Raw genomic sequence first — 70,363 nt, 5'->3', positions numbered from 1 at the left:
ATAGGGTTAGTCCAGCAGTTAAAGTTAGGTTATCCCAGAATTAAAGGTTTAGGTTTGGGTTAGGCCAGAGGATGAGGATTAGGGTTGAGTCCTGGTTTAAGGTTAGGCTTAGGGTTAGACCATGGGTTAGGAATAGATTTTGAACAGGAGTTAGGGTCAGACCAGGAGCTAGAAATAGAGTTAGTCTTGCAGTTAATGTTAGGTTATCCCAGAAATTAAGGTTTGAGTTTGGGTTAGGCCAGAGGTGAAGATTAAGGTTGAGTCTTGGGTTAAGGCTAGGGTTAGGGTTAGACCATGGGTTAGGAATAGAGTAAAAACTGGAGTTAGTTTAAAACTTTGGGATAGAAATAGGGTTAGTCCTGCAGTTTAACCTAGGTTAAGCCAGTATTGAAGGTTTAGGTTAAGTCAGATGTGAAGATTAGGGTTGGGTCCTGGGTTAAGGTTAGGGTTAGGTTTACACCATGGGTTAGGAATAGAGTTAAAGTAGGAATTAGGGTCAGACCAGGAGCTAGAAATAGGGTTAGTCAAGCAGTTAAACTTAGGTTAAGCCAGAATTTAAGTTTTAAGTTAAACCAGAGGTGAGGATTTGCGTTGGGTCCTAAATTAAGGCTAGGGTTAAGCTTAGATTATGAATTAGTAATAGAGTTAAAACAGGAGTTAGGGTCAGACCACGAGCTAGACATCGGGTTAGTCCAGCAGTTAAAGTTAGGTTATCCCAGTATTGAAGGTTTAGGTTCAGTCAGAGGTGAGGAATAAGGTTGGGTCGAGGGTTAAGGCTAGGGTCAGGGTTAGACCATGGGTTAGGAAAAGAGTTAAACAGGAGTTAGGGTCAGACCAGGAGCTAGAAATAGAGTTAGTCTTGCAGTTAAAGTTAGGATATCCCAGAATTTAAGGTTTAGGTTTGGGTTAGGCCAGAGGTGAGGATTAGGGTTGGGTCCTGGGTTAAGGCTAGAGTAAGGGTTAGACCATGGGTTAGGAATAGATTTAAAACAGGAGTTAGGGTCAGACCAGGAGCTAGAAATTAAGTTAGTCAAGCAGTTAAACTTAGGTTAAGCCAGAATTTAAGGTTTAGGTTAAGCCAGAGGTGAGGATTTGGGTTGGGTCCTAAATTAAGGCTAGGGTTAAAGTTAGCTTATGGGTTAGTAATAGAGTTAAAACAGAAGTTAGGGTCAGACCACGAGCTATAAATAGGGTTAGTCCTGAAGTTAAAGTTAGGTTATCCTAGAATTTAAAGTTTAGGTTTGGGTTAGGCCAGAGGTGAGGATTAAGGTTGAGTCCTGGGTTAAGGCTAGGGTTAGGGTTAGAGCATGGGTTAGGAATAGAGTAAAAACTGGAGTTAGTTTAATACTTTGGGCTAGAAATAGGGTTAGTCCTGCAGTTTAACCTAGGTTAAGCCAGAATTTAAGGTTTAGGTTAAGTCAGATGTGAGGATTAGGGTTGGCTCCTAGTTTAAGGCTAGGGTTGGGGTTAGACTATGGGTTTGCAATAGAGTTAAAACAGGAGTTAGGGTCAGACCAAGAGCTAGAAATAGGGTTAGTCCAGCAGTTAAGTTAGGTTATCCCAGATTTTAAGGTTTAAGATTGGGTTAAGCCAGAGGTGAGGATTAGAGTTTAGTCCTGGGTAAAGGCTAGGGTTGGGGTTAGACCATGGGTTAGGAATAGAGTTAAAACTGGAGTTACGGTCAGACCAGGGGCTAGAAATAGGGTTAGTCCAGCAGTTAAACTTAGATTAAGCCAGAATTTAAGGTTAAGGTTAAGAGCGAGGTGATGATTAGGGATGAGTTCTGGGTTAAGGCTAGGGTTAGTGTTAGACCATGCGCTAGGAATAGAGTAAAAACAGGAGTTAGTTTAAAATTAAGGGCTAGAAACAGGGTTAGTCCAGTAGCTTAACCTAGGTTTAGCCAGAATTTAAGGTTTAGGTTAAGTTAGAGGTGATGATTAGGGTTGGGTCCTGGATTAAGGCTAGGATTAGGGTTACATTATGGGTTAGGAAAAGAGTTAAAGCAGGAGTTAGGGTCAGGTCCAGGGGCTAGAAATAGGGTTAGTCCAGCAGTTAAACTTAGGTTAAGCCAGAATTAAAGGCATAGGTTAAGCCAGAGGTGAGGATTAGGGTTGAGTCCTGGGTTAAGGTTAGGGTTAGGGTTAGACCAATGGTTAGGAATAGAGTTTAAACAGGAGCTAGGGTCAGAACAGGAGCTAGAAATAGGGTTAGTACAGCAGTTAAAGTTAGGTTATCCCAGAATTTAAGGTTTAGGTTTTGGTTAGGCCAGTGGTGAGGATTAGGGATGAGTCCTGGGTTAAGGCTAGGGTTCGGGTTAGATCATGGGTTAGTAATAGAGTTAAAACAGGAGTTAGGGTCAGACCAAGAGCTAGAAATAGGGTTAGTCCAGCAGTTAAGTTAGGTTATCCCAGATTTTAAGGTTGGGTTAGGCCAGAGGTGAGGATTAGAGTTTAGTCCTTGGTTAAGGCTAGGGTTAGGGTTAGACCATGGGTTAGGAATAGAGTTAAAACAGGAGTTAGGGTCAGACCAGGAGCTAGACATAGGGTTAGTTCAGTAGTTGAATTTAGGTTATCCCAGAATTTACGGTTTAGGTTTGGGTTAGGCAAGAGGTGAGGATTAGGGATGAGTCCTTGGTTAATGATAGGGTAAGGGTTAGACCATGGGTTAGTTACAGAGGTAAAACAGGAGTTTGTATCAGACCAAGAGCTAGAAACAGGGTTAATCCAGCAGTTACACTTAGGCTAAGCCAGAATTTAAGGTTTAGGTTAAGCCAGAGATGAGGATTAGGGTTGGGTCCTGAGTTAAGGGTATTGTTAGGGTTAGACCATGGGTTAGGAATAGAGTTAAAGCAGGAGTTAGGGTCAGACCAGGGGCTTTAAATAGGGTTAGTCCAGCAGTTAAACTTAAGTAAAGCCAGAATTTAAGGTTTAGGTTAAGCCAGAGGTGAGGATTGGGATTGGGTCCTGGGTTAAGGCTTGGGTTTGGGTTACAAAATGGGTTAGGAATACTGTTAAAGCAGAAGTTAGGGTCAGACAAGTGGCTTGAAAAATGGTTTGTCCTGCAGTTAATCTTAGGTTAAGCCAGAATTTAAGATTTAGGTTAAGCCATAGGTGAGGATTAGGGTTGGGTCTTGGGTTAAGGCTAGAGTTATGGTTAGACCGTGGGTTAGTAATAGATTTAAAACAGGAGTTAGGGTCAGACCATGATCTAGAAATAGGGTTAGTCAAGCAGCTAAAGTTAGGTTATCCCAGATTTTAAGGTTTAGGTAAGCTTTAGGCCAGAGGTGAGGATTAGGGTTAAGTCCTGGGTTAAGGCTAGGGTTAGGGTTAGACCATGAGTTAGGAATAGAGTTAAAACAGGAGTTAGGGTCAGACCAGAAGCTAGAATTAGGGTTAGTCCAGCAGTTAAAATTAGGTTAAGCCAGAATTTAAGGTTTAGGTTAAGGCAGAGGTGAGGATTTGGGTTAGGTCCTGAGTTAGTGCTAGGGTTAGGGTTAGACCATGGGTTAGGAATGGAGTTAAAACAGGAGATAGGGTCAGACCAGGAGCTAGAAATAGGGTTAGTCCAGCAGTTAAAGTTAGGTTATCCCAGAGTTTAAGGTTTAGGTTTGTGTTAGGCCACAGGTTTGGATTAAGGTTGAGTCCTGGGTTAAGGCTAGAGTAAGGGTTAGACCATGGGTTAGGAATAGAGTTAAAACAGGAGTTTGGGTCAGACCAGGAGCTAGAAATAAGGTTAGTCCAGCAGTTAATCTTAGGTTAAGCCAGAATTTAGGGTTTAGGTTAAGCCAGAGGTGAGGATTTGGGTTGGGTCCTAAATTAAGGCTAGGGTTAAAGTTAGATTATGGGTTAGTAATAGAGTTAAAACAGGAGTTAGGGTCAGACCACGAGCTAGAAATAGGGTTAGTCCAGAAGTTAAAGTTAGGTTATCCTAGAATTTAAAGTTTAGGTTTGGGTTAGGCCAGAGGTGAGGATTAAGGTTGAGTCCTGGGTTAAGGCTAGGGTTAGGGTTAGACCATGGGTTAGGAATAGAGTAAAAATTGGAGTTAGTTTAATACTTTGGGCTAGAAATATGGTTAGTCCTGCAGTTTAACTTATGTTAAGCCAGAATTTAAGGTTTAGGTTAAGTCAGATGTGAGGATTAGGGTTGGGTCCTGGGTAAAGGCTAGGGTTAGGGTTAGACCATGGGTTAGGAATAGAGTTAAAACAGGAGTTAGGGTCAGACCAGGAGCTAGAAATAGGGTTAGTCCAGCAGTTAAACTTAGATTAAGCCAGAATTTAAGGTTAAGGTTAAGAGCGAGGTGATGATTAGGGATGAGTTCTGGGTTAAGGCTAGGGTTAGGGTTAGACCATGCGTTAGGAATAGAGTAAAAACAGGAGTTAGTTTAAAATTAAGGGCTAGAAATAGGGTTAGTCCAGTAGCTTAACCTAGGTTTAGCCAGAATTTAAGGTTTAGGTTAAGTTAGAGGTGAGGATTAGGGTTGGGTCCTGGATTAAGGCTAGGATTAGGGTTACATTATGGGTTAGGAAAAGAGTTAAAGCAGGAGTTAGGGTCAGACCAGGGGCTAGAAATAGGGTTAGTCCAGCAGTTAAACTTAGGTTAAGCCAGAAATAAAGGCTTAGGTTAAGCCAGGGGTGAGGATTAGGGTTGAGTCCTGGGTTAAGGTTAGGGTTAGACCATTGGTTAGGAATAGAGTTTAAACAGGAGTTAGGGTCAGAACAGGAGCTAGAAATAGGGTTAGTACAGCAGTTAAAGTTAGGTTATCCCAGAATTTAAGGTTTAGTCCTTTGTTAAGGATAGAGTTAGGGTTAGACCATGGGTTAGTTACAGAGGTAAAACAGGAGTTAGTATCAGACCAAGAGCTAGAAACAGGGTTAATCCAGCAGTTACACTTAGGCTAAGCCAGAATTTAAGGTTTAGGTTAAGCCAGAGATGAGGATTAGGGTTGAGTCCTGGGTTAAGAGTATTGTTAGGGTTAGACCATGGGTTAGGAATAAAGTTAAAACAGGAGTTAGGGTCAGACCAGGAGCTACAAATAGGGTTAGTCCAGCAGTTAAAGTTAGGTTATCGCAGTATTTAAGGTTTAAGTTAGGTCAGAGGTGAGGATTAGGGTTCGGTCCTAGGTTAAGGCTAGGGTAACGGTTAGTTCATGGGTTAGGAATAGAGATAAAACAGGAGTTAAGGTCAGACCAAGACCTAGAAATAGGGTTAGATTAGCAGTTAAAGTTAAGTTATCCCAGTATTTAAGGTTTAGGTTAAGACAGGGGTGAGAATTAGGGTTGGGTCCCGGGTTAAGGCTAGGGTTAGGGTTAGACCATGGGTTAGGAATAGAGTTAAAACAGGAGTTAGGGTCAGACCAGGAGCTAGAAATAGGGTTAGTCCAGCAGTTAAAGTTAGGTTATCCCAGAATTTAAGGTTTAGGTTTGTGTTATGCCACAGGTTTGGATTAAGGTTGAGTCCTGGGTTAAGGCTAGGGTTAGGGTTTGACCATGGGTTAGGAATAGAGTTAAAACAGGAGTTAGGGTCAGACCAAAAGCTAGAAATAGGGTTAGTCCAGCAGGTAAAGTTAGGTTATCCCAGTATTTAAATTTTAGGTTAAGTCAGAGGGGAGGATTAGGTTTTGGTCCTGGGTTAAGGCTAGGGTTAGGCTTGGACCATGGGTTAGGAATAGAGTTAAACAGGAGTTAGGGTCAGACCAGGAACTAGACATAGGGTTAGTCCAGAAGATAAACTTAGGTTAAGCCAGAATTTAAGGTTTAGGTTAAGCCAGTGGCGAGGATTTGGGTTGGGTCCTAAATTAAGGCTAGGCTTAAGGTTAGATTATGGGTTAGGATTAGAGTTAAAACAGGAGTTAGGGTCAGACCACGAGCTAGAAATAGGGTTAGTTCTGCAGTTAAAGTTAGGTTATCCCAGAATTTAAGGTTTAGGTTTGGGTTAGGCCAGAGGTGAGAAATAGGGTGGGGTCCTGGGTTAAGGCTAGGGTTAGAATTAGACCATGGGTTAGGAATAGAGTTAAAACAGGAGTTAGGGTCAGACCAGGAGCTAGAAATAGGGTTAGTCCAGCAGTTAAAATTAGGTTAAGCCAGAATTTAAGGTTTAGGTTAAGGCAGAGGTGAGGATTTGGGTTAGGTCCTGAGTTAGTGCTAGGGTTAGGGTTAGACCATGGGTTAGGAATGGAGTTAAAACAGGAGTTAGGGTCAGACCAGGAGCTAGAAATAGGGTTAGTCCAGCAGTTAAAGTTAGGTTATCCCAGAGTTTAAGGTTTAGGTTTGTGTTAGGCCACAGGTTTGGATTAAGGTTGAGTCCTGGGTTAAGGCTAGAGTAAGGGTTAGACCATGGGTTAGGAATAGAGTTAAAACAGGAGTTTGGGTCAGACCAGGAGCTAGAAATAAGGTTAGTCCAGCAGTTAATCTTAGGTTAAGCCAGAATTTAGGGTTTAGGTTAAGCCAGAGGTGAGGATTTGGGTTGGGTCCTAAATTAAGGCTAGGGTTAAAGTTAGATTATGGGTTAGTAATAGAGTTAAAACAGGAGTTAGGGTCAGACCACGAGCTAGAAATAGGGTTAGTCCAGAAGTTAAAGTTAGGTTATCCTAGAATTTAAAGTTTAGGTTTGGGTTAGGCCAGAGGTGAGGATTAAGGTTGAGTCCTGGGTTAAGGCTAGGGTTAGGGTTAGACCATGGGTTAGGAATAGAGTAAAAATTGGAGTTAGTTTAATACTTTGGGCTAGAAATATGGTTAGTCCTGCAGTTTAACTTATGTTAAGCCAGAATTTAAGGTTTAGGTTAAGTCAGATGTGAGGATTAGGGTTGGGTCCTGGGTAAAGGCTAGGGTTAGGGTTAGACCATGGGTTAGGAATAGAGTTAAAACAGGAGTTAGGGTCAGACCAGGAGCTAGAAATAGGGTTAGTCCAGCAGTTAAACTTAGATTAAGCCAGAATTTAAGGTTAAGGTTAAGAGCGAGGTGATGATTAGGGATGAGTTCTGGGTTAAGGCTAGGGTTAGGGTTAGACCATGCGTTAGGAATAGAGTAAAAACAGGAGTTAGTTTAAAATTAAGGGCTAGAAATAGGGTTAGTCCAGTAGCTTAACCTAGGTTTAGCCAGAATTTAAGGTTTAGGTTAAGTTAGAGGTGAGGATTAGGGTTGGGTCCTGGATTAAGGCTAGGATTAGGGTTACATTATGGGTTAGGAAAAGAGTTAAAGCAGGAGTTAGGGTCAGACCAGGGGCTAGAAATAGGGTTAGTCCAGCAGTTAAACTTAGGTTAAGCCAGAAATAAAGGCTTAGGTTAAGCCAGGGGTGAGGATTAGGGTTGAGTCCTGGGTTAAGGTTAGGGTTAGACCATTGGTTAGGAATAGAGTTTAAACAGGAGTTAGGGTCAGAACAGGAGCTAGAAATAGGGTTAGTACAGCAGTTAAAGTTAGGTTATCCCAGAATTTAAGGTTTAGTCCTTTGTTAAGGATAGAGTTAGGGTTAGACCATGGGTTAGTTACAGAGGTAAAACAGGAGTTAGTATCAGACCAAGAGCTAGAAACAGGGTTAATCCAGCAGTTACACTTAGGCTAAGCCAGAATTTAAGGTTTAGGTTAAGCCAGAGATGAGGATTAGGGTTGAGTCCTGGGTTAAGAGTATTGTTAGGGTTAGACCATGGGTTAGGAATAAAGTTAAAACAGGAGTTAGGGTCAGACCAGGAGCTACAAATAGGGTTAGTCCAGCAGTTAACGTTAGGTTATCGAAGTATTTAAGGTTTAAGTTAGGTCAGAGGTGAGGATTAGGGTTCGGTCCTAGGTTAAGGCTAGGGTAACGGTTAGACCATGGGTTAGGAATAGAGATAAAACAGGAGTTAAGGTCAGACCAAGACCTAGAAATAGGGTTAGATTAGCAGTTAAAGTTAAGTTATCCCAGTATTTAAGGTTTAGGTTAAGACAGGGGTGAGAATTAGGGTTGGGTCCCGGGTTAAGGCTAGGGTTAGGGTTAGACCATGGGTTAGGAATAGAGTTAAAACAGGAGTTAGGGTCAGACCAGGAGCTAGAAATAGGGTTAGTCCAGCAGTTAAAGTTAGGTTATCCCAGAATTTAAGGTTTAGGTTTGTGTTATGCCACAGGTTTGGATTAAGGTTGAGTCCTGGGTTAAGGCTAGGGTTAGGGTTTGACCATGGGTTAGGAATAGAGTTAAAACAGGAGTTAGGGTCAGACCAAAAGCTAGAAATAGGGTTAGTCCAGCAGGTAAAGTTAGGTTATCCCAGTATTTAAATTTTAGGTTAAGTCAGAGGGGAGGATTAGGTTTTGGTCCTGGGTTAAGGCTAGGGTTAGGCTTGGACCATGGGTTAGGAATAGAGTTAAACAGGAGTTAGGGTCAGACCAGGAACTAGACATAGGGTTAGTCCAGAAGATAAACTTAGGTTAAGCCAGAATTTAAGGTTTAGGTTAAGCCAGTGGCGAGGATTTGGGTTGTGTCCTAAATTAAGGCTAGGCTTAAGGTTAGATTATGGGTTAGGATTAGAGTTAAAACAGGAGTTAGGGTCAGACCACGAGCTAGAAATAGGGTTAGTTCTGCAGTTAAAGTTAGGTTATCCCAGAATTTAAGGTTTAGGTTTGGGTTAGGCCAGAGGTGAGAAATAGGGTGGGGTCCTGGGTTAAGGCTAGGGTTAGAATTAGACCATGGGTTAGGAATAGAGTTAAAACAGGAGTTAGGGTCAGACCAGGAGCTAGAAATAGGGTTAGTCCAGCAGTTAAAGTTAAGTTATCCCAGTACTTAAGGTTTAGGTTAAGCCAGAGGTGAGGATTAGGGTTGGGTCCTGGATTAAGGCTAGGGTTAGGGTTAGACCATGGGTTAGTAATAGAGTTAAAACATGAATTAGGGTCAGACCAGGAGCTGGAAATAGGGTTAGTTCAGCAGTTAAAGTTAGGTTATTTTAGAATTTAAGGTTTAGTTTAAGACAGAGGTGAGGATTAGGGTTGTGACCTGGGTTAAGGCTAGAGTAAGGGTTAGACCATGGGTTAGGAATAGAGTTAAAAAAGGAGTTAGGGTCAGACCAAGAGCTAGAAATAGGGTTAGTCCAGCAGTTAAAGTTAGGTTATCCCAGTATTTAAATTTTAGGTTAAGTCAGAGGGGAGGATTAGGTTTGGGTCCTGGGTTAAGGCTAGGGTTGGGGTTAGACCATGGGTTATTAATAGAGTTAAAACAGAAGTTAGGGTCAGACCAGGAGCTAGACATAGGCTTAGTCCTGAAGTTAAACTTAGGTTAAGCCAGAATTTAAGGTTTAGGTTAAGCCAGTGGCGAGGATTTGGGTTGGGTCCTAAATTAAGGCAAGGCTTAAGGTTAGATTATGGGTTAGGATTAGAGTTAAAACAGGAGTTAGGGTCAGACCACGAGCTAGAAATAGGGTTTGTCCTGCAGTTAAAGTTAGATTATCCCAGAATTAAAGGTTTAGGTTTGGGTTAGGCCAGAGGTGAGGACTAGGGTTAAGTCCTCGGTTAAGACTAGGGTTAGGGTTAGACGATGGGTTAGGATTGAAATTAAAACAGGAGTAAGGGTCAGACCAGGATCTAGAACTAGGGTTAGTCAAGCAGTTAAAGTTAAGTTATCTCAGCATTTAAGGTTTAGGTTAAGCCAGAGGTGAGGATTAGGGATGGTTCCTGTGTTAAGGCTAGGGTTAGGGTTAGACCATGGGTTAGGAATAGAGTTAAAACAGGAGTTAGGGTCAGACCAGGAGCTGGAAATAGGGTTAGTCCAGCAGTTTAAGTTAAGTTATCCCAGAATTTAAGGTTTGGGTTAAGTCAGAGGTGCGGATTAGGGTTGCGACCTGGGTTAAGGCTAGAGTAAGGGTTAGACCATGGGTTAGGAATAGAGTTAGAAAAGGAGTGAGGGTCAGACCACGAGCTTGAAATATGGTTAGTCCTGCTGTTAAAGTTAGGTTATCCCAGTATTTAAGGTAAAGGTTTGAGTTAGGCCAGAGGAGAGGATTAGGGTTGGGTCCTGGGATAAGGCTAGGGTTAGGGTTAGACCATGGGTTAGGAATAGAGTTAAAACAGGAGTTAGTGTCAGACCAGGAGCTAGAAATAGGGTTAGTCCAGCAGTTAAAGTTAGGTTATCCCAGTATTTAAGGTTTAGATTAAGCAACAGGTGAGGATTAGAGTTGGGTCCTAGGTTAAGGCTAGGGTTAGGGTTAGATAATGGGTTCGGAATAGAGTTAAAACAGGAGTTAGTTTAAGATTAATTGCTAGAAAAAGGGTTAGTCCAGCAGTTAAACCTAGGTTTAGCCAGAATTTAAGGTTTAGGTTAAGTTAGAGGTGAGAATTATTGTTGGGTCCTGAGTTAAGGCTAGGATTAGGGTTATACCATGGGTTAGGAATAGAATTAAATCAGGAGTTAGGGTCAGACCAGGGGCTAGAAATAGGGTTAGTGCAGCAGTTAAACTAAGGTTAAGCCAGAATTAAAGATTTAGGTTAAGCCAGAGGTGACGATTAGGGTTGGGTCATGGGTTAAAGGCTAGGGTTAGGGTTGGACCATGGGTTAGTAATAGAGTTAAAACAGGAGTTAGGGTCAGACCAGGAGCTAGAAATAGGGTTAGTCCAGCAATTAAAGTTAGCTTATCCCAGAATTTATGGTTTAGGTTTGGGTTAGGCCAGAGGTGAGGATTAGGGTTGAGTCCTGGGTTAAGTCTAGGGTTAGGGTTACACCATGGGTTAGGAATAGAGTTAAAGCATGAGTTACGGTCAGACCATGGGCTAGAAATAGGGTTGGTCCAGCAGTTTAACCTAGGTTAAGCCAAAATGTAAGGTTTAGGTTAAGCCAGAGATGAGCATTAGGGTTGGGTCCTGGTTAAGGCTAGGGTTAGGGTTTGACCATGGGTTAGGAATAGAGTTAAAACAGGAATTATTGTCAGACCAGGAGCTAGAAATAGGGTTAGTCCAGCAGTTAAAGTTAGGTTATCCCAGAATTTAAGATTTAGGTTAGGCCAGAGGTGAAGATTAGGGATGAGTCTTAGGTTAAGGCTAGGGATGGGGTTGGACCATGGGTTAGGAATAGAGTTAAAACAGGAGTTAGGGTCAGACCAGGAGCTAGAAATAGGGTTAGTCCAGCATTTAAAGTTAGGTTATCCCAGAATATAAGATTTAGTTTAGGCCAGAGTTGAAGATTAGGGATGAGTCTTAGGTTAAGGCTAGGGGTGGGGTTAGACCATGGGTTAGGAATAGAGTTAAATCAGGAGTTAGGGACAGATCAGGGGATAGAAATAGGGTGAGTCCAGCAGTTAAAGATAGGTTATTTCAGTATTTAAGGTTTAGGTTAATTCAGAGGTGAGAATTAGGGTTGGGTCCTGGGTTCAGGCTATGGTTAGGGTTACACCATGGGTTATGGATAGAGTTAAAGCAGGTGTTATTTCAGACCAGGAGCTAGAAATAGTGTTAGTCTAGCAGTTAAACTTAGGTTAAGCAAGAAATTAAGGTTTAGGTTAAGCCAGAGGTGCGGATTGGGGTTGGGCCCTGGGTTAAGGCTGAGGTTAGGGTTAGACCATAGGTAATGAATAGAGTTAAAACAGGAGTTAAAGTCAGACCAGGAGCTAGAAATAGGGTTAGTCCAGCAGTTAAAGTTAGCTTATCCCAGTATTTAAGGTTTAAGTTAAGCCAGAGGTGAGGATTAGGTTTGGGTCCTGGGTGAATGCTGGGGTTAGGGTTAGACCATGGGTTAGGAATAGAGTTAAAACAGGAGTTAGAGTCAGACCAGGAGCTAGAAATAGGGTTAATCCAGCAGTTGAAGTTAGAGTATCCCAGTATTTAAGGTTTAGGTTAAGTCAGAGGTGAAGATTAGAGTTGGGATCTGGGTTAAGGATAGGGTTAGGGTTAGACCATGGGTTAGGAATAGAGTTAAAGCAGGAGTTAGGATCAGACCAGGAACTAGAAATAGGGTTAGATTCCCTTTTAAAGTTATCCAGTATTTAAGGTTTAGGTTAAGACAGAGGTGAGAATTAGTGTTGGGTCCTGGGTTAAGGCTAGGGTTAGGGTTACACCATGGGTTTGAAAAAGAGTTAAAATAGGAGTTAGGGTCAGACCAGGAGATAGAAATAGGGTTAGTCCAGCAGTTAAAGATAAGTTATCCAAGTATTTAAGGTTTAGGTTCAGTCAGAGGTGAGGATTAGTGTTGGTCCCTGGGTTAAGGCTAGGGTTAGGGTTAGACCATGGGTTAAGAATTGAGTTAAAACAGGAGTTAGGGTCAGACCAGGAGCTAGAGATAGGGTTAGTCCAGCAGTTAAAGTTGGGTTACCCCAGTATTTAAGGATTAGGTTAAGTCAGAGGTGAGGATTAGGGTACAGTCCTGGGTTAAGGCTAGGGTTAGGGTTAGACCATGGGTTAGTAATAGAGTTAAAACGGGAGTTAGGGTCAGACCACGAGCTAGAAATAGGGTTAGTCCAGCAGTTAAAGTTATGTTATCCCAGAATTTAAATTTTAGGTTTGGGTTAGGCCAGAGGTGAGGATTAGGGTTGAGTCCTGGGTTAAAGCTAAGGTTAAGGTTAGACCATGGGTTAGGAATAGAGAAAAAACAGTTGTTAGTATAAAACTATTGGCTATTAATAGTGTTAGTCCAGCAGGGACCAAGGTTAAGCCAGAATTGAAGGTTTCGGTTAAGACAGAGGTGAGAATTAGGGTTGGGTCCTTAGTTAAGTCTAGGGTTAGGGTTAGACCATGGGTTATGAATAGAGTTAGAACAGGAGTTAGGGTCAGACCAGGAGCTAGAAATATAGTTAGTCTGGCAGTTAAAGTTAGGTTATCCCATTATTTAAGGTTAATGTAACCCAAAAAAGGCAATGAGGACTGCTCGAATACACATTTCTCGAGTTTAGCAAACAATGAGTGCTCCCTTAAACGGGAAAGGACACGAACGACATCCTGACGATGAGTCTCCAGATCAGGAGAAAAAATCAGGATGTCGTCCAGATACACCACTACTGAGGATAACAGTAAATCCCTGAACACATCATTTACGAAGTCCTGAAATACTGCGGGTGCATTACATAACCCAAAAGGCATGACGAGGTATTCATAGTGACCGTCTCGGGTGTTAAAAGCGGTCTTCCATTCGTCATCCTTTCGAATTCGTACCAAGTTATACGCACCCCGCAGATCCAACTTCGTAAAAACTTGAGCTCCTCTCAGTCTGTCAAAGAGCTCCGAAATTAAAGGTAATGGGTGTTTGTTCTTTATTGTGATTGCGTTGAGACCCCTGTAATCTATGCAGGGACGCAAATCACCCTCTTTCTTCCGAACAAAGAAAAACCCAGCTCCCGCGGGAGAGACAGACTTACGAATGAACCCCTTCTCTAAACTCTCTCTTATATAGGTCGACATGGCCTCCGACTCAGGTATCGACAGGGGGTAAACCCTGCCTTTAGGTGAAACCGAACCTGGAATAAGGTCTATGGCACAGTCATACGGCCTATGGGGTGGAAGAACCTCAGCACCCTGTTTGGAGAACACGTCAGCGAAATCCAAATAGGGTGTAGGTATGGGAGAGAGATCAGTTGATGCAACCGCAACGACCTTAGGTGGTAAGGGAAGACATCGGGACTGACATTTCGAACCCCAACTAATAATGCTGTCAGACTCCCAGTCAATGTGAGGAGCATGAGTCCGAAGCCATGGAAGACCCAGAAGGATGTCGTCTATACCCTCAGGCAAAACAAGAAAAGAAATCTCCTCTATGTAACCCTGAGACAGGGAAAGGCGCAGGGGAACTGTCCTCAATGTAATGGAGTCAGACAACATAGTCCCATTAACAACACGGACAGGAATAGGCGCCTCTAACATGATAGAGGGAATATTGTGTCTCTTTACAAATCCTGAGGACACAAAAGTCCCGTCAGCTCCGGAATCCACAAAAGCCATAATAGGCCATGTATTCTCAGATAACGAGAGCTGACCTGGGATACAACACTTAGAGGGTGCAGAAGACGTCTCTAGTAACCCCCCTCTAATGGTTACTAGGCCAGGGAGTTTCCCTGACGACTAGGACACTTGTTGGCATAGTGCCCAGCCTGACGACATACGTAACATATAGGAGGACCAGACTTGCGTAGTCTGGAGAACGTATGACCTAACTCCATAGGAGTGGGAGATGTTTCAGATGCTGAGGAAGATGGTAGTGGACCCTCAACAACTGGAATAGCCTTATGCTTAGGGCGTGAGGAAGAGACCTCGAGTCTACGTTCCTTATGGCGTACATCGATCCTCGTTGCTACTGTGATCAAGTCCTCCAGAGAAGCAGGGACCTCACAAGTAGCAAGAGCATCCTTGACATACCCTGCCAACCCTCTCCAGAAGATAGGAATCAACACCTTCTCTGGCCAATCTAGTTCTGCCACCAGAGTTCTAAAAGCAATGGCATAAGAACTAGTGGATAACGAACCCTGAGATAGATCTAACAGTCTCAGGGCCGCATCATGGGTAACCTGCGGACCCATGAATACCGCCTTAAGAGCATCAAGAAAGTCTTGATGTCTCAGAGTAACCACATTAGAGCGCTCCCATAAGGGAGTCGCCCATTCTAAGGCTTTGTCCTGAAGTAAGGAGATGATAAAGCCTACTCTGGACCTCTCCGTAGAGAAGCGAGAAGAGTTGACCTCTAGGTGTATCTGACACTGACTAATGAAACCACGACATGATCTGGCATCGCCAGAATATCTGTTTGGCAGAGCAAGTCGAGGATCATGTGCAGCTGTCACCATGGTCTGAGGTTTATCCTCTATACTCTTGAGCCGTGACTCAAGTACTTGTAGGTAACGATGTAACTGCTGAAATTCTGCCATAACTGCCAGACCCTTGGCTCAGTCCTAATGTTACGGGGGCTGTCTGATTATAAAAACCAAAGAGATATCAGACAGTCAGGGTCCACCGTGCAGAGACTCTGCTGCAGACTATGGCAGAGTGCAATACCTCTGTTAACTCACAGAAGGATATAATAAGTAAGTAAAGCAATTCCTCCCTTACTTGGAGGGTGTGTGAAATGATCTCTGTTAATAATCACAGAGAGAAAGGCAATGTGTGCGAAATGGCACCTACCTAGGTCCGCTCTTCTAGTGGTGCAAAAGAGACGAACAGCAGCGTAAGCCGCATAAAGCTCCTACCTGCGTTCGCTCCACTAGTGTGCGAGGACATGAACCACTAGATATGGCACCTGCCTAGGTCCGCTCTTCTAGTGGTGCAAAAGAGATGAACAGCAGCGTAAGCCGCACAAAGCTCCTACCTCTGTTCGCTCCCCTAGTGTGCGAGGATACGAACAACTGCCAGACGCAGTATAAGGAACGTTACCCTAGCGGCAACGTCCACCTACGAGTCGAATCACAAGGCCCAGCCAGACCATGTGCCTCAGGCACCTGCCTATGTCCGCTCCCCTAAGAGGTAAGGATACGGACAGCAGCCGAAGCTGTAAGGTATAAGAACGCTACCCTGCCGGTAGCGCTCACCAAGCATAGACAGAGAGATGCCTAGAGGAACGTGCACAGAGCGTCTACTCTCATGCATGAACCAAGAGGACTGAGCACCATGCGGCGTGTGTCAGGGTCTTATATAGACTCTGTGCCTCATCCAAGATGGAGGACACCCGAGCCAATCCGCTGCCAGAATGACAAGAGTGACGTCATGCTGGCCTATCACCGAGCAAGGCGTCACAAGCACATGACCAGCGACCAATCGGCATAGAAGGTGTCAGAGACATGTGACCTCGTGTCAGCGATGATGTCACCCGCACATGTGCAATGGCTCCAAGATAGGACTTAGTCTCCAGCGCTCGCACATGTGCAGTAGCAAGAAATCTGGACTTAGTCTCCAGCGCTCGCACATGTGCAGTAGCAAGAAATCTGGACATAGTCTCCAGTGCTCGCAGCAACCGTAACAGTCCTCGTTTAAGACTAGGGTTAGGATTAGACCATGGGTTAGGAATAGAGTAAAAATAGGAGTTAGTTTAAAACTAGGGGTTAGAAATAGGGTTATTCCAGCAGTTTAACATAGTTTAAGCCAGATTTTAAAATTTAGTTTAAGACAGAGGTGAGGATTAGGGTTGGGTCCCTGGTTAAAACTAGGGTTAGGATTACACTATGGGTTAGGAATAGAGTTAAAGCAGAAGTTAGGGTCAGACCAGGAGCTTGAAATAGGGTTAGTCCAGCAGTTAAAGTTAGGTTATCCCAGAATTTAAGGTTTAGGTTTGGGTTAGGCCAGAGGTGAGGATTAGGGATGAGTCCTCGTTTAAGACTAGGGTTAGGGTTAGACCATGGGTTAGGAATAGAGTAAAAACAGGAGTTAGCTTAAAACTAGGGGCTAGAAATAGGGTCATTCCAGCAGTTTAACATAGTTTAATCCAGAATTTAAGGTTTAGATTAAGCAAGAGGTTAGGATTGGAGTTGAGTCCTGGGTTAAGTCTAGGGTTAAGGTTAGACCATGGTTTAGGATTAGAGTTAAAACAGGAGGTAGGGTCAGACCAGGAGCTAGAAATAGGGTTAGTCCAGCAGTTAAAGTTAGGTTATCCTAGTATTTAAGGTTTAAGTTAAGTCAGAGGTGAGGATTAGGGTTGGGTCCTGGGTTAAGGCTAGGGCTAGAGTTAGACCATGGGTTAGTAATAGAGTTAAAACAGGAGTTAGTTTAAAACTAGGGGCTAGAAATAGGGTTAGTCCAGCAGTTTAACATGGTTTAAGCCAGAATTTAAGGTTTAGATTAAGCAAGAGGTTAGGATTGGAGTTGAGTCCTGAGTTAAGTCTAGGGTTATGGTTAGACCATGGGTTAGGATTAGAGTTAAAACAGGAGGTAGGGTCAGACCAGGAGCTAGAAATAGGGTTAGTCCAGCAGTTAAAGTTAAGTTATCCCAGTATTTAAGGTTTAGGTTAAGTCAGAGGTGAGGATTAGGGTTGGGTCCTGGGTTAAGGCTAGGGTTGGGGTTACACTATGGGTTAGGAATAGAGTTAAAGCAGGCGTTAGGATCAGATCAGGAGCTAGAAATAGGTTTAGTCCAGCAGTTAAAGTTAGGTTATTCCAGAATTTAAGGTTTAGGTTAAGTCAGAGGTGAGGATTAAGGTTGGGTCCTGGGTTAAGGCTAGGGTTAGGGTTAGACAATGGGTTAGGAATAGAGTAAAAACAGGAGATAGTTTAAAACTAGGGGCTAAAAATAGGGTTAGTCCAGCTGTTTAAATTAGGTTAAGTCAGAATTTAATGTTTAGGTTAAGCCAGAGGTGAGGATTAGGGTTGGGTCCTGGGTTAACGCTAGGGTTGGGGTTACACTATGGGTTAGGAATAGAGTTAAAGCAGGAGTTAGGATCAGATCAGGAGCTAGAAATAGGTTTAGTCCAGCAGTTAAAGTTAGGTTATTCCAGAATTTAAGGTTTAGGTTAAGTCAGAGGTGAGGATTAAGGTTGGGTCCTGGGTTAAGGCTAGGGTTAGGGTTAGACAATGGGTTAGGAATAGAGTAAAAACAGGAGTTAGTTTAAAAAAAGGAGCTAGAAATAGAGTTAGTTCAGCAGTTTAACCTAGGTTAAGCCAGAATTTAAGGTTTAGGTTAAGCCAGAGGTGAGGATTAGGGTTGGGTCATGGGTTAAGGCTAGGGTTAGGGTTAGACCATGGTTTAGGAATAGAGTTAAAACTGGAGTTAGGGTCAGACCAGGAGATAGAAGTAGGGTTGGTCCAGCAGTTAAAGTTAGGTTATCCCAGAATTTAAGGGTAAGGTTTGGGTTAGGCCTGAGGTGAGGTTTAAGGTTGAGTCCTGGGTTAAGGTTAGGGTTAGTGTTATACCATTGGTTAGGAATAGGGTTAAAACAGGAGATAGGGTCAGACCAGGAGCTAGAAATAGGGTTAGTCCAGCAGTTAAAGTTAGGTTACCCAGAATTTAAGGTTTAGGTTTGGGTTAGGCCAGAGGTGAGGATTAGGGTTTAGTCCTGGGTTAAGGTTAGGGTTGGAGTTAGACCTTGGGTTAGAAATAGAGTTAAAACAGGAGTTAGGGTCAGACCAGGAGCTAGAAATAGGGTTATTCCAGCAGTTAAAGTTAGGTTAAGCAAGGATTTAAGGTTTAGGTTAAGCCATGGGTGAGGATTGGTGTTGGGTTAAGGCTAGGGTTAGGGATAGACCATGGGTTAGGAATAGAGTGAAAACAGGAGTTAGGGTCAGACCAGGAGCTAGAAATAGGGTTAGTCCAGCAGTTAAAGTTAGGTTATCCCATTATTTAAGGGTTAGGTTAAGTCAGAGTTGAGGATTAGGGTTCGGTCCTGGGTTAAGGCTAGGGATAGACCATGGGTTAGGAATAGTGTTAAAACAGGAGTTAGGGTCAGACCATGAGCTAGATATATGGTTAGTCCAGCAGTTAAAGTTAGGCTATCCCAGGATTTAAGGTTTAGGTTTGGGTTAGGCCAGAGGTGAGGATTAGGGATGAGTCCTGGTTTAAGGCTAGGGATGGGTTAGACCATGGGTTAGGAATAGAGTAAAAACAGGAGTTAGTTTAAACCTAAGGGCTAGAAATACGGTTATTCCAGTAGTTTAACATAGTTTAAGCCAGAACTTAAGGTTTAGTTTAAGACAGAGGTAAGGATTAGGGTTGGGTCCCTGGTTAAGGCTAGGGTTAGGATTACATCATGGGTTAGGAATAGAGATAAAGCAGGAGTTAGGGTCAGACCAGGAGCTAGAAATAGGGTTAGTCCAGCAGTTAAAGTTAGGTTATCCCAGTATTTAAGGTTTAGGTTAAGTCAGAGATGAGGATTAGGGTTGGGTCCTGGATTAAGACTAGAGTTAGCGTTAGACCATAGGTTAGGAATAGAGTTAAAACAGGAGTTAGGGTCAGACCATGAGCTAGAAATAGGGTTAGTCCAGCAGTTAAAGTTAGGCTATCCCAGAATTTAAGGTTTAGGTATGGGTTAGGCCAGAGGGGAGGATGAGGGTTGAGTCCTAGATTAAGGTTAGGGTTAGACCATGGGTTAGCAATAGAGTTAAAAAAGGAGTTAGTGTCAGACCAGGAACTAGAAATAGGGTTAGTCCTGCAGTTGAAGTTAGGTTATCCCAGTATTTAAGGTTTAGGTTAAGTTAGAGGTGAGGATTAGGGTTGGGTTCTGGGTTAAGGCTAGGGTTAGGGTTAGACCATGGGGTAGGAATAGAGTTAAAGCAGAAAATAGGGTCAGACCAGGAGCTAGAAATAGGGTTAGTCCAGCAGTTAATTTAGGTAAGACAGAATTTAAGGTTTAAATTAAGCCAGAGGTGAGGATTAGGAGTCGGTGCTAAGTTATTGCTAGGGTTAGGGTTAGACCATGGGTTAGGACTAGAGTTAAAACAGGAGTTGGGGTCAGATCAGGAGCTAGAAATAGGGTTAGTCCAGTAGTTAAACTTAGGTTAAGCCAGAATTTAAGGTTTAGGTTAAGCCAGTGGTGAGGATTAGGGTTGGGTCTTGGGTTAAGGCTAGGGTTAGGGTTAGAACATGGGTTAGTAATAGAGTTAAATCAGGAGTTAGGGTCAGACCACCAGCTAGAAATAAGGTTAGTCCAACAGTTAAAGTTAGGTTATCCCAGGATTTAAGGTTTAGGTTAAGTCAGAGGTGAGGATTAGGGTTGGGTCCTTGGTTAAGGCTAGGGTTAGGGTTAGACCATGGGTTAGGAATAGAGTAAAAACAGGAGATAATTTAAAACTAGGGGCTATAAATAGGGTTATTCCAGCAGTTTAACATAGTTTAAGCCAGAATTTAAAGTTTAGTTTAAGACAGAGGTGAGGATTAGGGTTGGGTCCCTGGTAAGGCTAGGGTTAGGATTACACCATGGGTTAGGAATAGAGTTAAAGCAGGAGTTAGGGTCAGACCAGGAGCTAGAAATATGGTTAGTCCAGCAGTTAAAGTTAGGTTATCCCAGAATTTAAGGTTAAGGTTTGGGTTAGGCCAGAGGTGAGGATTAGGGATGAGTCCTGTGTTAAGGCTAGGGTTAGGGTTACACCATGGGTTAGGAATAGAGTTAAAACAGGAGTTATGGTCAGACCAGGAGCTAGAAATAGGGTTATTCCAGCAGTTAAAGTTAGGTTATCCCAGATTTTAAGGTTTAGGTTTGGGTTAGGCCAGAGGTGAAGATTAGGAATGAGTCCTCGTTTAAGGCTAGGGTTAGGGTTAGACCATGGGTTAGGAATAGAGTAAAAACAGGAGTTACTTTAAAACTAGGGGCTAGAAATAGGGTTATTCCAGCAGTTTAACATAGTTTAAGCCAGAATTTAAGGTTTAGATTAAGCAAGAGGTTAGGATTAAAGTTGGGTCATGTGTTAAGGCTAGGGTTAGGGTTAGACCATGGGTTAAGAATAGAGGAAAAACAGAAGTTAGTTTAAAACTAGGGGCTAGAAATAGGGTTAGTCCAGCAGTTTAACCTATGTTAAGCCAGAATTGAAGGTTTGGGTTAAGCAAGAGATGAGGATTAGAATTGGGTCCTGGGTTACGGCTAGGGTTAGGGTTAGACCATGGGTTAGGATTAGAGTTAAAACAGGAGTTAGGGTCAGACCAGGAGCTAGAAATAGGGTTAGTCCAGCAGTTAAAGTTAGGTTATCCCAGTATTTAAAGTTTAGGTTAAGTCAGAGGTGAGGATTAGGGTTGGGTCCTGGGTTAAGGCTAGGGTTAAGGTTAGACAATGGGTTAGGAATACAGTAAAAACAGGAGTTAGTTTAAAACTAGGAGCTGGAAATAGGGTTAGTCCAGCAGTTTAACCTAGGTTAAACCAGAATTTAAGGTTTAGGTTAAGGTTGAGGTGAGGATTAGAGTTGGGTCCTGGGTTAAGGCTAGGGTTAGACCATGGGTTAGCAATAGTGTTAAAACAGGAGTTAGGGTCAGACCAGGAGCTAGAAATAGGGTTAGTCCAGCAGTTAAAGTTAGGTTATCCCAAAATTTAAGGTTTAGATTTGGGTTAGGCCCGAGGTGAGGATTAGGGATAAGTCCTCATTTAAGGCTAGGGTTATGGTTAGACCATGGGTTAGGAATAGAGTTAAACAGGAGGTATGGTCAGACTAGGAGCTAGAAATAGAGTTAGTAAAGCAGGTAAAGTTAGGTTATCCCAGAATTTAAGGTTTAGGTTTGGGTTAGGCCAGAGGTGAGGTTTAGGGATGAGTCCTCGTTTAAGGCTAGGGTTAGGGTTAGACCATGGGTTAGGAATAGAGTAAAAACAGGAGTTAGTTTAAAACTAGGGGCTAGAAATAAGGTTATTCCAGCAGTTTAACATATTTTAAGCCAGAATTTAAGGTTTAGATTAAGCAAGAGGTTAGGATTAGAGTTGGGTCCTGGGTTAAATCTAGGGTTAGGGTTACACTATGGGTTAGGAATAGAGTTAAAGCAGAAGTTAGGATCAGATCAGGAGCTAGAAATAGGGTTAGTCTAGCAGGTAAAGTTAGGTTATTCCAGAATTTAAGGTTTAGGTTTGGGTTAGGAGAGAGGTGAGGATTAGGGATGAGTCCTGTGTTAAGGCTAGGGTTAGGGTTAGACCATGGGTTAGGAATAGAGGAAAAATAGGAGTTAGTTTAAAACTAGGCGCTAGAAATAGGGTTAGTCCAGCAGTTTAACCTATGTTAAGCCAGAATTGAAGGTTTGGGTTAAGCAAGAGGTGAGGATTAGGGTTGGGTCCTGGGGTAAGGCTAGGGTTAGGGTTAGACCATGGTTTAGGAATAGAGTTAAAACTGGAGTTAGGGTCAGACCAGGAGCTAGAAATACGGTTCGTCCAGCAGTTAAAGTTGGGTTATCCCAGAATTTAAGGTTTAAGTTTGGGTTAGGCCAGAGGTGAGGATTAGAGTTGAGTCCTGGGTTAAGGTTAGGGTTGGGGTTAGACCATGGGTTAGTAATAGAGATAAAACAGGAGTTAGGGTCAGACCAGGAATTAGAAATAGGGTTATTCCAGCAGATAAAGTTAGGTTAAGCAAGGATTTAAGGTTTAGGTTAAGCCATGGGTGAGAATTGGGGTTGGGTCATGGGTTAAGCCTAGGGTTAGGGTTAGACCATGGGTTAGTAATAGAGTTAAAACAGGAGTTTGGGTCAGACCAGGAGCTCGAAAAAGGGTTAGTCCAGCAGTTAAAGTAAGGTTATCCCAGTATTTAAGGTTTAGATTAAGCAAGAGGTGAGGATTAGATTTGGGTCCTGAGTTAAGGCTAGGGTTAGGGTTAGACCAGGGGTTAGGAATAGAGTTAAAACAGGAGTTAGGGTCAGACCAGGAGCTAAAAATAGGGTTAGTCCAGCAGTTAAAGTTAGGTTAAACCAGAATTTAAGGTTTAGGTTAAGCCAGAGGTGAGGATTAAGGTTAAGTCCTGGGTTAAGGTAAGGTTTAGGGTTAGACCATGGGTTAAAAATAGAGTAAAAACAGGAGTTAGTTTAAAAATAAATGCTAGAAATAGGGTTAGTCCAGCTGTTTAACCTAGGTTAAGCCGGAATTTAAGGTTTAGATTAAGCCAGAGGTGAGAATTAGAGTTGGGTCCTGGGTTATGTCTAGGGTTTGGGTTAGACCATGGGTTAGGAATAGAGTTAAAACAGGATTTAGGGTCAGTCCAGGAGCTAGAAAGATGGTTAGTCCATTAGTTAAAGTAAGGTTATCCCAGTATTTAAGGTTTGGGTTAAGTCAGAGGTGAGGATTAGATTTGGGTCCTGGGTTAAGGCTTGGGTTAGTGTTGGACCTTAGGTTAGGAATAGAGTTAAAACAGGAGTTAGGGTCAAACCAGGAGCTAGAAATAGGTTTTGTCCAGCAGTTAAAGTTAGGTTATCCCAGTATTTAAGGTTTAGGTTAAGTCAGAGGTGAAGATTAGGGTTGGGTCCTGGGTTAATGCTAGGGTTAGGGTTAGACCATGGGCTAGGAATAGAGTTAAAACAGAAGTTAGGGTCAGATCACGAGCTAGAAATAGGGTTAGTCCAGCAGCTTAACCTAGGTTATCCTAGTATTTAAGGTTCAGGTTAAGTCAGATGTGAGGATTAGGGTTGGGTCCGGGGTTAAAACTAGGTTTAGGGTTAGACCATGGGTTAGGAGTAGAGTTAAAACAGGAGTTAGGGTCAGACCAGTAGCTAGAAATAGGGTTAGTTAAGAAGTTAAAGTTAAGTTATCCTTGTATTTAAGGTTTAAATTAAGTCAGATGTGAGGATTGGGGTTGGGTCCTCGGTTACTGCTAGGGTTAGGGTTAGACCATGGGTTAGGAATAGAGTTAAAGCAGGAGTTACAGTCAGACCAGGGGCTAGAAATAGGGTTAATCCAGTAATTAAACTTAGGCTAAGCCAGAATTTAAGGTTTAGGTTAAGGCAGAGGTGAGGATTAGGGTTGGGTCCTGGGATAAGGCTAGGGTTAGGGTTAGACCATGGGTTAATAATAGAGTAAAAACATGAGTTAGTTTAAAAATAAATGCTAGAAATAGGGTTAGTCCAGCTGTTTAACCTAGGTTAAGCCAGAATTTAAGGTTTAGATTAAGCCAGAGGTGAGGATTAGAGTTGGGTCCTGGGTTATGTCTAGAGTTTGGGTTAGACCATGGGTTAGGAATAGAGTTAAAACAGGATTTAGGATCAGACCAGGAGCTAGAAAGAGGGTTAGTCCATTAGTTAAAGTAAGGTTATCCCAGTATTTAAGGTTTGGGTTAAGTCAGAGGTGAGGATTAGGGTTGGGTCTTGGGTTAAGGCTTGGGTTAGAGTTGGACCATAGGTTAGTAATAGAGTTAAAACAGGAGTTAGGGTCAGACCAGGAGCTAGAAATAGGTTTTGTCCAGCAGTTAAAGTTAGGTTATCCCAGTATTTAAGGTTTGGGTTAAGTCAGAGGTGAAGATTAGGGTTTGGTCCTGGGTTAATGCTAGGGTTAGGGTTAGACCATGGGCTAGGAATAGAGTTAAAACAGAAGTTAGGGTCAGATCACGAGCTAGAAATAGGGTTAGTCCAGCAGCTTAACCTAGGTTATCCCAGTATTTAAGGTTTAGGTTAAGTCAGGTGTGAGGATTAGGGTTGGGTCCGAGGTTAAAACTAGGGTTAGGGTTAGACCATGGGTTAGGAATAGAGTTAAAACAGGAGTTAGGGTCAGACCAGTAGCTAGAAATAGGGTTAGTTAAGCAGTTAAAGTTAGGTTTTCCCAGAATTTAAGGTTTAGGTTTTGGTTATACCAGAGGTGAGGATTAAGGTTGAGTCCTGGGTTAAGGCTAGGGTTAGGGTTAGACCATGGGTTAGTAATAGAGTAAAAACAGGAGTTAGTTTAAAAATAAATGCTAGAAATAGGGTTAGTCCAGCTGTTTAACCTAGGTTAAGCCAGAATTTAAGGTTTAGATTAAGCCAGAGGTGAGGATTAGAGTTCGGTCCTGGGTTATGTCTAGGGTTTGGGTTAGACCATGGGTTAGGAATAGAGTTAAAACAGGATTTAGGGTCAGACCAGGAGCTAGAAAGAGGGTTAGTCCATTAGTTAAAGTAAGGTTATCCCAGTATTTAAGGTTTGGGTTAAGTCAGATGTGAGGATTAGGGTTGGGTCCAGGGTTAAAACTAGGGTTAGGGTTAGACCATGGGTTAGGAATAGAGTTAAAACAGGAGTTAGGGTCAGACCAGTAGCTAGAAATAGGGTTAGTTAAGCAGTTAAAGTTAAGTTATCCTAGTATTTAAGGTTCAAATTAAGTCAGATGTGAGGATTGGGGTTGGGTCCTGGGTTACTGCTAGGGTTAGGGTTAGACCATGGGTTAGGAATAGTTAAAGCAGGAGTTACAGTCAGACCAGGGGCTAGAAATAGGGTTAATCCAGTAATTAAACTTAGGCTAAGCCAGAATTTAAGGTTTAGGTTAAGGCAGAGGTGAGGATTAGGGTTGGGTCCTGGGTTAAGGCTAGGGTTAGGGTTAGACCATGGGTTAATAATTTAGTTAAAACAGGAGTTAGGGTCAGACCACGACCTAGAAATAGGGTTAGTCCAGCAGTTAAAGTTAGGTTATCCCAGTATTTAAGGTTTAGGTTAAGTCAGAGGTGAGGATTAGGATTGGGTCCTGAGTTAAGGCTAGTGTTAGGGTTACACCATGGGATAGGGATAGAGTCAAAGCAGGAGTTAATTTCAGACCAGGGGCTAGAAATAACATTAGCCTAGCAGTTAAACTTAGGTTAAGCCAGAATTTAAGGTTTAGGTTAAGCCAGAGGTGAGAATTAGGGAAGAGTCCGGGGTAAGGCTAGGGTTAGGGTTACACCATGGGTTAGAAATAGAGTAAAAACAGGAGTTAGTTTAAAAGAAGGGGCTAGAAATAGGGTTAGTCCAGCAGTTTAACCTAGGTTAAACCAGAATTTAGAGTTTAGGTTAAGCCAGAGGTGAGAATTAGGGTTGGGTCCTGGGTTAAGGCTAGGGTTAAGGTTAGACCATGGGTTAGGAATAGAGTTAAAACAGGAGTTAGGGTCAGACCTGGAGCTAAAAATAGGGTAATTCCAGCAGTTAAAGTCAGGTGATCCCAGAATTTAAGGTTTAGGTTTGGGTTGACAAGAAGTGAGGATTAGGGGTTTAAGGCTAGGTTTAGGGTTAGACCATTAGTTAGGAATAGAGTAAAAACAGGAGTTAGTTTAAAACTAAGAGCTAGAAATAGGGTTTTTCCAGCAGTATAACATAGTTTAAGCCAGAATTTAAGGTTTAGATTAAGCAAGAGGTGAGGATTAGAGTTGGGTCCAGGGTTAAGGCTAGGGTTAGGGTTAGACCATGGGTCAGTAATAGAGTTAAAACAGGAGTTAGGGTTAGACCAGGAGCTAGAAATAAGGTTAGTCCAGCAGTTAAAGTTAGGTTATCCCAGTATTTAAGGTTTAAATTAAGCCAGAGGTGAGGATTTGGGTTAGGTCCTGGGTTAAAGCTAGGGTTAAGGTTAGACCATGTTGTTGGAATAGAGTAAAAACAGGAGTTAGTTTAAAGCTAGGGGATAGAAATTGGGTTAGTTCAGCAGTTTAACCTAGGTTAAGCCACAATTTAAGGTTTAGGTTAAGCCAGAGGTGAGGATTAGGGTTGGGTCCTGGGTTAAGGTTAGGGTTAGGGTTAGACTAAAGGTTAGTAACAGATTTAAAACAAGAGTTAGGGTGAGACCACAAGCTAGAAATAGGGTTAGTCCAGCAGTTAAATTTAGGTTATCCCAGAATTTAAGGTTAAGGTTTGGGTTAGGCCAGAGGTGAGGATTAGGGTTGAGTCCTCGGTTAAGGTTAGGGTTAGTGTTAGACCATGGGTTAGGAATAGATTAAAGACAGGAGTTAGTTTAAAACTAGGGGCTAGAAATAGGGTTAATGCAGCAGTTTAAAGTTAAGTTATCCCAGTATTTAAGGGTTAGGTTAAGTCAGAGGTGTGGATTAGGGTTGGGTCCTGATTTAGGGTTAGGGTTAGGGTTAGGGTTAGACCATGGGTTAGGAATAAAGGAAAAACAGGAGTTAGTTTAAAACTAGGGGCTAGAAATTGGGTTAGTCCAGCAGTTTAACCTAGGTTAATCCAGAATTGAAGGTTTGGGTTAAGCCAGAGGTGAGGATTAGGGTTGGGTCCTGGGTTAAGGCTAGGTTTAGGGTTGGACCATCGGTTAGCATTAGAGTTAAAACAGCAGTTAGGGTCAGACCAGGAGCTAGAAATAGGGTTAGTCCACCAGTTAAAGTTAGGTTATCCCAGTATTTAAGGTTTAGGTTAAGTCATAGGTGAGGATTAGGGATGAGTCCTGTGTTAAAGCTAGGGTTAGGGTTAGACCATGGGTTAGGAATAGAGGAAAAACAGGACTTAGTTTAAAACTAGGGGCTAGAAATAGGGTTAGTCAAGCAGTTTAACCTAGGTTAAGCCAGAATTGAAGGTTTGGGTTAAGCCAGAGGTGAGGACTAGGGTTGGGTCCTGGGTTAGGGCTAGGGATAGGGTTAGACCATGGGTTAGTAATAGAGTTAAAACAGGAGTTAGGGTCACAACACAAGCTAGAAATAAGGTTAGTCCAGCAGTTAAAGTTAGGTTATCCCAGAATTTAAGGTTTAGAATTGGGTTAGGCCAGAGGTGAGGATCAGGGTTGAGTCGTCGGTTAAGGTTAGGGTTAAGGTTAGACCATGGGTTAGGAATAGACTTAAAACAGGAGTTAGGGTCAGACCAGGAGCTAGATATAGGGTTAGTCCAGTAGTTAAACTTAGGTTAAGCCAGAATTTAAGGTTTAGGTTAAGCTAGTGGTGAGGATTAGGGTTGGGTCTTGGGTTAAGGCTAGGGTTAGGGTTAGAACATGGGTTAGTATTAGAGTTAAAACAGAAGTTAGGTCAGACCATGAGCTAGAAATAGGGTTTGTCCAGCAGTTAAAGTTAGGTTATCCCAGAATTTAAGGTTAAAGTTTGGGTTAGGCCTGAAGTGAGGTTTAGGGTTGAGTCCTGGTTTAAGCTTAGGGTTAGAGCATGGGTTAGGAATAGAGTAAAAACAGGAGTTAATTTAAAACTAGGGGCTAGAAATAGGGTTATTCCAGCAGTTTAACATAGTTTAAGCCAGAATTTAAGGTTTAGTCTAAGACAGAGGTGAGGATTAGGGTTGGGTCCCTGGTTAAAGCTAGGGTTAGGATTACACCATGGGATAGGAATAGAGTTAAAGCAGAAGTTAAGGTCAGACCAGGAGCTAGAAATAGGGTTAGTCAAGCAGTTAAAGTTAGGTTACCCCAGAATTTAAGGTTTAGGTTTGGTTTAGGCCAGAGGTGAGGATTAGGGATGAGTCCTGTGTTAAGGCTAGGGTTAGGATTAGACCAAGGGTTAGGAATAGAGTTAAAGCAGAAGTTAGGGTCAGACCAGGAGCTAGAAATAGGGTTAGTCCAGCAGTTAAAGTTAGGTTACCCCAGAATTTAAGGTTTAGGTCTGGGTTAGGCCAGAGGTGAGGAATAGGGATGAGTCCTGTGTTAAGGCTAATGTTAGGGTAAGACCATGGGTTAGGAATAGAGGAAAAACAGGAGTTAGGATGAGACCAGGAGCTAGAAATAGAGTTAGTCCAGCAGTTTAACCTAGGTTAAGCCAGAATTTAATGTTTAGGTTAAGCCAGAGGTCTGGATTAGGGTTGCGTCCTGAATTAAGGCTAGGGTTAGGGTTACACTATAAGTTAGGAGTAGAGTTAAAAAAGGATTTGGGTTAGTCCAACAGTTAAAGTTAGGTTATCCCAGAATTTAAGGTTAAGGTTTGGGTTAGGCCAGAGGTGAGGATTAGCGTTAAGTCCTGTGTTAAGGTTAGGGTTAGGGTTAGACCATGGGTTAGGAATAGAGTTAAAACAGGAGTTAGGGTCAGACAATGAGTTAGAAATAGGGTTAGTACAGCAGATAAATTTAGGTTATCCCAGCATTTAAGGTTTAGGTTAAGTCAAAGGTGAGGATTAGGGTTGGGTACTGGGTTAAGGCTAGGGTTAGGGTTAGACTATGGGTTAGTAATAGAGTTAAAACAGGAGTTAGGGTCAGACCTGGAGCTAGAAATAGAGTTAGTCCAGCAGTTTAATTTAGGTTATCCCAAAATTTAAGGTTAAGGTTTGGGTTAGGCCAGAGGTGAGAATTAGGGTTGAGTCCTGGGTTAAGGTTAGGGTTAGGGTTAGACCATGGGTTAAGAATAGAGTAAAACAGGAGTTAGTTTAAAACTAGGGGCTATTATTAGGGTTGGTCCAGCAGTTTAACCTAGGTTAAGCCAGATTTGAAGTTTTAGGTTAAGCCAAAGGTGAGGATTAGGTTTGGGTCCTGTGTTAAGGCTAGGGTTAGGGTTAAACCATGGGTTAGTAATAGAGTTATCACAGGAGTTAGCGTCAGACCAGGAGCTAGAAATAGGGTTAGGCCAGCAGTTTAAGTTAGGTTATCCCAGTATTTAAGGTTTAGATTAAGTTAGAGGTGAGGATTAGGGTTGGGTCCTGGGTTAAGGCTAGGGTTAGGGTTAGACCATGGGGTAGGAATAGAGTTAAAACAGGAGTTAGGGTCAGACCTGGAGCTAAAAATAGGGTAAGTCCAGCAGTTAAAGTCAGGTTATCGCAGAATTTAAGGTTTAGGTTTGGGTTGGCAAGAAGTGAGGATTAGGGATGAGTCCGGGTTTAAGGCTTGGGTTAGGGTTAGACCATTAGTTAGGAATAGAGTAAAAACAGGAGTTAGTGTAAAACTACGAGCTAGAAATAGGGGTTTTCCAGCAGTATAACATAGTTTAAGACAGAATTTAAGGTTTAGATTAAGCAAAAGGTGAGGATTAGAGTTGAGTCCTGGGTTAAGGCTAGGGTTAGGGTTAGACCATGGGTTAGTAATAGAGTTAAAACAGGAGTTAGGGTCAGACCAGGAGCTAGAAATAGGGTTAGTCCAGCAGTTAAAGTTAGGTTATCCCATTATTTAAGGTTAAGGTTTGGGTTAGACCAGAGGTGAGGATTAGGGTTGAGTCCTGGGTTAAGGTTAGGGTTAGTGTTAGACCATGGGTTAGGAATAGATTAAAGACAGGAGTTAGTTTAAAACTAGGGGCTAGAAATAGGGTTAATGCAGCAGTTTAACCTACGTTAAGCCAGAATATAAGGTTTAGATTAACCCAGAGGTGAGGATTAGGGTTGGGTCCTGGGTTAAGGCTAGGGTTAGGGTTAAACCACGTGTTAGGATCAGAGTTAAAACAGGAGTTAGAGTGAGACCAGGAGCTAGAAATAGGGTTAGTCCAGCAGTTAAAGTTAGGTTATCCCAGTATTTAAGGTTTAGGTTAAGTCAGATGTTTGGATTAGGGTTGGGTCCTGGGTTAAGGCTAGGGTTAGAGTTAGACTATGGGTTAGGAATAGAGTTAAAACAGGAGTTAGGGTCAGACCAGGAGCTTGAAATAGGGTTAGTCCAGTAGTTAAAGTTAGGTTATCCCAGAATTTAAGGTTTAGGTTTGGGTTAGGCCAGAGGTGAGGATTAGGGTTGAGTCCTGGGTTAAGGTTAGGATTAGGGTTAGACCATGGGTTAGGAATAGAAAAAAAACAGGAGTTAGTTTAAAACTAGGGGCTAAAAATAGGGTTAGTCCAGCAAATTAAACTAGGTTAAGCCAGAATTGAAGGTTTGGGTTAAGCCAGAGGTGAGGATTAGGGTTGGGTCCTGGGTTAAGGCTAGGGTTAGGGTTAGACTATGGATTAGGAATAGAGTTAAAACAATAGTTAGGGTCAGACCAGGAGCTGGAAATAGGGTTAGTCCAGCAGTTAAAGTTAGGTTATCCCAGTATTTAAGGTTTAGGTTAAGTTAAAGGTGAGGATTAGGGTTGGGTCCTGGGTTAAGGCTAGGGTTAGGGTTAGACAATGGGTTAGGAGAAGAGTAAAACAGGAGTTAGTTTGAATCTATGGGCTAGAAATAGGGTTATTCCAGCAGTTTAACATAGTTTAAGCCAGAATTTAAGGTTTAGTTTAAGACAGAGGTGAGGATTAAGGTTGGGTCCCTGGTTAGGGCTAGGGTTGAGATTACACCATGGGTTAGGAATAGAGTTAAAGCAGGAGTTAGGGTCAGACCAGGAGCTAGAAATAGGGTTACTCCAGCAGTTAAAGTTAGGTTTTCCCAGAATTTAAGGTTTAGGTTTGGGTTAGGCCAGAGGTGAGGATTAAGGATGAGTCCTGTGTAAGGCTAGGGTTAGGGTTAGACCATGGGATAGGAAAAGAGTTAAAACAGGAGTTAGGGTCAGACCAGGAATTATAAATAGGGTTAGTCCAGCAGTTTAAGTTAGGTTATCCCAATATTTAAGGTTTAGGTTAAGTTAGAGGTGAGGAATAGGGTTGGGTCCTGGGTTAAGGCTGGGGTTAGGGTTAGACCATGGGTTAGGAATAGAGTTAAAACAGGAGTTAGGGTCAGACCAGGAATTATAAATAGGGTTAGTCCACTAGTTTAAGTTAGGTTATCCCAATATTTAAGGTTTAGGTTAAGTTAGAGGTGAGGATTAGGGTTGGGTCCTGGGTTAAGGCTAGGGTTAGGGTTAGACCATGGGTTAGGAATAGAGTTAAAACAGGAGTTAGGATCAGACCTGGAGCTAAAAATAGGGTAAGTCCAGCAGTTAAAGTTAGGTTATCCCAGAATTTAAGGTTTAGGTTTGTGTTGGCAAGAAGTGAGGATTAGGGATGAGTCCGGGTTTAAGGCTAGGGTTAAGGTTAGACCATTAGTTAGGAATAGAGTAAAAACAGGAGTTAGTTTAAAACTAGGAGCTAGAAATAGGTTTTTTCCAGCAGTATAACATAGTTTAAGCCAGAATTTAAGGTTTAGATTAAGCAAGAGGTGAGGATTAGAGTTGGGTCCTGGGTTAAGGCTAGGGTTAGGGTTAGACCATGGGTTAGTAATAGAGTTAAAATAGGAGTTAGGGTTAGACCAGGAGCTAGAAATAGGGTTAGTCCAGCAGTTAAAGTTAGGTTATCCCAGTATTTAAGGTTTAAATTAAGCCAGAGGTGAGGATTTGGGTTAGGTCCTGGGTTAAAGCTAGGGTTAGGGTTAGACCATGGGTTTGGAATAGAGTAAAAACAGGAGTTAGTTTAAAGCTAGGGGATAGAAATTGGGTTAGCTCAGCAGTTTAACATAGTTTAAGCCAGAATTTAAGGTTTAGATTAAGCAATAGGTGAGGATTAGAGTTTGGTCCTGTGTTAAGGCTAGGGTTAGGGTGAGACCATGGGTTACGAATAGAGTAAAAACAGGAGTTAGTTTAATACTAGGGGCTAGAAATAGTGTTAGTCCAGCAGTTAAAGTTAGGTTATCCCAGTATTTAAAATTTAGGTTAAGTCAGAGTTGAGGATTAGGGTTGGGTCCTCGGTTAAGGCTAGGGTTAGGGTTAGACAATAGATTAGAAATAGAGTAAAATCAGGAGTTAGTTTAAAACTAGGAGCTAGAAATAGAGTTAGTCCAGCAGTTTAACCTAGGTTAAGCCAGAATTTAAGGTTTAGGTTAAGCCAGAGGTGAGGATTAGGGTTGGGTCCTGGGTTAAGGTTAGGGTTAGGGTTAGACTAAGTGTTAGTAATAGATTTAAAACAAGAGTTAGGGTGAGACCACAAGCTAGAAATAGGGTTAGTCCAGCAGTTAAAGTTGGGTTATCCCAGAATTTAAGGTTAAGGTTTGGGTTAGGCAAGAGTGAGGATTAGGGTTGAGTCCTGGGTTAAGGTTAGGGTTAGTGTTAGACCATTGGTTAGGAATAGATTAAAGACAGGAGTTAGTTTAAAACTAGGGGCTAGAAATAGGGTTAATGCAGCAGTTTAACTTACGTTAAGCCAGAATATAAGGTTTAGATTAACCCAGAGGTGAGGATTAGAGCTGGGTCCTGGGTTAAGGCTAGGGTTAGGGTTAGACCACGTGTTAGGATCAGAGTTAAAACAGGAGTTAGGGTGAGACCAGGAGCTAGAAATAGGGTTAGTCCAGCAGTTAAAGTTAGGTTATCCCAGTATTTAAGGTTTAGGTTAAGTCAGAGGTTTGGATTAGGGTTGGGTCCTGGGTTAAGGCTAGGGTTAGGGTTAGACTATGGGTTAGGAATAGAGTAAAAACAGGAAAAAGTTTAAAACTAGGGGCTAGAAATAGGGTTATTCCAGCAGTTTAAGATAGTTTAAGCCAGAATTTAAGGTTTAGTTTAAGACAGAGGTGAGGATTAGGGTTGGGTCCCTGTTTAAGGCTAGGGTTAGGATTACACCATGGGTTAGGAATAGAGATAAAGCAGGAGTTATGGTCAGACCAGGAGCTAGAAATAGGGTTAGTCCAGCAGGTAAAGTTAGGTTATCCCAAAATTTAAGGTTTAGGTTAGGCCAGAGGTGAGAATTAGGGATGAGTCCTGTGTTATGGCTAGGGTTAGGGTTAGACCATGGGTTATGAATAGAGGAAAAACAGGAGTTTGTTTAAAACTAGGGGCTAGAAATAGGGTTAGTCCAGCAGTTTAACCTAGGCTAAGCCAGAATTGTAGGTTTGGGTTAAGCCAGAGGTGAGGATTAGGGTTGGGTCCTGGGTTAAAGCTAGAGTTAGGGGTAGACCATGGGTTAGTAATAGAGTTAAAAATGGAGTTAGGGTCAGACCACAAGCTAGAAATAGAGTTAGTCCAGCAGATAAAGTTAGGTTATTCCAGTATTTAAGGTTTAGGTTAAGTCAGAGGTGAGGATTAGGGTTGGGTCCTGGGTTAAGGCTGGGGGTTAGGGTTACACCAAGGGTTAGGAATAGAGTTAAAGCAGGAGTTAGGGTCAAACCAGGGGCTAGAAATAGGGTTAGTCCAGCAGTTAAACTTAGGTTAAGCCAGAATTTAAGGTTTAGGTTAAGCCAGAGGTGAGGAATAGGGTTTTGTACAGGGTTAAGGCTAGGATTAGGTTAGACCATGGGCTAGTAATAGAGTTAAAAAAGAATTTTGAATCAGACCAAGAACTAGAAATAGGGTTAGTTCAGCAGTTAAAGTTAGGTTATCCCAGAATTTAAGGTTTAGGTTTGGGTTAGGCCAGAGGTGAGGTTTAGGATTGAGTGCTGGATTAAGGCTAGGGTTAGCGTTACACTATGGGTTAGGAATAGAGTTAAAACAGTAGTTTGGGTCAGATCAGGATCTAGAAATAGGGTTATTCCAGTAGTTAAACTTAGGTTAAGCCAGAATTTAAGGTTTATGTTAAGCCAGTGGTGATGAGTAGGGTTGGGTGTTGGGTTAAGGCTAGTGTTATGGTTAGAACATGGGTTAGTAATAGAGTTAAAACAGGAGTTAAGGTCAGTCCACGAGCTAGAAATAAGGTTAGTCCAACAGTTAAAGTTAGGTTATCCCAGAATTTAAGGTTTAGGTTTGGGTTAGGCCAGAGCTGAGGATTAGGGTTGAGTCCTGGGTTAAGGCTAGAGTTAGGGTTAGACCATGGGTTAGGAATAGAGTAAAAACAGGAGTTAGTTTAAAACTAGGGGATAGAAATTGAGTTAGTCCAGCAGTTTAACATAGGGTAAGCCAGAATTTAAGGTTTAGATTAAGCAAGAGGTGAGGATTAAATTTGGGTACTGAGTTAAAGCTATCATTAGGGTTAGACCATGGGTTAGGAGTAGAGTTAAAACAGGAGTTAGGATCAGACCAGGAGCTAGAAATAGGGTTAATCCAGCAATTAAAGTTAGGTTATCCAAGTATTTAAGGTTTAGGTTAAGTCAGAGGTGAGGATTAGGGTTGGGTCCTGAGTTAAGGCTAGGGTTAGGGTTAGACCATGGGTTAGGAATAGAGTAAAAAGAGGAGTTAGTTTAAAAGTAGGGGCTTGAAATAGGGTTATTCCAGCAGTTTAACATAGCTAAAGCCAGAATTTAAGGTTTAGTTTAAGACAGAGGTGAGAATTAGGGTTGGGTCCCTGGTTAAGGCTAGGGTTAGGATTACACCATGGGTTAGGAATAGAGTTAAAGCAGGAGTTAGGGTCAGACCAGGAGCCTGAAACAGGGTTAGTCCAGCAGTTAAAGTTAGGTTATCCCAGAATTTAAGGTTTAGGTTTGGGTTAGGCCAGAGGTGAGGATTAGGGATGAGTCCTCGTTTAAGGCTAAGGTTAGGGTTAGACCATGGGTTAGGAATAGAGTAAAAACAGGAGTTAGTTTAAAACTAGGAGCTAGAAATAGGGTTATTCCAGTAGTTTAATATAGTTTAAGCCAGAATTTAAGGTTTAGATTAAGCAAGAGGTGAGGATTAGAGTTGGGTCCTGTGTTAAGGCTAGGGTTAAGGTTAGACCATGGGTTAAGAATAGAGGAAAAACAGGAGTTAGTTTACAACTAGTGGCTAGAAATAGGGATAGTCCAGCAGTTTAACCTAGGTTAAGCCAGAATTTAATGTTTAAATTAAGCCAGACGTGAGGATTAGGGTTCGGTGCTAAGTTATTGCTAGGGTTAGGGTAAGACCATGGGTTAGGAAGAGAGTTAAAACAGGAGTTGGGGTCAGATCAGGAGCTAGAAATAGGGTTAGTCCAGTAGTTATACTTAGGTTAAGCCAGAATTTAAGGTTTAGGTTAAGCCAGTGGTGAGGATTAGGGTTGGGTTTTGGGTTAAGGCTAGGGTTAGGGTTAGAACATGGGTTAGTAATAGAGTTAAACCAGGAACTAGGGTTAGACCACGATCTAGAAATAAGGTTAGTCCAACAGTTAAAGTTAGGTTATCCCAGAATTTAAGGTTTAGGTTTGGGTTAGGCCAAAGCTGAGGATTATGGTTGAGTCCTGGGTTAAGGCTAGAGTTAGGTTTAGACCATGGGTTAGGAATAGAGTAAAAAGAGGAAATAGTTTAAAACTAGGGGATATAAATTGGGTTAGTCCAGCAGTTTAACATAGGTTAAGCCAGAATTTAAGGTTTAGATTAAGCAAGAGGTGAGGATTAGAGTTGGGTCCTGGGTTATGTCTAGGGTTTGGGTTAGACCATGGGTTAGAAATAGAGTTAAAGCAGGATTTAGGGTCAGACCAGGAGCTAGTAAGAGGGTTAGTCCATTAGTTAAAGTAAGGTTATCCCAGTATTTAATGTTTGGGTTAAGTCAGAGGTGAAGATTAGGGTTGGGTCCTGGGTTAATGCTAGGGTTAGGGTTAGACCATCGGCTAGGAATAGAGTTAAAACAGATGTTAGGGTCAGATCACGAGCTAGAAATAGGGTTAGTCCAGCAGCTTAACCTAGGTTATCCCAGTAGTTAAGGTTTAGGTTAAGTCAGATGTGAGGATTAGGGTTGGGTCCGGGGTTAAAACTAGGGTTAGGGTTAGACCATGGGTTAGGAATAGAGTTAAAACAGGAGTTAGGGTAAGACCAGTAGCTAGAAATAGGGTTAGTTAAGCAGTTAAAGTTAAGTTATCCTAGTATTTAAGGTTTAAATTAAGTCAGATGTGAGGATTGGGGTTGGGTCCTGTGTTAAGGCTAGGGTTAGGGTTAGACCATGGGTTAGGAATAGAGTTAAAGCAGGAGTTAGGGTCAGACCACGACCTAGAAATAGGGTTAGTCCAGCAGTTAAAGTTAGGTTATCCCAGTATTTAAGGTGTAGGTTAAGTCAGAGGTGAGGATTAGGGTTGGGTCCTGAGTTAAGGCTAGTTTTAGGGTTACACCATGGGTTAGGGATAGAGTTAAAGCAGGAGTTAATTTCAGACCAGGCGCTAGAAATAACATTAGCCTAGCAGGTAAACTTAGGTTAAGCCAGAATTTAAGGTTTAGGTTAAGCCAGAGGTGAGAATTAGGGAAGAGTCCGGGGTAAGGCTAGGGTTAGGGTTACACCATGGGTTAGAAATTAAGTAAAAACAGGAGTTAGTTTAAAAGAAGGGGCTAGAAATAGGGTTAGTCCAGCAGTTTAACCTAGGTTAAACCAGAATTTAGAGTTTAGGTTAAGCCATAGGTGAGGATTAGGGTTGGGTACTGGGTTAAGGCTTGGGTTAGGGTTACACCATAGGTTAGGAATAGAGTTAAAGCAGGAGTTAGGGTCAGACCACGACCTAGAAATAGGATTAGTCCAGCAGTTAAAGTTAGGTTATCCCAGTATTTAAGGTTTAGGTTAAGTCAGAGGTGAGGATTAGGGTTGGGTCCTGAGTTAAGGCTAGTTTTAGGGTTACACCATGGGTTAGGGATAGAGTTAAAGCAGGAGTTAATTTCAGACCAGGCGCTAGAAATAACATTAGCCTAGCAGGTAAACTTAGGTTAAGCCAGAATTTAAAGTTTAGGTTAAGCCAGAGGTGAGAATTAGGGAAGAGTCCAGGGTAAGGCTAGGGTTAGGGTTACACCAGGTGTTGGAAATAGAGTAAAAACAGGAGTTAGTTTAAAAGAAGGGGCTAGAAATAGGGTTAGTCCAGCAGTTTAACCTAGGTTAAACCAGAATTTAGAGTTTAGGTTAAGCCATAGGTGAGGATTAGGGTTGGGTACTGGGTTAAGGCTTGGGTTAGGGTTACACCATGGGTTAGGAATAGAGTTAAAGCAGGAGTTAAAGTCAGACCAGGTACTAAAAATAGGGTTAGTGCAGCAGTTAAACTTAGGTAAGCCAGAATTTAAGGTTTAGATTAAGCCAGAGGTGAGGATTTGGGTTGGGTCCTAGGTTAAGGCTAGGGTTAGGGTTAGACCATGGGTTAGTAATAGATTTAAAACAGGAGTTAGGGTCAGACCACGAGCTAGAAATAGGGTTAGTCAAGCAGTTAAAGTTAGGTTTTCCCAGAATTTAAGGTTTAGGTTTTGGTTATATCAGAGGTGAGGATTAAGGTTGAGTCCTTGGTTAAGGCTAGGGTTAGGGTTAGACCATGGGTTAGTAATAGAGTAAAAACAGGAGTTAGTTTAAAAATAAATGCTAGAAATAGGGTTAGTCCAGCTGTTTAACCTAGGTTAAGCCAGAATTTAAGGTTTAGATTAAGCCAGAGGTAAGGATTAGAGTTCGGTCATGGGTTATGTCTAGGGTTTGGGTTAGACCATGGGTTAGGAATAGAGTTAAAACAGGATTTAGGATCAGACCAGGAGCTAGAAAGAGGGTTAGTCCATTAGTTAAAGTAAGGTTATCCCAGTATTTAAGGTTTGGGTTAAGTCAGAGGTGAGGATTAGGGTTGGGTCTTGGGTTAAGGCTTGGGTTAGAGTTGGACCATAGGTTAGTAATAGAGTTAAAACAGGAGTTAGGGTCAGACCAGGAGCTAGAAATAGGTTTTGTCCAGCAGTTAAAGTTATGTTATCCCAGTATTTAAGGTTTGGGTTAAGTCAGAGGTGAAGATTAGGGTTTGGTCCTGGGTTAATGCTAGGGTTAGGGTTAGACCATGGGCTAGGATTAGAGTTAAAACAGAAGTTAGGGTCAGATCACGAGCTAGAAATAGGGTTAGTCCAGCAGCTTAACCTAGGTTATCCCAGTATTTAAGGTTTAGGTTAAGTCAGGTGTGAGGATTAGGGTTGGGTCCGAGGTTAAAACTAGGGTTAGGGTTAGACCATGGGTTAGGAATAGAGTTAAAACAGGAGTTAGGGTCAGACCAGTAGCTAGAAATAGGGTTAGTTTCATAGTTTCATAGTTTTTAAGTTTGAAGGGAGACTCTAAGTCCATCTAGTTCAACCCGTAGCCTAACATGTTGATCCAGAGGAAGGCAAAAAAACGCCAATGTGTCAAATAAGCTCCAATGGGGAAAAAAATTCCTTCCTGACTCCACATACGGCAATCAGACTAGTTCCCTAGATCAACACCCTGTCATAAAATCTAATATACATAACTGGTAATATATTTTTCAGAAAGGCATCCAGGCTCTGCTTAAATGTTAGTAGTGAATCACTCATTACAACACCATGCGGCAGAGAGCTCCATAGTCTCACTGCTCGTACAGTAAAGAATCCTTGTCTGTGGTTATGATTAAACCTTCTTTCCTCTAGACGTAGCGGATGCTCCTGTGTTCCAGTCGCAGGCCTAGGTGTAAAGAGATCTTTGGAAAGGTCTCTGTACTGTCCCCTCATATGTTTATACATTGTGATTAGATCCCCTCTAAGCCTTTGTTTTTCCAAACTAAATAACCCCCAAGTTTAATAACCTGTCTTGGTGTTGCAGCCCACCCATTCCTCTAATAATCTAGGTCGTTCTTTTATCTAACTGTAAGATTATGCTATTTATAACCTTCTATACTTTTGCTATCAAGAAAAGCATCCATTCCTCTCTTAAATTCATTCAGTGAGTTGGCCATCACCACTTCCTCAGGAAGAGAGTTCCAGAGCCTCACTGCTCTTACCGTGACGAACCCTCTTCTATGCTGATGTAGGAATTTTCTTTCCTCCAATCGAAGAGAATGCCCCCTTGTTCTTGTCACAGTCCTTGGTACAAACAGATCATGGGAGAGATCTCTATTAGAGATGAGCGAACCGGTCGCGGTTCGGCTCGAGGTTGGTTCGCCGAACGGACCTCCCGTTCGAGTTCGGTTCGTCGAACGTTCGACGAACCGAACTCGAACTGCATAGGAAACAATGGCAGGCAATCACAAATACAGAAAAACACCTAGAAAACACCCTCAAAGGTGTCCAAAAGGTCACAAACAACTCACAACACATGGGAAAGTGACAAGGACATATACTCATGCGAAAACAAAAGAGCTGGACAAGGAAAAAGAGGAGGACACACAGATATATGAGTATATGCAAGGAAACATGCCATTATTGTGCAACTTGAGCCCTGCTCATTCTTGGCTTCCAATCTTGATAAATTGCCTGAGCTCGCCACGTACGTCTTGGGGATCTTGTCGTGTCCTGCAGCCAGCGTTCTCTCGGAACCTGTCTTCAGTGCTGCTGTGGGTCTGCTGGCAGATAAGCACACGTGTCTGTCCACTGACAATGTGGACATGGCTCTCAGAGGACTTTTCTTCCCCGGGGTCAGCCAGGGGACGGGAAAGGCACGCGTATTTTTGAGAGTGCTTCATGCAAAGCATCTTTTTCTTTTTCAAAAGGGGGCTCAACCGATGCCAGTCAAGTGGGGTGTGTGTGGCCCAGTGAGTGGCAACGAGGGAGACTGTGGTTGGAGTCCCCTCGCTGTGTTTCTAAAAGAACCAAGATGAACAAGTCATGGCTCTCAGAGGACTTTTCTTCCCCGGGGTCATCCAGGGGACGGGAAAGGCACGCGTATTTTTGAGAGTGCTTCATGCAAAGCATCTTTTTCTTTTTCAAAAGGGGGCTCAACCGATGCCAGTCAAGTGGGGTGTGTGTGGCCCAGTGAGTGGCAACGAGGGAGACTGTGGTTGGAGTCCCCTCGCTGTGTTTCTAAAAGAACCAAGATGAACAAGTCATGGCTCTCAGAGGACTTTTCTTCCCCGGGGTCAGCCAGGGGACGGGAAAGGCACGCGTATTTTTGAGAGTGCTTCATGCAAAGCATCTTTTTCTTTTTCAAAAGGGGGCTCAACCGATGCCAGTCAAGTGGGGTGTGTGTGGTCCAGTGAGTGGCAACGAGGGAGACTGTGGTTGGAGTCCCCTCGCTGTGTTTCTAAAAGAACCAAGATGAACAAGTCATGGCTCTCAGAGGACTTTTCTTCCCCGGGGTCAGCCAGGGGACGGGAAAGGCACGCGTATTTTTGAGAGTGCTTCATGCAAAGCATCTTTTTCTTTTTCAAAAGGGGGCTCAACCGATGCCAGTCAAGTGGGGTGTGTGTGGCCCAGTGAGTGGCAACGAGGGAGACTGTGGTTGGAGTCCCCTCGCTGTGTTTCTAAAAGAACCAAGATGAACAAGTCATGGCTCTCAGAGGACTTTTCTTCCCCGGGGTCAGCCAGGGGACGGGAAAGGCACGCGTATTTTTGAGAGTGCTTCATGCAAAGCATCTTTTTCTTTTTCAAAAGGGGGCTCAACCGATGCCAGTCAAGTGGGGTGTGTGTGGCCCAGTGAGTGGCAACGAGGGAGACTGTGGTTGGAGTCCCCTCGCTGTGTTTCTAAAAGAACCAAGATGAACAAGTCATGGCTCTCAGAGGACTTTTCTTCCCCGGGGTCAGCCAGGGGACGGGAAAGGCACGCGTATTTTTGAGAGTGCTTCATGCAAAGCATCTTTTTCTTTTTCAAAAGGGGGCTCAACCGATGCCAGTCAAGTGGGGTGTGTGTGGCCCAGTGAGTGGCAACGAGGGAGACTGTGGTTGGAGTCCCCTCGCTGTGTTTCTAAAAGAACCAAGATGAACAAGTCATGGCTCTCAGAGGACTTTTCTTCCCCGGGGTCAGCCAGGGGACGGAAAGGCACGCGTATTTTTGAGAGTGCTTCATGCAAAGCATCTTTTTCTTTTTCAAAAGGGGGCTCAACCGATGCCAGTCAAGTGGGGTGTGTGTGGCCCAGTGAGTGGTAACGAGGGAGACTGTGGTTGGAGTCCCCTCGCTGTGTTTCTAAAAGAACCAAGATGAACAAGTCATGGCTCTCAGAGGACTTTTCTTCCCCGGGGTCAGCCAGGGGACGGGAAAGGCACGCGTATTTTTGAGAGTGCTTCATGCAAAGCATCTTTTTCTTTTTCAAAAGGGGGCTCAACCGATGCCAGTCAAGTGGGGTGTGTGTGGCCCAGTGAGTGGCAACGAGGGAGACTGTGGTTGGAGTCCCCTCGCTGTGTTTCTAAAAGAACCAAGATGAACAAGTCATGGCTCTCAGAGGACTTTTCTTCCCCGGGGTCAGCCAGGGGACGGGAAAGGCACGCGTATTTTTGAGAGTGCTTCATGCAAAGCATCTTTTTCTTTTTCAAAAGGGGGCTCAACCGATGCCAGTCAAGTGGGGTGTGTGTGGCCCAGTGAGTGGCAACGAGGGAGACTGTGGTTGGAGTCCCCTCGCTGTGTTTCTAAAAGAACCAAGATGAACAAGTCATGGCTCTCAGAGGACTTTTCTTCCCCGGGGTCAGCCAGGGGACGGGAAAGGCACGCGTATTTTTGAGAGTGCTTCATGCAAAGCATCTTTTTCTTTTTCAAAAGGGGGCTCAACCGATGCCAGTCAAGTGGGGTGTGTGTGGCCCAGTGAGTGGCAACGAGGGAGACTGTGGTTGGAGTCCCCTCGCTGTGTTTCTAAAAGAACCAAGATGAACAAGTCATGGCTCTCAGAGGACTTTTCTTCCCCGGGGTCAGCCAGGGGACGGGAAAGGCACGCGTATTTTTGAGAATGCTTCATGCAAAGCATCTTTTTCTTTTTCAAAAGGGGGCTCAACCGATGCCAGTCAAGTGGGGTGTGTGTGGCCCAGTGAGTGGCAACGAGGGAGACTGTGGTTGGAGTCCCCTCGCTGTGTTATACATGCTTTTAGAAGGGCATGACATGGCTTGGAGGTTGACTTTCATAAAATGCAAACTGTTGGCTACCAAAATGCTGCCTTTCCAACAACTGTGGTTATAGGCAATGAGGAACATACTGATGAAGATGAGACGCAGATACCCGATTGGGATGACAACTTAAATATTCGGTCAGGGCAAGAAGAAACTCGGTCTGAGGGGGAGGGGAGTGCAAACACAACAATTGATGATGAAGTTCTAGATCCCACCTACTGTCAACCCACAGTCAGACACTCGAGGAGGTCAATAGAGGCGGTGGAGGAGGATGCAACCGACGTCGAAGTAACCTGGCGCCTTCCTGGACACAGTCGGAGCACTGGTAGCACGTCTACAACTGCATCCTCAGCCACCACTCTGCCTCTGAGCATTATTCGGGGTGGATCAACAGGTCGCATGGCCTCTAAGCCTTGCCTAGCCTGGTCCTTTTTTGACATAAAAAAAGATCGGCCAAATTATGTGATCTGTAACATTTGCCATGGTTATCTTAGTAGAGGTCAAAACCTCAGCAGTTTGACAACTTCTTCCATGAATCGTCACATGAATAAATATCATATGGCCTGGTGGGAAGCTCACCGTGCTGCAATGCGGCCTAGTGGAGCCAACCATCCACCGCCTGCCCCTTCCAGGGCATCCGCGCGCTCGTCATCTTCTAGGACTGTGGGGACAGCTGTCACACCTGTTTTTCCACCCACAACTTCCACCACTGTAACCGCAACAGGCAGTTTGCTTGGTAGGTCGTCAGTTGGTTTGGAAGGGGAAACAAGTGAGTGTGTACAGCTCTCTCAGACATCGATAGCACCAACTTTGGATGAAGGCAACATCATGTCTCCGCCTGCACTTTCCTCCCAAAGCTGCATTTTTCCAGGGACACCCTACTCAACACCGTCTACACACAGCAGCCAGATCTCTGTCCCTCAGATGTGGTCAAATAAAAGGCCACTTCCTTCGACCCATGACAAAGCGAAGAGGTTGACTCTATCCCTCTGTAAGCTGTTGGCTACAGAAATGCTGCCTTTCCGCCTAGTGGACACACAGGATTTTAGAGACCTTATATCTGTCGCTGTGCCCCAGTACCAGATGCCTAGTCGCCACTACTTCTCTAAGAAAGGTGTGCCCGCGCTACACCAGCATGTCGCACACAATATCACCGCTTCCTTGAGAAACTCTGTGTGTGAACGGGTGAATTTCAGCACCGATACTTGGACCAGTAAGCATGGACAGGGACGTTACATGTCGCTGACTGGGCACTGGGTAACTATGGTGATAGATGGTGAAGGGTCTGCTGCACAAGTCTTGCCGTCCCCACGACTTGTGTGTCAATCCTCTGTCTGTCCAAGTTCCGCCACTGCTTCTGCATCCTCCACCTCATCTGGGTCCTCCACCTCCGCCCCAAGCCTGCCTGGTCAGGCCACCAGCGTTCTCACTGCGCAGAAGGAATCACGCACCCCTCATTACTATGCTGGCAGCAGAGCGCAACGGCATCAGGCGGTCTTTAGCTTGACATGTCTTGGGAATAAGAGTCACACAGCTGAGGAGTTGTGGTCAGCTCTGCGGTCCGAGTTTAATAAATGGTTGTCTCCACTCAACCTGCAGCCTGGTAAGGCCGTGTGCGACAATGCTGCAAACCTGGGTGCGGCCCTTCGCCTGGGCAAGGTGACACACGTGCCTTGTATGGCTCACGTGTTGAACCTTGTTGTCCAGCAATTTTTAACACACTATCCCGGCCTAGATGGCCTTCTGACCAGGGCACGGAAACTGTCTGCAGTGCTCACTTCCGCCGTTCAAGCGCCGCAGCTGAGCGACTTGCATCGCTCCAGAAGTCTTTCGGCCTGCCGGTTCATCGCCTGAAATGCGATGTGGCGACACGCTGGAATTCAACTCTCCACATGTTACAGCGACTGTGGCAGCACCGCAGAGCCCTGGTGCAATACGTCATGACGTATAGCCTGGGCCAACGAGATGCAGAGGTGGGGCAGATCACCCTGATGGAGTGATCTCAGATCACGGACCTATGCACCCTTCTGCACAGTTTCGACATGGCGACGAATATGTTTAGCGCTGACAATGCCATTATCAGCATGACGATTACAGTCATTTACATGCTGGAGCACACGCTAAACACTATTCGGAGTCAGGGGGTGGGACAACAGGAAGGGGAGGAACTACAGGAGGATTCATATGCGCAAGACACAACAACATCACCAAGGTCCAGACGTTCATCATCACCAACGCGGCAGGCATGGGACCATGGGGGACAGGGATCAACAAGGGCGCATGGTAGCAGGCGAGATGTTGAGGAAGGTGCAGGAGGACATGAAGATATGGAGGACGAACTGTCCATGGACATGGAAGACTCAGCTGATGAGGGGGACCTTGGTCAAATTTAAGTTGAAAGAGGTTGGGGGGAGATGACAGAGGAAGAAAGAACGGTTAGCACCTCTATGCCACAAACACAGCTTGGACTTGGTCCGCATGGCTGCGCAAGACACATGAGTGCCTTCTTGTTGCACTACCTCCAACATGACCCTCGTATTGTCAAAATTAGAAGTGATGATGACTACTGGATTGCCACACTATTAGATCCCCGGGACAAGTCCAAATTTTGTGACATAATTCCACCCATAGAAAGGGACGCACGTATGCAGGAGTATCAGCAGAAGCTGTTACTCGATCTTAGCTCGGCTTTTCCACCAAACAACCGTGCAGGTGAAGGGAGTGATTCTCCCAGTTGTAACTTGACAAACATGGGACGGCCTCGTCATCTTCAACAGTCTACCCGTACCAGTAGGACCGTATCTGGTGCTGGTAACAGCAATTTTATGGAATCTTTTCATAATTTTTTTAGACCCTCCTTTGCAAGGCCACCAGAGACATCAAGTGTGTCACATAGTCAACGGATGGAGAGGATGATACAGGAGTATCTCCAAATGAACATCGATGCAATGACTTTGCAAATGGAGCCTTGCTCCTTTTGTGCTTCAAATCTAGAAAAATGTCAAGAGCTCTCCAGTTACGCCTTGAAGATTTTGTCGTGTCCAGCTGCCAGCGTTGTCTCTGAACGTGTCTTCAGTGCTGCTGGGTGTGTGCTGACAGATAAGCGCACGCGTCTGTCCAGTGACAATGTGGACAGACTGACGTTCATCAAAATGAACAAGTCATGGATCCAGAAGGAATTTACTACCCCTGTGTCATCCTGGGGAGAGTAAATGCTTGTGGATTTGGAATGTGCTTGATGCAAATCAAAACATCCTGTTTGCAACTAGGGCACAAGTCCTGCCACTGATGGGGTGTCTGTGTGCCCAATTTGGGGAAAAAAGGTAGACTCCGCTTGGAGTAACCCTTGCTTGCTGTGTTTTTTAAAAATGATACAAGATGAACAGATCTGAAGGCAAGATGAAGGCAACATCATGTCTCCGCCTGCAATTTTCTCACAAACCTGCATTTTTCCAGGGACACCCTACTCAACACCGTCTACAGACAGCAGCCAGATCTCTGTCCCTCAGATGTGGTCAAATAAAAGGCCACTTACTGCGACCCATGACAAAGCTAAGTGGTTGACTCTATCCCTCTGTAAGCTGTTGGCTACCGAAATGCTGCCTTTACGCGTAGTGGACACACAGGATTTTACAGACCTTATGTCTGTCGCTGTGCCCCAGTACCAGATGCCCAATCACCACTGCTTCTCGAAGAAAAGCATGCCCGCGCTACACCAGCATGTCGCACACAACATCACCACTTCCTTGAGAAAATCTGTGTGCGACAGGGTGCATTTCAACACAGATACTTGGACCAGTAAGCATAGACAGGGTCATTACATGTCACTGACTGGGCACTGGCAAACTATGGTGAGAGATGGAGAAGGGTCTGCTGTACAAGTCTTGCCGTCCCCACGAGTTGTTTCAATCCTTGTTCTGTATGTAGAAGTTAATACACTGCTTCTGCCTCTTCAACCTCGTGTGGGTCCTCTACCTTGGCGCAAACCCTGTGTGGTCAGGCCACCCTTCCTTGCAACTGCGCACAAGGACTACCACACACCTCCTTACTATGCTGGCAGCAGAGCTCAATGCCATCAGGCGGTCAAAGTTTTACTTTGAAATGTATGGGAAATGTGAGTCACACCGCTATTCCAGAGAATAGTAGTCAGGCAGGGTCAAAACATTAATTGAGGAACAGGAACAGAATGGGACGGCCAGGACTTAATCAGAAAACAAGCAGAGGTGAAATGCGGATCGGCCAACAAGGTACATAAACAGCAAGCAGGAAAAGTAGTCAGGTAACAAGCACACAAAATCATAAAACTGAACTGGGGGTAAAATTAACCAGAGGTTCATAGCTATGTCTGGCAGTGGTCTGCAGACAGGATGGGCATAAAAAAGGGTGTGGTGTCTTCCCATTGGTTGTAGCTGAATGATGGTATTTCATCTGTGAGATACCCACCAGCTACATTCAGCCAGAGATTCTGCATCTGTCAAGGTAATGCAGCCCAGTGGGTGAGCATAACCTGCGTCCACCTGCGCCGCTGGCATCGACTACTCTCCCATCATCAGCACTATTCATGAAAGGAACACGTTGTCACCTGGCGACCGGAGTACAAATTGACGGAGCGGACTCCGTTGGTGACTTAACAGCCGTGTGCGGCAATGATGCAAACCTGGCTGCGGGCCATCCTCAGGGCAATGTGACACACGTGCCTTTTAGGGCTCACGTGTTGAACCGAATTCGCCAGCAATTTTTAAAACACCATCACGGCCTACATGGCCTTGTGCAGTGGGCACGCTCGCTATGTGCTCACTTCCATCGTGCGCACACAGCAGCTCAACAACTTTCATCACTCCGGAAGTCTTAGGGTCTGGCAGTTAAACGCCGTAAATGCGATGTTTCGACACGCAGGAATTGGAATCTGCACATGTTGCAGCGTGTGTGGCAGCACCGCAGAGCCCTGCTGAAATACGGTAAGACATATAGCCTGGGATAACTTGATCCAGAGGTGGTGCAGATCACGCTGCTGGAGTGGTGTCAGATCAAGGACCTATGCACCCTGCTACACAGTTTTGAAATGTCGACGAAGATGTTTAGCACTGGCAATGTCATTCTCAGCGTGACAATTCTGGTCATCTACATGATGGAGCACACTGTAATTATTATTCGGAGTCAGGTGTTGGGACAAGAGGAAGGGGAGGAAGTACAGGAGGAGTCATATGCGGAAGGGATAACAAGATCTACGAGGTCCAGATGGTCAGCGGCACCTATGCGGCAGTCATGGTGAGGGAGAGGGATTAACAAGGGCGCATAGTATCAGCAAAAAGTGTTGATGAAAGTGCAGGAGCCCATGAAGAAATGGAGGACGAACTGGCGATGGGCATGGAAGACTCAGCAGATGAGTGAGAGCTTGCTCACATTTCGGTTGTGCGAGGTTGTGGGGAGAGGGCAGAGGAAGGATGCACGATTCTCACCTCTCTGCCACCAACACACCAAGGACTTGGTCCTCCTGGATGCACAAGACACATGAGCGCCTTCTTGCTGCACTACCTACATGACCCTCGGATTGTATGAATTTGAACTAATCCTGAATACTGGGTTGCCACACTGTTAGATCCCCGGTACAAGACAAAATTTGGCGAACTAATTCCTGCCATAGAAATAGACGCACGTATACAGGAGTATCTGCAGAATGTGGTACGCAATCTTAGATCTACTTGTCCACTAAACACCAGTGCTGCACAGAGTGAATCTCAACGCTTTGTCATGGATAGGAGGAAATGGTCTTTTACTTGTCCACATCGGAGGGACCGAGGGATGGCTGCTGTGCTGAGATGGCGTTGAGTACGGTGTCCCTGCACAGTTGCACTTTTGGTCATATCCCAAAATGAGTTGAAAAAGGACAGATGCTGTTGGAAAGGGGAACAGGTGTGTTGGAAAGGGGAAAAAAGTTTTGGTCCGTGGATTTGGTGGTTAAGCAACTGTAACATTTGCTGAAGAAACAACATCTGTTACAGTGGGACTGGCAGATTTGGATAAAGTGGTATATAATCTGTGACCGCTATATAACGAAAATTAATAAGAAAAGAAAGAGAAAGGTATATATCCCCATCAGCAGTCAGTGTCCACCGTGCTCCCAGTTGGAAAAGGAGAGGTTGGCAACTTGAAGGTTTGGTGGAGGATACAGAGCTGTGTGGCTATGAAACTAATAGTAGCCTGAACCGAGTTAGACGCCATTCGGATCTGGAGACTGTGAGCCCTGTTAGCGTCACAGGGTCCACATGCCCACCCAGCCCAGGAACTCCCTGTTAACAACACAGGGGCCATTGAGTACGCTGACCGTGTGCGTAGGGGCCACACCTGTGGACAGCAGGCGCATCAGCAGCAGCAGGCCTGTTAATGCCACTGGGCTGCACAAGCAGGACTGTTAGGACAGGAGCTGGTCTTAACCGTTCTGCGTTACCAACTGTGGTGGTGGCCTGCATCCACCACCCGATCCCTGCCTACCTCTGGCCTAAAGCCGCAATGGGTTCAACACATGGAGGTGTGCTCTTTCGGAGCATAATAGAAGACTGCGCACCTCCTTGTTGGCTCCAGCCCCTTTTATAACCTGGGTCCGCCCCAAACCAGGGTGAACCACAATGCACCTCCTGGAGACAAAAGTAGAGTGACACGTCATGAGTGGCATAACTAGCGTCCTATTTGGAAACGCAACTTCAATGATGACCTCATGGCTGCCATGACCCAAACACCTCACCAGTCATCGTCTGAGCATCAATAATGCGGTGACAAGTCATAGGTGTGGGCCTCTGCAAGCCATTTGGGAGGACACCTGATGCCCTGTGGTCTATATGGGACCCCCACATCAGGGCCAGGGCCAAAGAGTTCATTACCGGACCTAGTCTCTGATGCAGGAAGTGCCTGAGCATGCTCAGTAGCATGAAATACAGTCTCTGAAAAAAGACTATCAGCTTTAGCATGGTGTCTATGCCCAAAACAGGACTTATACCCGGCACGGAATGCAAGCACCTGTGCAAAGAGGCTTTTCACACTTAGTGTGGGAGCATGCGCTGTATCCCGAAATGAAAACTTAGCGTCAGGAATGGCACAGTCAGGCTGAGCATACTCACTAGGCGAAACACTGTAATTATGCTGCAGCTGGGGTACATCGGCACACGCATGCGCACTAGCTGCCTCTCCACACTTAGACGTGGAGGGGAAATTTGTCTTGGAGATGCTGTCTATGAACAGAAGGAAAAGCTAAAGGAAGCCTGACTTTCTATCCCTCCGAATTATGAAATGCAGCAATGAATTCCATGAGTTTGCTATAACATTAGCGTAGCAAAATGTGCATGAGGGTGTGATGTAGAGGTGCTAGAAATAGCTTGTCACCAGTGGGGCACTAATGGAATACAACAGCCAGTTCTATGATGCCACAAAATGGCAGTATTTTGTGCTATCATTATAGCTTATTAAAAACAGAGCACGAGGTTGTCATGCAGAGGTGCTGCACATAGATTTGCAGTAGTGTGAATTGACAAAAGTACAATAGCCACGTTTAGGATACAACTAGGTACAGTGAGTGTTTGCTAGTATAATGGCTGAGTTTAAAAAAGTTTGAGTGTGCAATGCAGGCAGATGTCCTGCAAATAACGTTCCAATACTGTGAATTGACAAAAGTACAATAGCCACGTTTAGGATACAACTAGGTACAGTGAGTGTTTGCTAGTATAATGGCTGAGTTTAAAAAAGTTTGAGTGTGCAATGCAGGCAGACGTGCTGCAAATAACGTTCCAATACTGTGAATTGACAAAAGTACAATAGCCACGTTTAGGATACAACTAGGTACAGTGAGTGTTTGCTAGTATAATGGCTGAGTTTAAAAAAGTTTGAGTGTGCAAGGCAGGCAGATGTCCTGCAAATAACGTTCCAATACTGTGAATTGACAAAAGTACAATAGCCACGTTTAGGATACAACTAGGTACAGTGAGTGTTTGCTAGTATAATGGCTGAGTTTAAAAAAGTTTGAGTGTGCAATGCAGGCAGACGTGCTGCTAATAACGTTCCAATACTGTCAATTGACAAAAGTACAATAGCCACGTTTAGGATACAACTAGGTACAGTGAGTGTTTGCTAGTATAATGGCTGAGTTTAAAAAAGTTTGAGTGTGCAATGCAGGCAGACGTGCTGCAAATAACGTTCCAATACTGTGAATTGACAAAAGTACAATAGCCACGTTTAGGATACAACTAGGTACAGTGAGTGTTTGCTAGTATAATGGCTGAGTTTAAAAAAGTTTGAGTGTGCAATGCAGGCAGACGTCCTGCAAATAACGTTCCAATACTGTGAATTGACAAAAGTACAATAGCCACGTTTAGGATACAACTAGGTACAGTGAGTGTTTGCTAGTATAATGGCTGAGTTTAAAAAAGTTTGAGTGTGCAATGCAGGAAGACGTCCTGCAAATAACGTTCCAATACTGTGAATTGACAAAAGTACAATAGCCACGTTTAGGATACAACTAGGTACAGTGAGTGTTTGCTAGTATAATGGCTGAGTTTAAAAAAGTTTGAGTGTGCAATGCAGGCAGACGTGCTGCAAATAACGTTCCAATACTGTGAATTGACAAAAGTACAATAGCCACGTTTAGGATACAACTAGGTACAGTGAGTGTTTGCTAGTATAATGGCTGAGTTTAAAAAAGTTTGAGTGTGCAAGGCAGGCAGATGTCCTGCAAATAACGTTCCAATACTGTGAATTGACAAAAGTACAATAGCCACGTTTAGGATTCAACTAGGTACAGTGAGTGTTTGCTAGTATAATGGCTGAGTTTAAAAAAGTTTGAGTGTGCAATGCAGGCAGATGTCCTGCAAATAACGTTCCAATACTGTGAATTGACAAAAGTACAATAGCCACGTTTAGGATACAACTAGGTACAGTGAGTGTTTGCTAGTATAATGGCTGAGTTTAAAAAAGTTTGAGTGTGCAAGGCAGGCAGATGTCCTGCAAATAACGTTCCAATACTGTGAATTGACAAAAGTACAATAGCCACGTTTAGGATACAACTAGGTACAGTGAGTGTTTGCTAGTATAATGGCTGAGTTTAAAAAAGTTTGAGTGTGCAATGCAGGCAGATGTCCTGCAAATAACGTTCCAATACTGTGAATTGACAAAAGTACAATAGCCACGTTTAGGATACAACTAGGTACAGTGAGTGTTTGCTAGTATAATGGCTGAGTTTAAAAAAGTTTGAGTGTGCAAGGCAGGCAGATGTCCTGCAAATAACGTTCCAATACTGTGAATTGACAAAAGTACAATAGCCACGTTTAGGATACAACTAGGTACAGTGAGTGTTTGCTAGTATAATGGCTGAGTTTAAAAAAGTTAGAGTGTGCAATGCAGGCAGATGTCATGCAAATAACGTTCCAATACTGTGAATTGACAAAAGTCCAATAGCCACGTATAGGATGCCACTAGGTACACTGAGTGTTTGCTAGTATAATGGCTTCGTTATAATTAGTTGGAGTGTGCAACGCAGGCAGATGCGCTCTGCAAATGTCTTGGCACTAGTGGGACTATAGCAAAGTCCAATAGCCACGTATAGGATGCCACTAGGTACACTGAGTGTTTGCTAGTAAAATTCCTTAGTTTAAAAAAGTTGTAGTGTGCAATGCAGGCAGACGTGCTCTGCAAATGTCTTTGCACTAGTGGGACTATAGCAAAGTCCAATAGCCACGTATAGGATGCCACTAGGTACACTGAGTGTTTGCTAGTAAAATTGCTTAGTTTAAAAAAGTTGTAGTGTGCAATGCAGGCAGACGTGCTCTGCAAATGTCTTTGCACTAGTGGGACTATAGCAAAGTCCAATAGCCACGTATAGGATGCCACTAGGTACACTGAGTGTTTGCTAGTAAAATTGCTTAGTTTAAAAAACTTGGAGTGTGCAATGCAGGCAGATGTGCTCTGCTAATGTCTTTGCACTAGTGGGACTATAGCAAAGTCCAATAGCCACGTTTAGGATGCCACTAGGTACACTGAGTGTTTGCTAGTAAAATTGATTAGTTTAAAAAAGTTGTAGTGTGCAATGCAGGCAGACGTGCTCTGCAAATGTCTTTGCACTAGTGGGACTATAGCAAAGTCCAATAGCCACGTATAGGATGCCACTAGGTACACTGAGTGTTTGCTAGTAAAATTGCTTAGTTTAAAAAAGTTGTAGTGTGCAATGCAGGCAGACGTGCTCTGCAAATGTCTTTGCACTAGTGGGACTATAGCAAAGTCCAATAGCCACGTATAGGATGCCACTAGGTACACTGAGTGTTTGCTAGTAAAATTGCTTAGTTTAAAAAACTTGGAGTGTGCAATGCAGGCAGATGTGCTCTGCTAATGTCTTTGCACTAGTGGGACTATAGCAAAGTCCAATAGCCACGTATAGGATGCCACTAGGTACACTGAGTGTTTGCTAGTATAATGGCTTCGTTATAATTAGTTGGAGTGTGCAACGCAGGCAGATGCGCTCTGCAAATGTCTTGGCACTAGTGGGACTATAGCAAAGTCCAATAGCCACGTATAGGATGCCACTAGGTACACTGAGTGTTTGCTAGTAAAATTGCTTAGTTTAAAAAAGTTGTAGTGTGCAATGCAGGCAGACGTGCTCTGCAAATGTCTTTGCACTAGTGGGACTATAGCAAAGTCCAATAGCCACGTATAGGATGCCACTAGGTACACTGAGTGTTTGCTAGTAAAATTGCTTAGTTTAAAAAACTTGGAGTGTGCAATGCAGGCAGATGTGCTCTGCTAATGTCTTTGCACTAGTGGGACTATAGCAAAGTCCAATAGCCACGTTTAGGATGCCACTAGGTACACTGAGTGTTTGCTAGTATAATGGCTTACTTAGAATGAATTGGAGTGTGCAGAGGACAAGAGGGTACAGTGGCAGGATTGTGGTGCTCTGGGTAGAGGAATGGAAGCCTGCCTTTCTATTCCCTCCTAATGGTGAAATGCAGGGAGGAAATCCCTGACCTGGGCTACACAGACGCTGTTGCTGTTTGCAGGACCTGTCACTTATGGCTCTCTGACCCTGCCGCTTTGAGCCCTTAAAAGGACTGCTAGAATGTGCTCTCCCTAAGCTGTCTAACGCTGTGTATGCAGCGCATACAGCTGTATCGGCTATAGGACTCAGGAGGACGGAGCTGCGACACTGATGTCTGACACCAAAGACGCAGAAGGCAGATAATGGCGTTCGTGAAGAAAATGTCCGGTTTTATAATGCAGGGACATGTGACATGCAGATCCTATCACACATGCCGTTGCTTCTCTGGCTCAAAGTCCACTTAGGTGTGTGTGTGTCTGTGATTGGCTGACATGCTGGCCCGCCCCACAAGACGCGCGCGCTTAGGGAAGGAAGACAAGAAAAAAAAAAAAAAAAATGGCGATCGCCATTATAGAAACAGCAGTGATCTGAAGGCGCTGTTCACGCACACTATACACTGAAATGTGATAATAGTTTGATTCACAGAGTGACTTACACTATTACAGCAGAAACCAAGCTAGGATTTAGCTGTTTTTTGGCTGCTAGAACCGTTCTCGAACGTTTCTAGAACTATCGAGCTTTTGCAAAAAGCTCGAGTTCTAGTTCGATCTAGAACATGCCCCAAAATCACTCGAGCCGTGAACTGGAGAACCACGAACCACGAACCGCGCTCAACTCTAATCTCTATATGGCCCTCTGATATATTTGTACATATTTATTAGGTCTCCCCTAAGTCTTCTCTTTTCTAGAGTAAATAGACCTAATTTTGATAACCTTTCCGTGTATTGTAATGCACCCACTCCATTTATTATTTTAGTAGCCCGCCTCTGAACCCTTTCAAGTTCAGTAATGTCTTTCTTGAGCACCGGTGCCCAAAATTGCACACAATACTCCAAGTGTGGTCTGACGAGTGATTTTTACAGAGGGAGAATGATGTTTTCATCTCGTGCCTCCAGACCTCTTCTAATGCATCCCATCACCCTATTTGCTTTGGTGGCTGCTGCCTGACACTGTGCACTCCAATTTAGATTCTTATTGACTAAGATGCCTAAGTCTTTTGCCAGTTAAGCAGTTAAAGTTAAGTTATCCTAGTATTTAAGGTTTAAATTAAGTCAGATGTGAGGATTGGGGTTGGGTCCAGGGTTACTGCTAGGGTTAGGGTTAGACCATGGGTTAGGAATAGAGTTAAATCAGGAGTTACAGTCAGACCAGTGGCTAGAAATAGGGTTAATCCAGTAATTACACCTAGGCTAAGCCAGAATTTAAGGTTTAGGTTAAGGCAGAGGTGAGGATTAGGGTTGGGTCCTGGGTTAAGGCTAGGGTTAGGGTTAGACCATGGGTTAATAATTTAGTTAAAACAGGAGTTAGGGTCAGACCACGACCTATAAATAGGGTTAGTCCAGCAGTTAAAGTTAGGTTATCCCAGTATTTAAGGTTTAGGTTAAGTCAGAGGTGAGGATTAGGGTTGGGTCCTGAGTTAAGGCTAGTTTTAGGGTTACACCATGGGTTAGAGATAGAGTTAAAGCAGGAGTTATTTTCAGACCAGGGGCTAGAAATAACATTAGCCTAGCAGTTAAACTTAGGTTAAGCCAGAATTTAAGGTTAAGGTTAAGCCAGAGGTGAGAATTAGGGAAGAGTCCGGGGTAAGGCTAAGGTTAGGATTACACCATGGGTTAGAAATAGAGTAAAAAGTTAGTTTAAAAGAAGGGGCTAGAAATAGGGTTAGTCCGGCAGTTTAACCTAGGTTAAACCAGAATTTAGAGTTTAGGTTAAGCCATAGGTGAGGATTAGGGTTGGGTACTGGGTTAAGGCTTGGGTTAGGGTTACACCATGGGTTAGGAATAGAGTTAAAGCAGGAGTTAGAGTCAGACCAGGTACTAAAAATAGGGTTAGTGCAGCAGTTAAACTTAGGTAAGCCAGAATTTAAGGTTTAGATTAAGCCAGAGTTGAGGATTTGGGTTGGGTCCTGGGTTAAGGCTAGGGTTAGGGTTAGACCATGGGTTAGTAATAGAGTTAAAACAGGAGTTAGGGTCAGACCATGAGCTAGAAATAGGGTTAGTCCAGCAGTTAAAGTTAGGTTTTCCCAGAATTTAAGGTTTAGGTTTTGGTTATACCAGAGGTGAGGATTAAGGTTGAGTCCTGGGTTAAGGCTAGGGTTAGGGTTAGACCATGGGTTAGTAATAGAGTAAAAACAGGAGTTAGTTTAAAAATAAATGCTAGAAATAGGGTTAGTCCAGCTGTTTAACCTAGGTTAAGCCAGAATTTAAGGTTTAGATTAAGCCAGAGGTGAGGATTAGAGTTCGGTCCTGGGTTATGTCTAGGGTTTGGGTTAGACCATGGGTTAGGAATAGAGTTAAAACAGGATTTAGGGTCAGACCAGGAGCTAGAAAGAGGGTTAGTCCATTAGTTAAAGTAAGGTTATCCCAGTATTTAAGGTTTGGGTTAAGTCAGATGTGAGGATTAGGGTTGGGTCCAGGGTTAAAACTAGGGTTAGGGTTAGACCATGGGTTAGGAATAGAGTTAAAACAGGAGTTAGGGTCAGACCAGTAGCTAGAAATAGGGTTAGTTAAGCAGTTAAAGTTAAGTTATCCTAGTATTTAAGGTTCAAATTAAGTCAGATGTGAGGATTGGGGTTGGGTCCTGGGTTACTGCTAGGGTTAGGGTTAGACCATGGGTTAGGAATAGAGTTAAAGCAGGAGTTACAGTCAGACCAGGGGCTAGAAATAGGGTTAATCCAGTAATTAAACTTAGGCTAAGCCAGAATTTAAGGTTTAGGTTAAGGCAGAGGTGAGGATTGGGGTTGGGTCCTGGGTTAAGGCTAGGGTTAGGGTTAGACCAGGGGTTAATAATTTAGTTAAAACAGGAGTTAGGGTCAGACCACGACCTAGAAATAGGGTTAGTCCAGCAGTTAAAGTTAGGTTATGCAGTATTTAAGGTTTAGGTTAAGTCAGAGGTGAGGATTAGGATTGGGTCCTGAGTTAAGGCTAGTGTTAGGGTTACACCATGGGATAGGGATAGAGTCAAAGCAGGAGTTAATTTCAGACCAGGGGCTAGAAATAACATTAGCCTAGCAGTTAAACTTAGGTTAAGCCAGAATTTAAGGTTTAAGTTAAGCCAGAGGTGAGAATTAGGGAAGAGTCCGGGGTAAGGCTAGGGTTAGGGTTACACCATGGATTAGAAATAGAGTAAAAACAGGAGTTAAGGTCCGACCAAGAGCTAGAAATAGGGTTAGTTCAGCAGTTAAAGTTAGGTTATCCCAGTATTTAAGGTTTAAATTAAGCCAGAGGTGATGATTTGGGTTGGGTCCTGGGTTAAAGCTAGGGTTAAGGTTAGACCATGGGTTTGGAATAGAGTAAAAACAGGAGTTAGTTTAAAGCTAGGGGATAGAAATTGGGTTAGTTCAGCAGTTTAACCTAGGTTAAGCCACAATTTAAGGTTTAGGTTAAGCCAGAGGTGAGGATTAGGGTTGGGTCCTGGGTTAAGGTTAGGGTTAGGGTTAGACTAAAGGTTAGTAAAAGATTTAAAACAAGAGTTAGGGTCAGACCACAAGCTAGAAATAGGGTTAGTCCAGCAGTTAAAGTTAGGTTATCCCATAATTTAAGGTTAAGGTTTGGGTTAGGCCAGAGGTGAGGATTAGGGTTGAGTCCTGGTTTAAGGTTAGGGTTAGTGTTAGACCATGGGTTAGGGATAGATTAAAGACAGGAGTTAGTTTAAAACTAGGGGCTAGAAATAGGGTTAATGCAGCAGTTTAAAGTTAAGTTATCCCAGTATTTAAGGGTTAGGTTAAGTCAGAGGTGTGGATTAGGGTTGGGTCCTGATTTAGGGTTAGGGTTAAGGTTAGGGTTAGACCATGGGTTAGGAATAAAGGAAAAACAGATGTTAGTTTAAAACTAGGGGCTAGAAATTGGGTTAGTCCAGCAGTTTAACCTAGGTTAATCCAGAATTGAAGGTTTGGGTTAAGCCAGAGGTGAAGATTAGGGTTGGGTCCTGGGTTAAGGCTAGGTTTAGGGTTGGACCATCGGTTAGTATTAGAGTTAAAACAGCAGTTAGGGTCAGACCAGGAGCTAGAAATAGGGTTAGTCCAGCAGTTAAAGTTAGGTTATCCCAGTATTTAAGGTTTAGGTTAAGTCATAGGTGAGGATTAGGGATGAGTCCTGTGTTAAAGCTAGGGTTAGGGTTAGACCATGGGTTAGGAATAGAGGAAAAACAGGACTTAGTTTAAAACTAGGGGCTAGAAATAGGGTTAGTCAAGCAGTTTAACCTAGGTTAAGCCAGAATTGAAGGTTTGGGTTAAGCCAGAGGTGAGGACTAGGGTTGGGTCCTGGGTTAGGGCTAGGGATAGGGTTAGACCATGGGTTAGTAATAGAGTTAAAACAGGAGTTAGGGTCACAACACAAGCTAGAAATAAGGTTAGTCCAGCAGTTAAAGTTAGGTTATCCCAGAATTTAAGGTTTAGAATTGGGTTAGGCCAGAGGTGAGGATCAGGGTTGAGTCGTGGGTTAAGGTTAGGGTTAGGGTTAGACCATGGGTTAGGAATAGACTTAAAACAGGAGTTAGGGTCAGACCAGGAGCTAGAAATAGGGTTAGTCCAGTAGTTAAACTTAGGTTAAGCCAGAATTTAAGGTTTAGGTTAAGCCAGTGGTGAGGATTAGGGTTGGGTCTTGGGTTAAGGCTAGGGTTAGGGTTAAAACATGGGTTAGTATTAGAGTTAAAACAGAAGTTAGGTCAGACCATGAGCTATAAATAGGGTTTGTCCAGCAGTTAAAGTTAGGTTATCCCAGAATTTAAGGTTAAAGTTTGGGTTAGGCCTGAAGTGAGGATTAGGGTTGAGTCCTGGGTTAAGCTTAGGGTTAGACCATGGGTTAGGAATAGAGTAAAAACAGGAGTTAATTTAAAACTAGGGGCTAGAAATAGGGTTATTCCAGCAGTTTAACATAGTTTAAGCCAGAATTTAAGGTTTAATCTAAGACAGAGGTGAGGATTAGGGTTGGGTCCCTGGTTAAAGCTAGGGTTAGGATTACACCATGGGATAGGAATAGAGTTAAAGCAGAAGTTAAGGTCAGACCAGGAGCTAGAAATAGGGTTAGTCAAGCAGTTAAAGTTAGGTTACCCCAGAATTTAAAGTTTAGGTTTGGTTTAGGCCAGAGGTGAGGATTAGGGATGAGTCCTGTGTTAAGGCTAGGGTTAGGATTAGACCAAGGGTTAGGAATAGAGTTAAAGCAGAAGTTAGAGTCAGACCAGGAGCTAGAAATAGAGTTAGTCCAGCAGTTAAAGTTAGGTTACCCCAGAATTTAAGGTTTAGGTTTGGGTTAGGCCAGAGGTGAGGATTAGGGATGAGTCCTGTGTTAAGGCTAATGTTAGGGTTAGACCATGGGTTAGGAATAGAGGAAAAACAGGAGTTAGGGTGAGACCAGGAGCTAGAAATAGAGTTAGTCCAGCAGTTTAACCTAGGTTAAGCCAGAATTTAATGTTTAGGTTAAGCCAGAGGTCTGGATTAGGGTTGCGTCCTGAATTAAGGCTAGGGTTAGGGTTACACTATAAGTTAGGAGTAGAGTTAAAAAAGGATTTGGGTTAGTCCAACAGTTAAAGTTAGGTTATCCCAGAATTTAAGGTTAAGGTTTGGGTTAGGCCAGAGGTGAGGATTAGCATTAAGTCCTGGGTTAAGGTTAGGGTTAGGGTTAGACCATGGGTTAGGAATAGAGTTAAAACAGGAGTTAGGGTCAGACAATGAGTTAGAAATAGGGTTAGTACAGCAGATAAATTTAGGTTATCCCAGCATTTAAGGTTTAGGTTAAGTCAAAGGTGAGGATTAGGGTTGGGTACTGGGTTAAGGCTAGGGTTAGGGTTAGACTATGGGTTAGTAATAGAGTTAAAACAGGAGTTAGGGTCAGACCTGGAGCTAGAAATAGAGTTAGTCCAGCAGTTTAATTTAGGTTATCCCAAAATGTAAGGTTAAGGTTTGGGTTAGGCCAGAGGTGAGAATTAAGGTTGAGTCCTGGGTTAAGGTTAGGGTTAGGGTTAGACCATGGGTTAAGAATAGAGTAAAAACAGGAGTTAGTTTAAAACTAGGGGCTATAATTAGGGTTGGTCCAGCAGTTTAACCTAGGTTAAGCCAGATTTGAAGTTTTAGGTTAAGCCAAAGGTGAGGATTAGGTTTGGGTCCTGTGTTAAGGCTAGGGTTAGGGTTAAACCATGGGTTAGTAATAGAGTTATCACAGGAGTTAGCGTCAGACCAGGAGCTAGAAATAGGGTTAGGCCAGCAGTTTAAGTTAGGTTATCCCAGTATTTAAGGTTTAGATTAAGTTAGAGGTGAGGATTAGGGTTGGGTCCTGGGTTAAGGCTAGGGTTAGGGTTAGACAATGGGTTAGGAATAGAGTTAAAACAGGAGTTAGGATCAGACCTGGAGCTAAAAATAGGGTAAGTCCAGCAGTTAAAGTTAGGTTATCCCAGAATTTAAGGTTTAGGTTTGTGTTGGCAAGAAGTGAGGATTAGGGATGAGTCCAGGTTTAAGGCTAGGGTTAGGGTTAGACCATTAGTTAGGAATAGAGTAAAAACAGGAGTTAGTTTAAAACTAGGAGCTAGAAATAGGTTTTTTCCAGCAGTATAACATAGTTTAAGCCAGAATTTAAGGTTTAGATTAAGCAAGAGGTGAGGATTAGAGTTGGGTCCTGGGTTAAGGCTAGGGTTAGGGTTAGACCATGGGTTAGTAATAGAGTTAAAACAGGAGTTAGGGTTAGACCAGGAGCTAGAAATAGGGTTAGTCCAGCAGTTAAAGTTAGGTTATCCCAGTATTTAAGGTTTAAATTAAGCCAGAGGTGAGGATTTGGGTTAGGTCCTGGGTTAAAGCTAGGGTTAGGGTTAGACCATGGGTTTGGAATAGAGTAAAAACAGGAGTTAGTTTAAAGCTAGGGGATAGAAATTGGGTTAGTTCAGCAGTTTAACATAGTTTAAGCCAGAATTTAAGGTTTAGATTAAGCAATAGGTGAGGATTAGAGTTTGGTCCTGTGTTAAGGCTAGGGTTAGGGTTAGACCATGGGTTAAGAATAGAGTAAAAACAGGAGTTAGTTTAAAACTAGGGGCTAGAAATAGGGTTAGTCCAGCAGTTAAAGTTAGGTTATCCCAGTATTTAAAATTTAGGTTAAGTCAGAGTTGAGGATTAGGGTTGGGTCCTCGGTTAAGGCTAGGGTTAGGGTTAGACAATAGATTAGAAATAGAGTAAAATCAGGAGTTAGTTTAAAACTAGGAGCTAGAAATAGAGTTAGTCCAGCAGTTTAACCTAGGTTAAGCCAGAATTTAAGGTTTAGGTTACGCCAGAGGTGAGGATTAGGGTTGGGTCCTGGTTTAAGGTTAGGGTTAGGGTTAGACTAAGTGTTAGTAATAGATTTAAAACAAGAGTTAGGGTGAGACCACAAGCTAGAAATAGGGTTAGTCCAGCAGTTAAAGTTAGGTTATCCCAGAATTTAAGGTTTAGGTTTGGGTTAGGCCAGAGGTGAGGATTAGGGTTGAGTCCTGGGTTAAGGTTAGGTTTAGGGTTAGACCATGGGTTAGGAATAGAAAAAAAGCAGGAGTTAGTTTAAAACAAGGGGCTAAAATAGGGTTAGTCCAGCAGTTTAAACTAGGTTAAGCCAGAATTGAAGGTTTGGGTTAAGCCAGAGGTGAGGATTAGGGTTGGGTCCTGGGTTAAGGCTAGGGTTAGACTATGGATTAGGAATAGAGTTAAAACAATAGTTAGGGTCAGACCAGGAGCTGGAAATAGGGTTAATCCAGCAGTTAAAGTTAGGTTATCCCAGTATTTAAGGTTTAGGTTAAGTCAGAGGTGAGGATTAGGGTTGGATCCTGAGTTAAGGCTAGGGTTAGGGTTAGACCATGGGTTAGGAATAGAGTAAAAACAGGAGTTAGTTTAAAACTAGGGGCTGGAAATAGGGTTATTCCAGCAGCTTAACATAGTTGAAGCCAGAATTTAAGGTTTAGTTTAAGACGGAGTTGAGGATTAGGGTTATGTCCCTAATTAAGGCTAGGGTTAGGATTACACCATGGGTTAGGAATAGAGTTAAAGCAGGAGTTAGGGTCAGACCAGGAGCCTGAAACAGGGTTAGTCCAGCAGTTAAAGTTAGGTTATCCCAGAATTTAAGGTTTAGTTTTGGGTTAGGCCAGAGGTGAGGATTAGGGATGAGTCCTGTGTTAAGGCTAGGGTTAGGGTTACACCATGGGTTAGGAATAGAGATAAAGCAGGAGTTATGGTCAGACCAGGAGCTAGAAATAGGGTTAGTCCAGCAGGTAAAGTTAGGTTATCCCAAAATTTAAGGTTTAGGTTAGGCCAGAGGTGAGAATTAGGGATGAGTCCTGTGTTATGGCTAGGGTTAGGGTTAGACCATGGGTTATGAATAGAGGAAAAACAGGAGTTTGTTTAAAACTAGGGGCTAGAAATAGGGTTAGTCCAGCAGTTTAACCTAGGCTAAGCCAGAATTGAAGGTTTGGGTTAAGCCAGAGGTGAGGATTAGGGTTGGGTCCTGGGTTAAAGCTAGGGTTAGGGGTAGACCATGGGTTAGTAATAGGGTTCAAAATGGAGTTAGGGTCAGACCACAAGCTAGAAATAGAGTTAGTCCAGCAGATAAAGTTAGGTTATTCCAGTATTTAAGGTTTAGGTTAAGTCAGAGGTGAGGATTAGGGTTGGGTCCTGGGTTAAGGCTGGGGGTTAGGGTTACACCAAGGGTTAGGAATAGAGTTAAAGCAGGAGTTAGGGTCAAACCAGGGGCTAGAAATAGGGTTAGTCCAGCAGTTAAACTTAGGTTAAGCCAGAATTTAAGTTTTAGGTTAAGCCAGAGGTGAGGAATAGGGTTTTGTACAGGGTTAAGGCTAGGATTAGGTTAGACCATGGGCTAGTAATAGAGTTAAAAAAGAATTTTGAATCAGACCAAGAACTAGAAATAGGGTTAGTTCAGCAGTTAAAGTTAGGTTATCCCAGAATTTAAGGTTTAGGTTTGGGTTAGGCCAGAGGTGAGGTTTAGGATTGAGTGCTGGATTAAGGCTAGGGTTAGCGTTACACTATGGGTTAGGAATAGAGTTAAAACAGTAGTTGGGGTCAGATCAGGATCTAGAAATAGGGTTATTCCAGTAGTTAAACTTAGGTTAAGCCAGAATTTAAGGTTTATGTTAAGCCAGTGGTGATGAGTAGGGTTGGGTGTTGGGTTAAGGCTAGTGTTATGGTTAGAACATGGGTTAGTAATAGAGTTAAAACAGGAGTTAAGGTCAGTCCACGAGCTAGAAATAAGGTTAGTCCAACAGTTAAAGTTAGGTTATCCCAGAATTTAAGGTTTAGGTTTGGGTTAGGCCAGAGCTGAGGATTAGGGTTGAGTCCTGGGTTAAGGCTAGAGTTAGGGTTAGACCATGGGTTAGGAATAGAGTAAAAACAGGCGTTAGTTTAAAACTAGGGGATAGAAATTGAGTTAGTCCAGCAGTTTAACATAGGTTAAGCCAGAATTTAAGGTTTAGATTAAGCAAGAGGTGAGGATTAAATTTGGGTACTGAGTTAAAGCTATCATTAGGGTTAGACCATGGGTTAGGAGTAGAGTTAAAACAGGAGTTAGGGTCAGACCAGGAGCTAGAAATAGGGTTAATCCAGCAATTAAAGTTAGGTTATCCAAGTATTTAAGGTTTAGGTTAAGTCAGAGGTGAGGATTAGGGTTGGGTCCTGAGTTAAGGCTAGGGTTAGGGTTAGACCATGGGTTAGGAATAGAGTAAAAAGAGAAGTTAGTTTAAAAGTAGGGGCTTGAAATAGGGTTATTCCAGCAGTTTAACATAGCTAAAGCCAGAATTTAAGGTTTAGTTTAAGACAGAGGTGAGGATTAGGGTTGGGTCCCTGGTTAAGGCTAGGGTTAGGATTACACCATGGGTTAGGAATAGCGTTAAAGCAGGAGTTAGGGTCAGACCAGGAGCCTGAAACAGGGTTAGTCCAGCAGTTAAAGTTAGGTTATCCCAGAATTTAAGGTTTAGGTTTGGGTTAGGCCAGAGGTGAGGATTAGGGATGAGTCCTCGTTTAAGGCTAAGGTTAGGGTTAGACCATGGGTTAGGAATAGAGTAAAAACAGGAGTTAGTTTAAAACTAGGGGCTAGAAATAGGGTTATTCCAGTAGTTTAACATAGTTTAAGCCAGAATTTAAGGTTTAGATTAAGCAAGAGGTGAGGATTAGAGTTGGGTCCTGTGTTAAGGCTAGGGTTAAGGTTAGACCATGGGTTAAGAATAGAGGAAAAACAGGAGTTAGTTTACAACTAGTGGCTAGAAATAGGGATAGTCCAGCAGTTTAACCTAGGTTAAGCCAGAATTTAATGTTTAAATTAAGCCAGACGTGAGGATTAGGGTTCGGTGCTAAGTTGTTGCTAGGGTTAGGGTTAGACCATGGGTTAGGAATAGAGTTAAAACAGGAGTTGGGGTCAGATCAGGAGCTAGAAATAGGGTTAGTCCAGTAGTTATACTTAGGTTAAGCCAGAATTTAAGGTTTAGGTTAAGCCAGTGGTGAGGATTAGGGTTGGGTTTTGGGTTAAGGCTAGGGTTAGGGTTAGAACATGGGTTAGTAATAGAGTTAAACCAGGAACTAGGGTTAGACCACGATCTAGAAATAAGGTTAGTCCAACAGTTAAAGTTAGGTTATCCCAGAATTTAAGGTTTAGGTTTGGGTTAGGCCAAAGCTGAGGATTAGGGTTGAGTCCTGGGTTAAGGCTAGAGTTAGGTTTAGACCATGGGTTAGGAATAGAGTAAAAAGAGGAGTTAGTTTAAAACTAGGGGATATAAATTGGGTTAGTCCAGCAGTTTAACATAGGTTAAGCCAGAATTTAAGGTTTAGATTAAGCAAGAGGTGAGGATTAAATTTGGGTACTGAGTTAAGGCTATCATTAGGGTTAGACCATGGGTTAGGAGTAGAGTTAAAACAGGAGTTAGGGTCAGATAAGGAGCTAGAAATAGGGTTAGTCTAGCAGTTAAAGTTAGGTTATCCCATTAATTAATGTTTTTGTTAAGTCAGAGGTGAGGATTAGGGTTGGGTCCTGGGTTAAGGCTAGGGTTAGGGTTAGACCATGGGTTAGGAATAGAGTAAAAACATGAGTTATTTTAAAACTAGGGTCTAGAAATAGGGTTAGTCCAGCAGTTAAATTTAGCTTATCTCAGAATTTAAGGTTTAGGTTTGGGTTAGGCCAGAGGTGAGGATTAGAGATGAGAGAACCTGTCCCGGTTCGGCTCGAGGCCGGTTCGCCGAACTGAGGTCCCGTTCGAGTTCGGATCGTCGAACGTTCGACGAACCGAACTCGAACTGCATAGGAAACAATGGCAGGCAATCACAAACACAGAAGAACACCTAGAAAACACCCTCAAAGGTGTCCAAAAGGTGACAAACAATTCACAACACATGGGAAAGTGACAAGGACATATACTTATGCAAAAACAAAAGAGCTGGACAAAGAAAAAGAGGAGGAGACACAGATATATGAGTATGTGCAAGGAAACATCGATGCCATTACTGTGCAACTTGAGCCCTGCTCATTTTAGGCTTCCAATCTGGATAAATTGCCTGAGCTTGCCACGTACGTCTTGGGGATCTTGTCGTGTCCTGCAGCCAGCGTTCTCTCGGAACCTTTCTTAAGTGCTGCTGGGGTCTGCTGACAGATAAGCACACGCGTCTGTCCACTGACAATGTGGATATGGCTCTCAGAGGACTTTTCTTCCCCTGGGTCAGCCAGGGGAGGCGAAAGGCACGCGTATTTTTGAGAGTGCTTCATGCAAAGCATCTTTTTCATTTTGAAAAGGGGCATCAACTGATGTCAGTCAAGAGGGGTGTGTGTGGCCCAATTAGTGGCAACGAGGGAGACTGTGGTTGGAGTCCCCTCGCTGTGTTTCTAAAAGAACCAAAATGAACAAATCATGGCTCTCAGAGGACTTTTCTTCCCCTGGGTCAGCCAGGGGACGGGAAAGGCACGTGTATTTTTGAGAGTGCTTCATGCAAAGCATCTTTTTCTTTTTCAAAAGGGGGCTCAACCGATGCCAGTCAAGTGGGGTGTGTGTGGCCCAATTAGTGGCAATGAGGGAGACTGTGGTTGGAGTCCCCTCGCTGTGTTTCCGAAAAGAACCAAGATGAACAAGTCATGGCTCTCAGAGGACGTTTCTTCCCCTGGGTCAGCCAGGGGATGGGAAAGGCACGCGTATTTTTGAGAGTGCTTCATGCAAAGCATCTTTTTCATTTTGAAAAGGGGCATCAACTGATGTCAGTCAAGAGGGGTGTGTGTGGCCCAGTTAGTGGAAACGAGGGAGACTGTGGTTTGAGTCCCCTCGCTGTGTCTCTAAAAGAACCAAGATGAACAAGTCATGGCTCTCAGAGGACGTTTCTTCCCCTGGGTCAGCCAGGGGACGGGAAAGGCACGCGTATTTTTGAGAGTGCTTCATGCAAAGCATCTTTTTCATTTTGAAAAGGGGCATCAACTGATGTCAGTCAAGAGGGGTGTGTGTGGCCCAGTTAGTGGAAACGAGGGAGATTGTGGTTGGAGTCCCCTCGCTGTGTCTCTAAAAGAACCAAGATGAACAAGTCATGGCTCTCAGAGGACGTTTCTTCCCCTGGGTCAGCCAGGGGACGGGAAAGGCACGCGTATTTTTGAGAGTGCTTCATGCAAAGCATCTTTTTCATTTTGAAAAGGGGCATCAACTGATGTCAGTCAAGAGGGGTGTGTGTGGCCCAGTTAGTGGAAACGAGGGAGACTGTGGTTGGAGTCCCCTCGCTGTGTCTCTAAAAGAACCAAGATGAACAAGTCATGGCTCTCAGAGGACGTTTCTTCCCCTGGGTCAGCCAGGGGACGGGAAAGGCACGCGTATTTTTGAGAGTGCTTCATGCAAAGCATCTTTTTCATTTTGAAAAGGGGCATCAACTGATGTCAGTCAAGAGGGGTGTGTGTGGCCCAGTTAGTGGAAACGAGGAAGACTGTGGTTGGAGTCCCCTCGCTGTGTCTCTAAAAGAACCAAGATGAACAAGTCATGGCTCTCAGAGGACGTTTCTTCCCCTGGGTCAGCCAGGGGACGGGAAAGGCACACGTATTTTTGAGAGTGCTTCATGCAAAGCATCTTTTTCTTTTTCAAAAGGGGGCTCAACCGATGCCAGTCAAGTGGGGTGTGTGTGGCCCAATTAGTGGCAATGAGGGAGACTGTGGTTGGAGTCCCCTCGCTGTGTTTCTGAAAAGAACCAAGATGAACAAGTCATGGCTCTCAGAGGACGTTTCTTCCCCTGGGTCAGCCAGGGGACGGGAAAGGCACGCGTATTTTTGAGAGTGCTTCATGCAAAGCAGCTTTTTCATTTTGAAAAGGGGCATCAACTGATGTCAGTCAAGAGGGGTGTGTGTGGCCCAGTTAGTGGAAACGAGGGAGACTGTGGTTGGAGTCCCCTCGCTGTGTCTCTAAAAGAACCAAGATGAACAAGTCATGGCTCTCAGAGGACTTTTCTTCCCCTGGATCAGCCAGGGGACGGGAAAGGCACGAGTATTTTTGAGAGTGCTTCATGCAAAGCATCTTTTTCTTTTTCAAAAGGGGGCTCAACCGATGCCAGTCAAGTGGGGTGTGTGTGGCCCAGTTAGTGGAAACGAGGGAGACTGTGGTTGGAGTCCCCTCGCTGTGTTTTACATGCTTTTAGAAGGGCATGACATGGCTTGGAGGTTGACTTTCATCATCTGCAAACTGTTGGCTACCAAAATGCTGCCTTTCCAACAACTGTGGTTATAGACAATGAGGAACATACTGATGAAGATGAGACGCAGATACCCGATTGGGATGACAACTTAAATATTCGGTCAGGGCAAGAAGAGGCTCGGTCTGAGGGGGAGGGGAGTGCAAACACAACAATTGATGATGAAGTTCTAGATCCCACCTACTGTCAACCCACAGTCAGACACTCGAGGAGGTCAACAGAGGCGGTGGAGGAGGATGCAACTGACGTCGAAGTAACCTTGCGCCTTCCTGGACACAGTCGGAGCACTGGTAGCACGTCTACAACTGCATCCTCAGCCACCACTCTGCCTCTGAGCATTATTCGGGGTGGATCAACAGGTCTCATGGCCTCTAAGCCTTGCCTAGCCTGGTCCTTTTTTGACATAAAAAAAGATCGCCCAAATTATGTGATCTGTAACATTTGGCATGGTTATCTTAGTAGAGGTCAAAACCTCAGCAGTTTGACAACTTCTTGCATGAATCGTTACATGAATAAATATCATATGGCCTGGTGGGAAGCTCACCGTGCTGCAATGCGGCCTAGCGGAGCCAACCATCCACCGCCTGCCCCTTCCAGTGCATCCGCGCGCTCGTCATCTTCTAGGACTGTGGGGACAGCTGTCACACCTGTTTTTCCACCCACAACTTCCACCACTGTAACCGCAACAGGCAGTTTGCTTGGTAGGTCGTCAGTTGGTTTGGAAGGGGAAACAAGTGATTGTGTACAGCTCTCTCAAACATCGATAGCACCAACGTTGGATGAAGGCAACATCATGTCTCCGCCTGCACTTTCCTCACAAACCTGCATTTTTCCAGGGACACCCTACTCAACACCGTCTACACACAGCAGCCAGATCTCTGTCCCTCAGATGTGGTCAAATAAAAGGCCACTTCCTGCGACCCATGACAAAGCTAAGAGGTTGACTCTATCCCTCTGTAAGCTGTTGGCTACCGAAATGCTGCCTTTCCGCCTAGTGGACACACAGGATTTTAGAGACCTTATGTCTGTCGCTGTGCCACAGTACCAGATGCCTAGTCGCCACTACTTCTCTAAGAAAGGTGTGCCCGCGCTACACCAGCATGTCACACACAACATCACCGCTTCCTTGAGAAACTCTGTGTGTGAACGGGTGCATTTCAGCACCGATACTTGGACCAGTAAGCATGGACAGTGACGTTACATGTCGCTGACTGGCCACTGGGTAACTATGGTGATAGATGGTGAAGGGTCTGCTGCACAAGTCTTGCCGTCCCCACGACTTGTGTGTCAATCCTCTGTCTGTCCAAGTTCCGCCACTGCTTCTGCATCCTCCACCTCATCTGGGTCCTCCACCTCCGCCCCAAGCCTGCCTGGTCAGGCCACCAGCGTTCTCACTGCGCAGAAGGAATCACGCACCCCTCATTACTATGCTGGCAGCAGAGCGCAACGGCATCAGGCGGTCTTTAGCTTGACATGTCTTGGGAATAAGAGTCACACAGCTGAGGAGTTGTGGTCAGCTCTGCGGTCTGAGTTTAATAAATGGTTGTCTCCACTCAACCTGCAGCCTGGTAAGGCCGTGTGCGACAATGCTGCAAACCTGGGTGCGGCCCTTCGCCTGGGCAAGCTGGCACACGTGCCTTGTATGGCTCACGTGTTTAACCTTGTTGTCCAGCAATTTTAACCCACTATCACGGCCTAGATGGGCTTCTGCACAGGGCATGGTCACTCTCTGCTCACTTCTGCCGTTTAAACGCCGCAGCTGACTTGACTTGCATTGCTCCAGAAGTCTTTCAGCCTGCCGGTTCATCACCTGAAATGCGATGTATCGACACGCTGGAATTCGACTCTCCACATGATACAGAGACAGCACCACCGAGCCCTGGTGCATTACGTCATGACGTATAGCCTAGGCCAATGAGATGCAGAGGTGGGGCAGATTACACTGCTAGAGTGGTCTCAGATCAAGGACCTATGCACCCTTCTGCACAGTTTCGACATGGCGACGAATATGTTTAGCGCTGACAATGCCATTATCAGCATGACGATTCCAGTCATTTACATGCTGGAGCACACGCTAAACACTATTCGGAGTCAGGGGGTGGGACAACAGGAAGGGGAGGAACTACAGGAGGATTCATATGCGCAAGACACAACAACATCACCAAGGTCCAGACGTTCATCATCACCAAGGCGCCAGGCATGGGACCATGGGGGACAGGGATCAACAAGAGCGCATGGTAGCAGGCGAGATGTTGAGGAAGGTGCAGGAGGACATGAAGATATGGAGGACGAACTGTCCATGGACATGGAAGACTCAGCAGATGAGGGGGACCTTGGTCAAATTTCAGTTGAAAGAGGTTGGGGGGAGATGTCAGAGGAAGAAAGAACGGTTAGCACCTCTATGCCACAAACACAGCGTGGACTTGGTCCGCATGGCTACGCAAGACACATGAGTGCCTTCTTGTTGCACTACCTCCAACATGACCCTCGTATTGTCAAAATTAGAAGTGATGATGACTACTGGCTTGCCACACTATTAGATCCCCGGTACAAGTCCAAATTTTGTGACATAATTCCAGCCATAGAAAGGGACGCACTTATGCAGGAGTATCAGCAGAAGCTGTTACTCGATCTTAGATCCGCTTTTCCACCAAACAACCGTGCAGGTGCAGGGAGTGAATCTCCCAGTTGTAACTTGACAAACATGGGACGGTCTCGTCATCTTCAACAGTCTACACATACCAGTAGGACCGTATCTGGTGCTGGTAACAGCAATTTAATGGAATCTTTTCATAATTTTTTTAGACCCTCCTTTGCAAGGCCACCAGAGACAACAAGTCTGACACATAGTCAACGGCTGGAGAGGATGATACAGGAGTATCTACAAATGAACATCGATGCCATGACTTTGCAAATAGAGCCTTGGGCTTCAAATCTAGAAAAATGGCCAGAGCTATCCAGTTACGCCTTGGAGATTTTGGCGTGTACAGCTGCCAGCGTTGTCTCTGAACGTGTCTTCAGTGCTGCTGGGTGTGTGCTGACAGATAAGCGCACGCGTCTGTCCAGTGACAATGTGGACAGACTGACGTTCATCAAAATTAACAAGTCATGGATCCAGAAGGAATTTACAACCCCTGTGTCATCCTGGGGAGAGTAAATGCTTGTGGATTTGGAATGTGCTTGATGCAAATCTAGCTGTGAAGTGTCCAACTATGGCACAACTGCTGCCACTGAATGGGTGGGTGTGTGTGGGGCACAATTTTTGGAAAAAAGGGAGGCTCCGCTTGGAGTAACCCTTGCTTACATTGTTTTTAAAAGGAGCCAAGATGACCAAGTCATGGTTCAGCAAAGACTTTATCTACCTACCCCAGTGTCATGCTGGGGACGGTTAATTATGGCGTATTTTTGAATGTGCTTCATGCAAATCAAAACATCCTGTTTGCAACTAGGGCACAAGTGCTGCCACTGATGGGGTGTCTGTGTGCCCAATTTTTGGAAAAAAGGTAGACTCCGCTTGGAGTAACCCTTGCTTGCTGTGTTTTTTAAAAATGATACAAGATGAACAGATCTGAAGGCAAGATGAAGGCAACATCATGTCTCCGCCTGCACTTTCCTCACAAACCTGCATTTTTCCAGGGACACCCTACTCAACACCGTCTACAGACAGCAGCCAGATCTCTGTCCCTCAGATGTGGTCAAATAAAAGGCCACTTCCTGCGACCCATGACAAAGCTAAGTGGTTGACTCTATCCCTCTGTAAGCTGTTGGCTACCGAAATGCTGCCTTTACGCCTAGTGGACACACAGGATTTTACAGACCTTATGTCTGTCGCTGTGCCCCAGTACCAGATGCCCAATCACCACTGCTTCTCCAAGAAAAGCATGCCCGCGCTACACCAGCATGTCGCACACAACATCACCACTTCCTTGAGAAAATCTGTGTGCGACAGGGTGCATTTCAACACAGATACTTGGACCAGTAAGCATAGACAGGGTCATTACATGTCACTGACTGGGCACTGGCAAACTATGGTGAGAGATGGAGAAGGGTCTGCTGTACAAGTCTTGCCGTCCCCACGAGTTGTTTCAATCCTT

This window comes from Anomaloglossus baeobatrachus, chromosome 1 (assembly GCF_048569485.1).
Source record: "Anomaloglossus baeobatrachus isolate aAnoBae1 chromosome 1, aAnoBae1.hap1, whole genome shotgun sequence".
NCBI classification, from domain to species: Eukaryota; Metazoa; Chordata; class Amphibia; order Anura; family Aromobatidae; genus Anomaloglossus; species Anomaloglossus baeobatrachus.
Note: the sequence above shows the minus strand (reverse complement) of the source record.